Consider the following 72,089-nt stretch of genomic DNA (forward strand, 5'->3'; position numbering starts at 1 on the left):
AGATTGATTGCATTTAAACTTTAATCATATTCCATATTAGGATAAATGTTACAGCAAAACCATTTGAATAAAAGGTAAAATTTTATTCTTACATCTGTGTTTTTATTTATTTCCTACTAAGTCTCATGATAATTTTTTAAATCTGTTTTGTTAATATTCTAACAAAAGTATTTATAAGTGTATGTGGTATACCTTAGATAGTTATAGTAACTTTTGATATAATACATTGATTTGTGATCTCTTCCATACTAATAGAATTTTTTGACATGATATAATTTTAATATTGTTTTTATATTTTCATAATAGTATTAGATAATACATTATTTAACCTCTAACATGATGAGAATATTCATATATATGCATATATACTCACATATGATTAGAAAGGATAAAGGACATCCATAACATATCATTGAAATCAGCCAATATTTAAGAATTTCAAGTCCTTTGAGAAATGTAATTTCATTCTCCTCAAATCTGCCAAGTAGATATTATTATTCCCTTTTGCTGAATGGATAACTAAGGCTCAGAGAGATTAAACACACTTTATAAGTATCCCAATTAGTTCATAGGAGATCTGAGGTTTGAACTTGGCTCCAAATTCTAAATGGCCTAACTTCATTGAAATAACTACATTTCCTTCCTGCTTCAGAAAGAAATTTTTGTAATCCTTTTAATATCTGTAGTATTTCATTTATATAACTTTATTTATAGTTTCCTATAATTGGATATTTGGGTATTTTATCTAAATATTACCATTATGAGGACCTTATACAACTCTGATTTTTTTTACCAAGTTAGTGAAGTTTACTAGAAGTGCAATTGCTAGTACAATGCACAAAATGCATATGAAATTTGCTAAACATTGCCAGTTCTGTAAAGAATTTCTATTTCTTCAAAAATAAACATAACACAGTAGTAAAAATTCTTCTAAATACATGTGTATGTGTGTATTTATATGCATAAATTTGAACCAAATTTTTATAAGATTACAGCATTTGTCTGAAATTAATAAACCTTACAAGATGCACGCTAGTGGCTCACACCTGTAATCCTAGCAACGCAGGAGGCTGAGATCTGAGGATCACGGTTCAAAGCTAGCCTGAGCAATTAAGTCCGTGAGTCTGTAATCTCCAGTAAGCCACTCAGAATACCAGGAGTGACTCAAGTATAGATTGTAAGTCCTGAGCTGAAAAGTTCAGGGACAGCGCCCAGGTCTAGAGTTCAAGCCCATGACTGACAAAAATTAACAAACAAACAAATAAATAAATAAAATAAACCTTACATCTTAGGCCAAAATTTCACTGACATGTAAGAAAATTTTAATCATAATATATTTTACTATATGAAACATGAAAATATATTAGGAACAGCAATAAAATGGCTGATCATACTAAAGTTGACTTTTCATTCTGTTATAATTTATCAAGAGTTGTGGGAAACTAGTTATCAGTCAATTTTTTATTGGTAGTATTTGGGAAATGATAATTCATGATATAGTTTGGGTAAATGAATTATTTTCAGAATTTGAAGTCAATATGACTTCAATATGACTTGACAAAGTGCAATTGTTATTATCAAACAAGACACTATATTGTAAACAAAATTTACAACCTTAGAAGAGGGGAGGAGTTGGGAAGGTGGGGAGGGAAGGGATTGTATGCGAAAAACAAAGGGGTGGGTAACAATGCTCGATAGGAAATGTATCATTACTGTACTCATGTAACTGTAACCCCTCTGTACTCTATCTGTACAGTACAATAAAAATATATATTATATAAAAAAGTGGAACTCATTTAAGTAGGCAATAAATAGCATCTGTATTTTCAGAGGTTACAGACTTCTGATAAGCCTAACTAAAATTTATATATATATATATATATATATATATATATATATATATATATATATATATATATATATATATATAGCTTCCATTTCCCTTGACTTTTAAAGTGCATATTTACCTTGTTGATAACTATGCCAGTGTATGAATTTACTAATAGGAATGACTCTACCATCACAGAGACTGAGTCTGATCAATTCTTTGCTCTGAAAATATGGCATGGCTATCAGTAATCTAGAGACATTGGACATCTGTATTGCTTTCTTGCATTACTGCCAGCTGTACCAGGATCTAATGGGGAACGAAAGACTCTAAGATATTGCTTGCAATTAATGCTTATAAACTAGCAAAGTTAGAAGTGTACGCTGGAATATTAAAGCACTGAGATACTGCCTTTGCCATTCTGGTCACTGGAACCTTCGAAGCATATTTTCATTTAATTTTTTTTCTTTTATATCTACCACTTGTTGGGTGCACAGATTATCTTTTAATCCATTACTTTTAAAATCCAACTACATTTGAGAATTGTTTAACTTAGGTGTCCTCGAAAGCATGAATCTTCTTTTAATCTACAGTCATATACACAGTTGTCAGACTTTTGGGAGTCTATCAATAAAACATTATCTATTCAAACTAAAGAGGTAGATGGAATCTAAGAAGTTACGTAGAATACATTCTGCATTTTTATAAAAAAGCTAGAATGAATTAACACATCTTTACCTATTTCTACCTTGACCTATTTTCTATACTATTATTCTAAATTATTTGTCTACTCTCTTCTCTTTTCCTAAGTCAACCTCTTAATGTGGCACTTTTTGAATAACTCCCTTTAGAAATTTAAAACAATAATTGGGTGGGTGGGCAGGGGGAAGCTGGGAAGGGATATGAAGGGTAAACAACGGAGGAGGCTGCAATACTTGATAAGAAATGTACTCATTATCTTGCCCATGTAATTGTAACCCCTCTGTACAGTATATTCACAAAAAATTAAAAAAAATTAAAAAAGAATGTAAGTTAGTACATCCACTGCAGAAAAGAGTGTAGTTTCTACAGAAAGAAAGGGGGGGGGGAAGAAGGGGAGAGATGGAGAGAGACAGAAAGAGAGAGAGAGACAGAAAGAGAGAGAGAGAGAGAGAGAGACAGAAAGAGAGAGAGAGAGAGAGAGAGAGAGAGAGAGAGAGAGAGAGAGAGAAGAGAGAGAGAGAGAGAGAGAGAGAGAGAGAGAGAGAGAGAGAGAGAGAGAGAGAGAGAGAGAGAGAGAGAACAAGAAAACTACTTCATGACACAGCAATTCCACTTCTGGGTAAATAGCTAAAGGAAGTGAAATTAGTAGGTGAAAGAGATGTCTGTGTTCATGTGTCTATAGCTGCTTGTTCACAATAGCCTACATGAGAAATCATTCTAGGTGTCCAGTAACAGAAGAGTAAATAAAGAAATTATATACACAGTAAAAATATGATTCATCCATAAAAATAATGAAATTCTGTCCATAGGTTTAATTTGATCCCAATAACAGAGATAACAGCACTCAGGAGGCTGAAACAGGAGAATCATTAGTCCTAGCCAGCCTGGGCTACCTAGTAAGACTGTGGCTCAAAAGTATCAAAAAGAGAGAGAGAGAAAAGAAACAGAGAGAGAGATTGATAAGAACATGAATGGAGGTAAGAGAGAAGAGAGATACATAGAGAGAATAAGAGGAGGTGGGAAGGAGGGGGGGGAGAAAGGAGAAATCCTGTATATAAGAGGCCTGTGTTTTTTTGTTAAGATGTTGTACAGAGGGGTTACAGTTACATGAGTAAGGCAATGAGTACATGACTTGTCGATCATTGTTACCCCTTCCGGTCCTTGTTGTTGTCCCACTATCCCTTCCCTCCCCCAGCTCCCACACTCCTAACCCATCTAGTCCCTGCCCAATGTTGTAAAGTTCACTTCTAACATATGGTCCTGTGGGTATCTGTTGCAATGGGTCATCCTGTGTCCTTGTTTCAGCGTTTTGTTATTACCCTTATACAGTATACAGTGACAACAGGGGTTATTCCATAGGAGAAAGAACATACAAAGGAAACAACAAAAAATAAAATTACATGGTACATTTGAAACAGTAACAATAAAGACAAACCTCTTGTGTCCATAAAAAAAAAGAAATTTAAAACAAATTTGATTTCTAGATTCCTGAATAGTTTATTTTACTTAAGAGATAAGATCTTGAACTTAATATTTTTCTAAAGGTGCATATAATGGCCTATAATTTCATAATTAACTAATAGTGAAAGATCTCTTTAAAATATTAATACAAATATATTTAAGCTAATATATATGTCTAGCATTACTTAGTTACTCTGTTTTAAGAATAACCATTTTTCCCATGACATTAGAGCTCTGGAAGTAATATTTTCTTTCATTTTGACAATACAAACCTAAGCAATGTCCTTTTCCTACCACTGTGAATCACATCTTTAACATGTCTAGCACAATGTTTAATTTGGTCCTTCTGCTATACAGGCTATGATGTCAATACATAGTTAAAAAGAAGTGTTTTACTCAATCCTTCTGTGCTTACTTATGTGTTTGTGTATCAATGCAGGTATGTGGTATGTGTGTATCTGTATGAGTGTGGGCTCATGAATAACTTTTAAATATTTTTAAGGCTATATATCACATCTCTTCTGAGATTTATTCCATACCTGATAAAGGAACAAAAGATGTTGGTATAATTTGTGGAGGGAAAGGGCAACAACAAATTGTTTAAATAGGGATACAGTTGGACCCATTGCAATAATGAGATGTAAAAGTCGTTATGACGAAAACGAACTTTACAACTTTGGTGGGGAGTGGGGGGAGGGTCTGGTGGGGGAGGGGGCAGTATGGGAAGGGATGGGAAGGGGAAACAAAGAGGAGGCAACAATGCTTGATAAGAAATGTACTCGTTACCTTGCCCATGTAATTGTAACTCCTCTGTACAGTATTCTCACAATATAAATAAATAAATAAATGAAAAACGGACTTTACAACTTTGGCAGGCGGGGGGGGGGGGGGGGATGGAGAGGGATGGTAAGGGGAGAAACAAAGAAGGAGGCAACAATTCGTGATAAGAAATGTACTCATTATCTTGCCTATGTAATAGTAACTCCTCTGTATGGTATTTTCACAATAAAAAATGTTGATTGGCTATGTAATCATATACATTTAAATATCAATGTCAATCATTTTGGTAGAAGCCTAGGTTAGTCATTTATAAAGATAGTCTCAGTTGTTACTAGCTAGGGAAATACCAATAATCTTTTATATTCTTACATAAAAAATTTTATAGAATATTCACAGGGACATACATTTAGTAAAATGCAAAGTGTCCATGAAAATTATGTGTTTTTCTTAAATATTTCATATTTCTGTTCTAGCACATTTCTCTCCCCACCCCCAATAATATAAAAAGCCAAAGTTTGAATATCTAAAGGTATTTTAGTAAATACCTTTACTAACAGGATCCTGTTAGTAAATATTGAACAGGGAAAATACTAAATGGGTTCCTTTAAACAGAACACTGCTCATACCAGATTTGTCTTGCCACCATTGCTGTCAGCGATGACTTGTCCTGAATTAACATTGCTCTTTTGACTCAGAACTTGTCAAACATGTCATTTCATCAGCCCTACATTTGCCCTGAGACACAGACAGAAAAAAAAAAAAAACAAGCAGCAATAACCATTAAACATGAAAAGTAGAACATTTTCCACTAAGTGACAGAATGACATAGGGTAATGTGTAGGAAAGAGCAAGCATGTAAGTAGATAAATATATTGACAGCTTGCTTTGAGAAAAACCAGCTATTGCAAGCAAGAAACAAGCACTGTGCAGAGAACACACTGGCAGATGTCGGATTTCAGATGACTGGAACCTTCTCTCTCTTTTTAAACCTCACTGAAACAAAAGAAATGCATGGAATATTTGTACTTTTTTGCCTGGGATAGTTACTAAGGCAGATATATATATATATATATATATATATATAAATATATATATATATATATATATATATATATACTTTACTGTCTGTATTCATTCAATGCTACATAAAAATCATTTTCTTCTGAAGAGATATTAGTCACTAAGATCAAAGAGTATTTTAAGATTACTGGAAACTTGTGTTTACAAAAAATTATATTTATTTCTACATTTAATGTATAATAATGAAGATTCAGGTGGAGTGCCTATTAAGATACTTACGCTGTGGTTCATATTTTCAAGAAGTTTATTATCCAGTGAATGTTCTCATTTTATGTAATTATATGAGAACTCAGTCTTTTCAAAGTGGATCTTAGCAAAATGCAATATTAAACATCTGTGAAATCTTGTTCTTGTCAACCTCATAATCATTATCAACATTAACAATGTTCACTGACATTCACTGACATTTACATTCACTGCAATGGAAGCGTACAGTTCTATGTATATTGTGAAAATGCAAACACAAATATATAGTGGAGAAATATTATCTTTTCTTCACTTGCCACAAAGTTCATAACTGAGACTCAATAACAAATGACAGACTACTAAGAAAAAGGCGTACAAATTTTTCAACTTCATATAATGTGAAGAATCTCAGAAATGCAAATGGAACCAAACAGAAATCTATGTATACTTATGGATAGTAATACAAAGTATTCTTGGAGAACAAGTGAATGTGTTCAGATCCTAGCAAAGACCTTGTTTGTTCAAATTCCTCTGTGTCGCAGTATTTTTTCCCTTTCTTAGCTTCAGTCTGTAATGATGATCCCAACTTTATGTTAGTAATGTTACTTTTTACCTTCTTGTTGTAGAATTGGATAGATGGTAAAGTCATTCAAATTCTAACCATTGGATGTTTTATTCAAATACTTTTTGTAAACTACTTTTTAATGTTTTCCTAATTAAAGCAAAATGAAATTAGTTCCTGTCTTCAGTTTCAATTTTCCCACCCCTTCTGTGAAACTTCTGTTAAATTAATCATTTTAATTGTATTTAATAAAAAGTGTGCATTTTTATTTCATCTTTAGAAATAATCAGATTTTTCATGATGTAGCTCATGAAATTATCTGCATAGGAACAACTCACATTTGCTTTTAAATTTATAATATGTTCTTCCTATAAAAAATGCATTATATAAATATACAGTCGGCTTTAAACTGTTTCTTCTATTATTTCTCTAAATTCTCCATCTCATACCAATCTTTTAAATGGTTTCGTTTATTAAGGCCTCTACAAACTACATTTGATGTGGTGGTAGCATGAGCAAATCAAATCTGATCCTTGTTCTAATAGATCTTGCAACTTGGATAGCTTTCCTATTCTGTCATTCTCTCTGGATACTATTATCGCATTAACTTATTCAGTCAGTGAGATTTTTTTTATAAATTATGAAGAAGAAAAGTTCTTTAAATCATCTCATCTCTTCTCTATTTATAAAGGTCCTAAGCAGTTAAAGTCCTAAGCAGTTTTTAAACTTGAGAAATCAATTAATAGCTATAAATTATTTTTCTAATTTTTTTAATTGTGAAAATACCGTACAGACAGGGCTGGGAAGGTGGCTCAGTGGTAGAGTGCTTGCCTTGCATGCCTGAGGCCCTGGGTTTGATTCCTCAGCACCACATAAGCAAAAAGTAAAGAGCCGGACGTGGCACTGTGGCTCAAGTGGTAGAGCGCTAGTCTTAGGCCCAGAGTTCAAGGCCCCACAACCGGACCCCCCCCCACACACCAAACAAAAGAAAGAAAATACCATACAAGGGTTAAAATTACATGGTCAAGATAATGAGTAAATTTCTTATCAAGCATTGTTGCCTCCTCCTATGTTTCCCCTTCCCATCCCTTCCCATCTCACCCCCCCTCCACAAAGATGTAAAGTTCGTTTTTCAACATAACGATTTGTACATCTCATTGTTGCAATCGGTCCACCTGTATTTTTTCTAATTTTTATGTCCAATATGATCTCTTCTTTTTCTAAATCTCAGAATGTATGGAATCTGCCTGTTGACTTACTGTTTTGGTCTTGGACTGCAACAACTTCTCTGTGCCTATTTTGCCTTCTTCATCTGGAATCTTTATATCAACAGACCTTTGTTCTGTACTTAGCAAGCAGTGCTTAACTATAAAGTATATGTTCAGTTTAAGTTATCTGATGTCCTATATACTTAAAATATTTTTGTTTCTAGAAGCAACATCTTCAATCACAGTCACAAGTGCATCTGTTGCTTGAATACTATTTTGTATTTCTTTGAGACTTTAGACATTTGAACAGCAGCCAGGATTTGAACAGAATAAACTTAAAATTCATAAACATAACTAGATATATGAAATGATTTGGTAGTTAAAACCAACTCAAAAATTTGAGAGTCATAGTGTAAATTTTAGGCACATCAGAAAGTCTGTCTACTCTATTATTTTATATATGAATTATAAACAATATTTTCTTATGGATTGTAGTAAGAATTTAATGAGATAATTTAGGTGTTTGGCACACTTAAAATACTTTAAAATTTTAGCTTTTGGTGCCATGTTTAGTTTTTTACTTCTATCCACATTAGTTTTATAACAGTCAAGTATTTATCTGTATACTGGCATGCTTAAAGCACCTATGGAATGTGTACTGGCTTACAATCTATATAGGCCTTCAGATTGTTTTTGCCAAACATCATAGAAGACATAGGCACCACAGGGTCTCTTGTTTGGAGAAGGATAGAGAGGAAGTATGAGGTATAAACCATCATGTTAAGTAATAACAAGCCAGTCCCACAAAGATAAATATTGTTTATTTTCTCTCATTTGTGGAAGTTAGAAAGTAAGAAAGGGGAAAATTGTGTTGAAAGTAAAAGGAGAACTGCTAGAGGGGCAGATGAGAGAGAAAATAAGAGAAAGTAGGGGAGGATAAGAAGAGACAATACAGGGTGATCATGATCAAATACATTATATGCATAAACAGAAATATCTTAATGATTTACTTTTATAATTGATATAAATACTGCTTGAAAAGTGCTTTAAAAAGATTTAGAAATAATGTTGGATGATTTATTTGGTGGGTTAGAGCTTGCTAATATATTGAATGTGGTCAAGTAAGAATAAATCTAAATTAATCTTATCTAGATAGAAAAATTCTGAAATTGGAAGAATCAGCACTGATATGGGCTACACTTGGAGGCAATGTGGTCATTTTATGCTTAGGGAACCATTCATCTTTTTCTCAGTCTTTATTCATAAGTAGTTTGTTTTTTTAATATGTCTTTTATTGTAAAAATACTGTACAGAGGGGGTTACAGTTACATGAGCAAGGTAATGAGTACATTTCCTATCAAGCATTGTTCTTTCTATATTTCTCTCTCTATGCTTTATTCTTCAAAAGTGTGTTTTTTGTCATTATCTATTATGGGCTCTGAGTGACCTGGTCAAGACCATGCTCTGCGAAATTGTTTATTTTCAACAAGAGAGCATCAAGCGTGGAGTGTCAAGCTGCCAGCTCTTATAATTTCAAGAACTAGGAAGGTGGAGTTGTTCTGGAGGGGAGGCTTTTCTCTATTACCAATCAACTACAACTTCATTACCTATCAACTCTAATATTCAACTACAACATTCATTCTTCATTATCATTTGCTAGCTGATAATGTTTACTTCATACTTATCAAAACTGGAATGAATTGGAATCAGATTTTTATACACGGATGTATATGTACAAATATACATGCATAACTATTTATGCCTATAAACATGCATGGATGCATGTGTGAATACATATATCTATTATGTATATAAAATTTTGATCCAGGTGAATATGGTAAAAGATGAACTAAAGAACTAGAAAAAATAAATAAAAATTAAGGATACTCAAATATTACCAAATGAGGAATTAGTCAAAATTTGATTGATATTCTCTCTTGGAGAGCACCCACAGACTGATAGTGGGCCTCTGCCTTCTGCTTGTCTACTTGTCTGTTTGCCTCCTTGCATACTCTGCCAAGTTTTCTTAACAACCCCCCAAAAACGTGGATTGATAAAACTCAGCTTTCTGGTTTTAACAGCTGGAAAATGTTATTCATTTATATCAGAAAAATTGATAACATAGTACATTTAGATAAAGAGAAAAATAATAAATTAATTTCTTTCCAACAAGGTATCTGAGTTGATTTTGACATGTTTATTCTCATGTTGGTAGCAGAATAAACATCCAGAGTTCATAAGAACTGCTAGTTATAAATATATAAATGTAATATTGGCTATAAATAGAATGTATACTTTTGTATACAAATTCTGCATTTTCTACAGAGATGAACATACAAAGATTTTTTACATAGATTCTACATACATACTTAGATGTGTGTATGTAAATGGAATAAGATTAGCCTCAACTAATCTTCTCAAACAATTTAGTAATTCGATATCCCTAAATCAAATATGCTACTGCTTTTCCCTCAACATACTGAAAAAAGTTTCAGTAATCAGTAAAGTGTTTTCAAAATGAATTTCTTCCAGCATATCAATGTTTATATATTTACTTCATATAAAAGAAGTTGTGTAATTCTCAATTTGGAATTATTACAGAAAAAGTAAGCAAAATAAAAATTAGTTTAAAAGAAATAGTGAGCAAATCAGGCTATGTTCTGTAATCAGCATTACTTTCTCCATTCCTCTTGATCTTATTTATTTATTTACTTATTTATTTAGTCATTATCCAGTTGGAGATCAGGGACTTAAATTTGCTCAGCTGTTTCCTTGGGTGAAGTTCTACCACTTGAACATTCCTACAGCCTAATAGGTTTTTGCTGTTTGTTTATACTGGAAATGGAGTCTTCTAGATTTTTCTACCTGAGTTGGCCTCAAACAACGATTCTTGGAATGAGTCACTGATACTTGGTGTGTAATATTCTTTATGGTAACTTTTATGATCATGTATGCCTTGGTTCCTGAGAAGAAAATCTATATATTGCAATGAATTCAGAATTTCCAATCAAATTGTAATGTGATTTCATTTTGTGTTGTGTGTGCTCTCAAAAACGTATCCTGTTTATTGAGGGGCATCTGGGTTGGTTCCATATCTTAGCTATGGTAAATAATGCTGCAATAAATATAATTGTTCTGGTAGCTTTAGTATGGTCTTGTTTGTCTTCCTTTGGGTAAATGCCCAGAAGTGGGATTGCTGGGTCATAGGGGAGCTCTATGTGGAATCTTTTGAGGAACCTCCATACTACTTTTCAAAGTGGTTGAACAAGTTTGTTAGGAAATGGAAAGACCTGGAAAAAATCATATTAAGTGAAGTAAGCCAGGCCCAAAGAAACATAGATCGCATGTTTTCCCGTATTTGCAATAACTAGTATATGTCTGAGACAAGCAGAAACAGTCAGATAAATTGATGTTAGATGAAATGAGCCCCAAGATAAGGACTCAAATGTTTTTTTCTTGCTTGCTATTGTTTCTAACATATTTGTAACATCTTATAAAAAAAAACATCTTTGTTGCTTTGTATGTCCCTCACTCACAGTGTAACCTCTATTTTCATTGTATTTGATGTAGGTATAATTTGTGGAGGGGAAGGTGGACCCATTGCAACAATGAGATGTACAAGGGAGAGTAAGGGGAAACAAAGGAGGAGGCAATAATGCTTGATAAGAAATGTACTCATTACCTTGTCCATGTAATTGTAACACCTCTGTATGGTATTTTCACAATAAAAAAACTTACCCTGCTTAGTAATTTGCTCATTTTGCATAGTTATATGCAAAGTTTTGTTTAGTTTAAATATAAATATTCAAACAAAAATCCAGTGTTTGATTATGAATTGGTGTCCATCATTGAAGCTGGTGACACATGATAACTTGTAGAAAGTATTTATGTGGTCATGTGGTCATTAAGTACTTGTGGGATTTCTGAAGTGCTGCCTTAATATTTCAATTTAGGACATTATTTCTGCACCTAAATATGTACTGGGAACCAGAGCTTTTCTCCCTTTATCAATACCTGTATTTCCAACTCTAAACACAACATTTTTATTTCTATGTAATACAGTCAGTTTAACTTTAGGATGCTGTAACTTTTTATTCAATAAAATGGTAACTTGATATTTTTGGTATTAGCACTCAGATCAGATTGAATATTACAGAAAGAGGAACTAAAGAGTTATTAGAATAATATAATTTTGATGATAATTTCTATTGTAGCAACTTTCAGATTGTAGCAGCTTTCCTGTGGTTTTTTTTTTAATTTAATTTAATTTAATTTGTGAACATACTGTACAGAGGAGTTACAATTACATGGGCAGGATAATGCGTATATTTCTTACCAAGCATTGCAACCTCCTCCTTTGTTTACCCTTCACATCCCTTCCCAGCCTCCCCCCTCCCCCCCAATCCCAATCCTTATCCTTCCCCCCTTCCCCCCCACCCCTGCACCGATATTGTAAAGCTCGTTTTGGACATGACAACTTGTACTTCTCATTGTTGCAACAGGTCCACCTGAATCCTTAAACAACTGGTTTTTCCCCATCTACTCCACAAGTTATACTGACATCAAATATAGTGAAAGTAGGGGTTATACTGTGGGGGAAGGACATACAAAGCAACAAAGAGATAATCTTATCAATGCATTAGAAACACATGCATGAAAGAAAAAAAACATTAAAATACACATCTAAGGGTTCATTTTCCTGACATCACATTATCTGACCTTTTCCGCTTGACTCATACATATACTAGATATTACAAATAAGGGAAACCATGGGACCTATGTTTCTATAGGCCTGGCTTACTTCACTTAATATAATTTTTTCCAAGCTTTTCCATTTCCTAACAAATGGGAAAAAGTCATTCTTTCTGATGGAGGCATAGAATTGCATTGTGTATATATACCACATTTTCTTGATCCATTCATCTACTGAGGGGCATCTGGGTTGGTTCCATATCTTAGCTATGGTAAATAATGCTGCAATAAACATAGTTGTGCTGGTAGCTTTAGTGTGGTCTTGTTTGTAAACATTTGGGTAAATGCCCAAAAGTGGGATTGCTGGATCATAGGGGAGCTCTATGTGAAGTCTTTTGAGGATCCTCCACATTGCTTTCCAAAGTGGTTGAACAAGTTTACACTCCATATTGGATACAGATAAAGCTCAGAGGAGCTGCCAGCTCCAACCCAGGCCTTGGAATAAAATGAGTCATTTAGCAGGTCACAAGAATTTAACGGGGAAGTGACCTGCCAGACTCGGCTCCATCGAGGGAAAAGTCACCCAGCTCAGGCACCAGCCATTGGAGTGGTTTTCCTCACTGGGTAACCAGAGCCAGAGGCTGCCCCTCCCTCTAGCAGCCTCAACAATCAATTGAAAAACAGAAACCCTGAGAACTGCTCTAGGCTGGGCTCTGTGAGTTTTTTTTTTCACAAAATAGCCCCAGGAAAAATCTACTGATTGTTGAAAGGCCTCAACTCTATCCAGAACCTAGCGTCACCACTGCATCCCCCTCTTTTGTGATTGGGTTCTTCTTATCTTTCTTGGATTCTCAGTTTGGCTGCAGTTTCTTGGCTTTTGTTGCAGTCTTGTTGGTTTTCTATCCGTAGGACATCTTTAAGAATCTTTTGTAAGGCTGGTTTGGTGGAGTTGTATTGTTTCAATTTTTCTTTGCTCTGGAAGGTTTTTATTTGGCCTTCAGTTATGAAGGAGAGTTTAGCTGAGTACAGTATTCTTGGTTGATAGTTGTTTGTTTTAGGGCATGGCATACATCATTCCAGGCTCTTCTTGCTTTGATTTTCTCTGCTGAGAAATCTGAGGTGATTCTAATTGGTTTCCCTTTATAAGTGATTAACCTTTTCTCCTTGACAGCTTTAAGGATCTTTTCCTTGGTCTGGGTTGATCCTGTGTGGATTATAATGTGATGGTGGGATGTCCTATTCTGGCCTGGTCTATTTGGGGTTCTAAAACCTTCTTGTATCTGAATAGGCCTATCTTTTTGTATGTTTGGGAATTTCTCTGCTAGGATCCTGTTAAACAAATTTCCTAGACCATTAACTTCTGTTTCTAGGTGCTCCTCTACACCCATTATCCTGAGATTAGGCCTTCTGATGGTGTCTTCCAGGTGTTGGATAGATCTATCATATTTCTTGGACTTGTCTTGGATAGTTGTATGTTCTTTCTCTATAATATCTAGGCTGTCTTCAATCCCTGAGATTCGATCTTCTGCATGGTCTAACCTGCTGTCAAGACTCTCTACTTTGTTTTTTATCTCTTTTCCTTCTAATTGGTCAGCTTTGATGGCTTCAAGTTCTTTGTTGAAGCTCTGTTTTAGGTCTTGTATGAATTTCTTTACTTCCTTAATTTGGTGTTCAGTGTTTATTCTCAAATCACTTAGTTGATTGGTTATGGTTTCTTTGGACTCCCATTCCTTCTGTTGGGTTCCATTCAGCATTCCCTTTGTGGTCTCCCTGACTTCCTTCAGCTCTTTGTTAATGGATTCCATGAATGCCTTTAGTGATCTTTGTGTATTCTCTACCTGGTCTCTCAATTCCTGAATTACTCTTTGATTAGCTTCCTCCCGTTTGTGGGATTCCTGCAGTTCTCTTTCCTCCCGTTCATGGGATTCGTGCAGTTCTCTTTGAGTGTTCTCAGCCTGCCTGCTCACGCCATTCCTCCCTTTCCCTTTGAGTATTCTCAAGTTGTTCACGCAAATCCTGGATCAGTTTTTGAGTAGCTTCCTCACGCTTATGATATTCCTGTATAAACTTTTGGGATGCCTCCTCTCTCTCCCTATCACGCTCATACAGAGTCCTTTGTAAGTTGTCAAACTTCTCATTTATCATGTTTGCCACCAGTGTTTGTAGAGCTATTTGGGAACTCTCCTCTGGATTGTTCATTATCTGATCTGACCCCTGATTATCAAGATTGGTAATTGAGATATCCAGATTTGCCATTTTTCTTGTGTTTTTCCGGCTTACTCTGCCCATTTGAGAAGAAAATACCACCAGTTTTGTTCTAGAACACTATCTTAAGGCAACGATCAACCATGTTTGCATTTATACAGTCAATAGTCTACAGATACAATCTAGTTCAACAGATATATCTATTCAACATCAAACAACTATATGTTAATGGGCTTTGAACCACAGAGAAGAATTTGGAAAACCAGAAATTTTTAGGGTTAGGGAGAGATGTGGGTAAAAAATAGGAATAGATTGGTGTGGGGAGGCACAGGGAGAATTAACTATGTCCTAATCTCAATGCAGGAAATAGGTTGGGTAGGATGCAAGTAGAGAGAGAAAGAAAAAGAAGAAAGGGAAAGGTAAATGAAAAGAGACCAGAAAAAAATAGAAACGTAAAAATTAATATAGTTATGGAGATTGAAAGACCATCTATTTAGAGAGGAATGTGAATATATTGAGAAAACAGGAGGGAGATAGAGGAGATGTGAAAAACTTAAAAAAATGCTTAAAATATTGTATAGGTATAAAGAGGTAGTACTGCTATTAAGGAATTTAAGTCTCAGAGGTTTTGGATTGAGTAATAAATTTGTGGATTAAGTGTGTACACAATGGGGGATATGGTCTACTAGTAATCTATGGGTGTATCTGAGGATGTGCAGGACAAGGGTTAAGTCACATACAGAAGAACAAAAGAGAGGAAAAGGTCAAAAGGATAAGAAAGGGAGAAAAAAAAAGATCAGAAGTTCAGTAGAGCTAGACAAAAAACAAAAAGATAATTAAGAAAGAAAGAAAAAGAGAAAGAAGACAAGAAAAGAAAGGAAAACGCACATTCACGTATTCCTAAAATAAAAATTATAAGAGGGAAAAAAAGTTACTGGAAAACAATTATTTTTTCAAAAAAGGCAAAAATTAAAGATTAATAAAAGTTTTAGAAAAGGAAAAAAAAATTTATATATATAAGGTACCAAAAAAAAAAAGAAAAGAAAAGAAAAGAAGAAGAAAAAAAAAAGTTCTTTGATTTTTTTTTTTTGTTATTTTTTTGGGGAGGGGTGGGAAGAATCCTGTATCTCCCTTTTGTCTGTAACCAGCCTCTTGTTGGAGTCTCTGGTCAGCTTGAGGTCCTGTGGCTTGATTGGTTTCTTAAGTCAGTTTGTTGGAACAGGCAGAAAAATGCTCTGCTTTACCCAAGATTTTGATATCCCCCTCCCAGGTTAGTTTAATGGGAGGGTGATCTGCTTTGAGAATCAAAAGAAGGGTGATGAGGCTAGGTTTTTGTAGAGTTGAGGCATTTCAACAAACAGTAGCTTTTCCCTGGGGCTATTTTGTGAAAAACTCACAGAGCCCAGCCTGGAGCCATTCTCAGGGTTTCTGTTTTTCAATTGATTGTGGAGGCTGCTAGAGGGAGGGGCAGCCTCTGGCTCTGGTTACCCAGTGAGGAAAGCCACTCCAATGGCTGGTGCCTGAGCTGGGTGACTTTTTCCTGGATGGAGCTGAGTCTGGCAGGTCACTTCGCCGTTAAGTTCTTGTAACCTGCTAAATGACTCATTTTATTCCAAGGCCTGAGTTGGATCTAGCAGCTCCTCGGAGCTTTGTCTGTATCCAAGATGGAGATCACCGGTGCTGGGGGGGAGGGGTGGCCTCCCCTCCTCTGCTCCCTGAGAAGGAGTGAGGACTGTCAGGCTTGTACTCATACCGAGTCTTGGATCCTGGGTCGTCTCTGGTCTGCAAACTGCAGGATGAAGATGTCCGCTCCTTGTCGGTTCTTGCTGGTGTTGAGTAGAATCCTCTCGCCTGCTGTGTCTTGCTCCTTCGTCCCGGACTCTCTGTGTGAGCACTCAGGTATGGCCCCGGGTGCAGTTGCCACTGCGACCCTGCCGCCGCCAAGCGGCGGCTGCTGGCAGGCGCTCAGATATGTCTCCTTGTCTTGGCTTCCCCTCTCTTTTCTAACTCTCTGTCCTGTGATGGAACACTTGGTGTGATTCTCTGGCTTAGGAGTGTTCACTGGAACTCTAAAACTGCTTTCTATGTGAGAGCTTGTTCAGATTCCAGCTTCTCCTCTGCCATCTTCCCGAATTCCTCCCCCTGTGTTATTAAGACAAATTGATTAGCCTTCCTTGCCCTTAGTTTATAAAGTGAAGATAATAGAAAAAATAATAAGAATAGTAACTACAGTACTGACTACTAGAAGTCTATCTAAAAAGAAATTTAAAAAGTTAAAAGGGTTAGTGATGTAATTTGAGTGGTTGATAATTTTCTTAAAAAGCGTGAGTGTTTGATTTTAAATTCCAAAAGCCGCCCCCCCACCCAGATTTTTTAAAACATTTAGAAGAGTATAAAAGTCACTCAATCTCTTAACTTTCAAAGTTTAAGTAGCTTCATTCATGACATTGAAATCATCAGCTTGATACACTAATAAAAAGCATGTTTCATTTACTGCTTTATCTTTAATTTCTCTTTACCCAATGAGTAGCAATATTGATTCATACAACATGTGTATCTAGCTTTATGGAGCTGCATTTTCCCTTATAATGTTTCTTTGCACTTTGTTTTATTTGGAAATATTTCACTGGCAAATTAAGTATTGATATTACAACAAAGTTTTAATTAACTGGACTCCTATGAGTGGCTGAGTAATTTTAAAGAGAGGAGATAAGGTTGTTTACATAGATTTTAAATATCTTCATGACAGAAAATTTAGAAGATTCTTCTGGTATTTGTATCCAGTGTTTTTTGATAATATATAACAAAGATTATGTGTAACTGTACCAACTATTGAAATGGCATTATATATAAAGGATAATTTTAATAAGTTTTTTATTTATTTTATTTTTTTGGGGGGGGGTCCAGTTGTGGGGCCTGAACTCTGGGCCTGGGCGCTTCCCTCAGCTCTTCAGCTCAAGGCTAGCACTCTACCACTTGAGCCACAGTGCCACTTCTGGCTTTTTTCTTTTTGCTTATGTGGTGCTGAGGAATCGAACCTAGGGCCTCAGGCATGCAAGGCAAGTGCTCTACCACTGAGTCACCTTCCCAGCCCCAGTTTTTTTTATTTTAAAAATACTGTACAGAGTGGTTACAGTTACATGAGCAAGGTAATGAGTACATTTCCTATCAAGCATTCTGCCTCCACCTTTGCTTTTCACCTATCATCCCTTCCCTATCTCCTCTACAGCTACACTCCCCTGCTGCCCCATCCCCCAGCCTAATTTGTAAAGCTCATTTTTCAACATAGTGTCGTGTACATCTCATTGTTACAATGACTCAACCTGTGTCCGTATATAAACATTTTGCTTTTTCCCTTCTCCTCTCCAAATAGACCATCATCAAATACAGTGAAAACAGGGGTTGTACCATGGGGGAGGAACATACAAAGAAACAAAAAAATCACAGGTACATTATAAATACGTTAGAAAAAAATAGCAAGAAAGAAAAAAAAAAACACTTGTGTCCCTATCTTGGGATTCATTTTGCTTAACATCAACTTATCTGGTCATATGTACATAGCTTTTGAAATTTTCTGCTTGTCTAGACCTATACTAGTTTTGCAAGTAAAGGAAACCATGGGACCTATGTTTCTTTGGGCCTGGCTTACTTCACTTAATATAATTTTTTCCAAGTCTTTCCATTTCCTAACAAATGGGGCAATGTCATTCTTTCTGAAGGAGGCATAGAATTCCATTGTGTATATATACCACATTTTCTTGATCCATTCATCTACTGAGGGGCATCTGGTTGGTACCATTTTTAGCTATGGTAAATAATGCTGAAATAAACATAGTGGTAGCTTTAGTATGGTCTTGTTTGTAATTATTTGGGTAAATGCCCAAAAGTGGGATTGCTGGGTCATAGGGGAGCTCTATGTGGAGTCTTTTGAGGAACCTCCATACTACTTTCCAAAGTGGTTGAACAAGTTTACAATCCCACCAACAGTGCAGTAGGGTTCCTTTCTGGCCATATCCCTCCAGTATTTGTTGTTATTATGTGGGTAGAGCCAGTCAGATCTGGTTGAGTCAGCTAGAGCAGCAGTAGAAGCACACTTCCTGCTCATGGAGTCATGACCCACAGGCACATCTGCCTGGCTTGCTAGCCATGAGCTGTCCACGCTCCCTACATGCCCCCGAGGGACCAATCAGTGCCCATCACAAGTGCCTTACATCAACTCCCCGCTAAGTGATTGGCTGGAAGTACTCAGGAGGTTGGGAATGCTGGGGCTATAAAATTCCCCCCTTGTGCAGAAATAAAAGGAGACCTGCTTAAGCCTGTTCTCCCAGCGTGTGTTCCTTGTGCATGTCCTTCATGCTTACCTCCTGCTAGAGATCTAGCCTCACAAGTGGCGCCCAACGTGGGGCTCCAGTATTTTTGGCAGATGGAAGGTCTAGTGCAAGGTAAGCGCCTCCATGGGCAACCTCCGCCCTGCAGCATGAGAGCCTCAATCACAAGCACTTGTTGCCCTCCTTCGGAGTAGGCCGATACAAGTATCAGAAAAGGAAGCTAGTTTAATATGGGAAATTGTGAATGAATTGTGTCCCTGGATTGACTCCGGGGCCATTTGGGATCCAGAAAGCTGGATCAGTGTCCTTCAGGCAGCTAGTAAAAAAGAAGTGCAAAGGCTCTGAGTTACCCCTTAACCTTTTACCCCATTGTAGTAGCCATTAAAGCCTGTCTATCAGGCAAAGAAAAGGGGAAACTCTGCAGGCGTTCAAAGCCTCGCTGAGGGAGGAAACGGAGCATACAGAAAATGGCGGAGCCGCTCAGGCACTTCCATCTTCTTGTGATGCAGCAAACAATTCCAGCAAGAACACAGATGACCAACAACTTCCGCCATCAAGTGACCCAGGAGGCCAGCTACCTTGCAAAGCCTCCTTCCCCACACTATCGGTCCCAGGACATCTGCCCGACCGCTTCTTTTGGCTGTTTAGGCCAACCTGGGCATTCCCCTCAGGGGACTTTGTATCCTTGGGTGAACATATCCAACTTTGCCCAAGAAGGAAAACCCATTGTTCCCCCTGTAATACAATAGTTGTTTGCCGACCCCCCAAACTACCGTGGCAATGGCGGCCAAGCCTATGGATGAACCCCAGTTCGTGTTCCCAGTAAACGTCCACCGAATCGCTGCACGACCCAACCAATGGTACCTCCATGACCCAAAAGTGCTTGACAAATATTGGACCGCTGTTAGGGAAGATGGGCTACACAACCCATATGCTCAACAGATGCTCAAAACCATTAGCATCGATCTTAATTGCCCCCATGATTGGAAGAGCTTAATGCGCACAGCCTTATCTTCAGGGGACTTCCTTTTATGGAAGGCTGCTTTTAATATGAATGTGAACAACAAGTGCAGGAAATGTCGCTGCTGGGGGACACAATGCCAACATGGGGACCTTGATTGCTTAAAGGGGGAGGGAGCTATGTGTCTCCTGCTGCACCAGCAGCAGCGCCTTCGCAGTACTTTGACCAAGTAGGCCTCTGTGCTTTGCTTGCTGTCTCCTCAGTCCCTTCTAAGGAAGGGGACAAACAACTAAAAACCCTCATGCAACGTCCCAATGATCCTTTCACTGACTTCCTTGCCCGTGTTCAAGAAGCAGTGGCCCAAAAGGTATCCCACGCTGGAGCCTGAGATGCACTAAGACGCTAATATGGGAGGTGGCCAAACAGGAATGCAGGAAAGCCATTGCCCTTTAACAAAATGGGGAAATCACTGATTGGATCCTAGCCACCAAAGATTTGGGAACATCAACTCATACTATGACTACTCTTGCACAGTCTTTTGCTTCTATGACAGCCAGTGCTTGCGTGCCCCCTAATGGTATGGCGGGAACCCGACATTGTTGGGGATGCAGCAGGGCGGGTCATTTTAAAAAGGATTGCCCATCACTCCAGGGCTCACCTAAAGGAAAACAACCCCCTTCTGTATGTCCTAAATGCAAAAAGGGTTTTCATTGGGCCACCGAATGCCTCTCTAAGACTCAGCCTTTAAACTAAATAAGGGGCAGTCCTCAACCCCTACCCCAAGAGGACAAAGGCAACAGCCACCACCCCAGGTGTTATGGACTATTCCTATCCAAAATGGAAAGGCTAGACTGGAACTTAAGGTTAATGGAACAAAATTTAAGGGCATCATTGATACGGGGGCTGACTGTACAGCTATTAGGAAGGAGGAAGTCAAAGGATTGGGGTGGAACCTAATTCCTGGCCCCTGTCTACAAGGTGTCGGTGGAAAAACAGCTTCCCTCCAGGTCCAATGGCCTGTAAGATGGGAAGACTGCGATGGGGCCAGTGGGGCTTTTAAACCTCTTGTCACCCCTGGCCTTCCATGCAATCTTTGAGAAAGAGATGTCCTCACTAGTATGGGTACTGTGCTAACTATGGATGATAGGGCCTTTTATGAAGACGTCATAACCGATGGAGCCATTAATCACCCAGAGTACCCCCAATTCTAATGGCCACTGTTGCAGGACTAGAGTCATTTCCACTCCAATGGGACACCACCAAACCCATTTGGGTCAAACAGTGGCCTATTTCCCCTGAAAAGCTCCTTCATCTCCAGGCTCTAGTGGAGGAGCAACTAGAAAGGGGACACATAGAACCTAGCATCAGTCCCCACAATTCCCCATTTTTATTATCCAAAAAAGGGTTCAAGGCAAATGGAGACTTCTCCATGACCTACGTTCCATAAATAGTCATATAAAAAAGATGGGAATGCTTCAACCCGGACTCCCACACTCTTCTACAATACCCAAAGGTTGGCACATTGCCATTATTAACATCAAGGACTGTTTTTTTTCCATCCCCCTACATCCCAAAGATAGGAAATATTTTGCTTTCTCCCTCAAGGAATGAAAAATAGTCCTATACTATGTCAGATGTATGTTGCCCATGCTATTAGGCCTTTGCTTTCAAAATGCTTTTGTGTCCATTACATGGATGACATTTTAATAGAACATAAAGATGCTACAACCATGCAAACCTGTTTAACACAACTCAAGGGAAACCTTACAATGCTAGGCCTCCATATTGCCCCTGAAAAAATTCAACTCAAAGCCCCTTATGCCTATCTTGGGTACCATTTAAATCAAACAATTACCCCCAATTGGCCTACTATTGTCATTGAGTCCTAATATACTTTAACTGAATTACAACAATTATGTGGACCTATCAATTGAGTACGCAATTTTATGTGCCTCCCTACCCAACAGCTCCAACCCTTATTTCAATTGCTTCAGGGACCCTCTGACCCAACTTCCTTTCATATACTTTCCCCTCATGCTCAAGTTTCACAACAAGTTGCTGATGGATTATGGTCAACCCCCTTGGTGTTTTTAGATACCACCCAAGAAATCACCCTGATTATATTAAATAATAATGGCCTAATGGTGGCGCTGATGCAAACACATGGTGTGTTACAATGGGTACACCTTGCCACTTCCCAATTACCAAAAATTAGCACACCCATTACCATGCTATGCAACCTGGCTATCAAAGGTGTGGAACGATGCCGTCAAACTTATGGCCAATTCCCCAACTGTCTTATCTGGCCCATTAAAAAACAATCTTTAATTTCCTGACAACAGAAGAGGAATTAGCCTTACAAGTCATCCACTACTATTTTAACATTGATAATCATATGCCCCAAAACCCCATTTTAAAAGTTACCCAAGAACTCCCACTTTCATGGAAATGTTCCCGTCCCAAGGGCCAACCTATTGCTCAAGCCGTTGTGCTTTTTACCGATGCTAGCAAAACAACAACATTCCCTTTCTGTTCAAGCTGCTGAGTTACTGGCCATTTTACTCGCTCTTACATCTTTTCCCAGAGAACCTCTTAATATTTTTTCTGATAGTTTATATGCTGTACAAACTGTTGCCGTTCTTCCTGGAGCCTTAGAAAGAGATGATGTCATGATGTAACGCGGATAATGTGTAAACTACAAACTGTACTAGACAATAGTGCCCAACCCTGGTACATTCAACACATTAGATCTCATACTAACCTCCCCGGACCCCTAGCTACTGGTAATGAAGCCATTGATCGCGCTGTAACACCAACTGTATTACTCACCAATACATCCATGGACCAGGCCCCAAAATTACATGGTCGCTTTTATTTATTGGCAGCTACTGTCAAACACTTATTTCCTGATTTGATGCACCACCAATGCAAGCACATGATTAGATCCTGCTCCTCCTGTGCGCCTCTTTTACCTTAGGACCACTTCAACCCATAGGAACAAATCTGCGATGCCTTAGGCCCAATGGCACATGACAAATGGACATAACCCATATCCCCCAATTCAGCAAACAAAAATACGTCCATGTATGCATAGATACATTCTCAGGCTTTATAACAGCTTTAGCCTTAACAGGTGAAACATCAAGGCACGCTATTAAGTCACTTCTACATGCCATTACAATTATGGGCATTCTTTGGACCCTTAAAACAGATAATGACCCTGCTTACACCTTCAAACATTTTTGTGAATTTTATACTTTTTGGAACATTATGCACCAGACAGGTATTCCATATAACCCACAAGGCCAGACCATTGTTGAACGCAGTCATAAGGAAATTAAGACCCTTCTTTTAAAAGAAAAGGGGGAACTGGAGGGGCTAGGGCTTAAAATCCCCAAACACAATTAAACTATTGCCTTATAGTAAAAAACTTTTTAACATTTACACCCACCACACGTGGGTCCCCCGCGGCCCTGCATTGCATTGGGGACTCATGAAAACACCTACTCCGGTCCCTTTGGTTAAATGGAGGGACCCCATCACAAGAAAATGGGAGGGCCCTGCTCCCCTAATGGCACAAGGGAGAGGATTTGCTTGTATCTTTCCAGACAGGAGTGATAAACCTGTTTGGATCCCAGCTCAAGATGTCCGACCAACCATCACCACCTCTGAATGAGATGCATCGACTATGCTTGGACAGCCTGAGGAGGAGGAGATGCAAACCTCGAGCTAGAGCCCATGCCATCACCTGGGGATACCTATAGGGAGTGATAGAACAAGCTGAAGCTATGGCCCCAGACCCTAACCCGGGGCATGGTACTCTATTCCTCCTGATGTGTGCCATTATTACAGCCAATTCTCAATCTGCTGCAGGGAAGGGTAAGATAACATTAGTGCCCAGCGCCCAAATCTTGATGATGGTAAAGGAAGATACCACCATCTTCCCTCAAATGCTTTCTTCCAATGGCATGGTTGGCCTTTCTTTCTCGGCAGATGCCCTATGGCATTAAAAAACAAACCTTACTTTTGGATGGAAGGGAGCCATCTCTTTTTGTTTTTCAAATGAGATGGTAAAGGAGTTTGATGGTTGTACCATCCCCTTGCAACAGTGACGCATGGGACAGGATGGTGGAACTGCACAGGACCCTACCCCATTTGTCCCACCGAAAGAAACTGCACTCAGGCTACTGACATACCTTTTCATATGCAGTTATGCCCATGCAGGGAGTTTGATAGCTTTGGCAATGTTTCCACTCCTCTTGAGGAATTAGTGATTAGCCTTTGTGCCAGTTGCTGGCAGGGCAGAGTGTTTGGAGACCTGGTGGTGTTCTTCTACCCGGCTATATACAACCAATCTGAGAAAAATCTCAAACCTCAAAATATAAAGTCGTTTTATAACTGTTCAGGGGGACGATTGGGAGACCTAGGACCCCCCCATGCCAATCGTTTCTTCATCACATTCCTGCCTGGATTTGTCCCCTTTCCTATTGGCCAGTACTCGTTGCTGTAACCACTCTACTTGCGACCAGGTGCCAGGAATCGTAGTGGTTAGAGCCCCGTTCTTTTTTTTTTGTCTAGGAGACAACTCCTCCACTACTTGCACTCTCAGTAATCACTGGCAACCCAATGATTCATATCCCTTTGCAGATTTGGTACCTATTCCCCCATTTATTTTTCTGGCTACTAATGACTCTCAGTTTTCCCAGATTCAATTGATTTGCCAGCGCCCTAAAAGAGCAGTAGGATTGATCATTGCGATCGTGTCAGAGATCATAGCTTCAGTGGCTTCTGCTACCACCGCGCTATATCGCTGTCCCAATGCATGTTCACCGTGCATCAGATAAACCAGTTCATCCCTCAGCTGTCATCCATAGAATTACAACATTTGCAAGTTGCCAATCATCTTAAGGGAGGCCTCCTTGTGCTCCAACAACAAATAGATTTGCTCCAAGAACAGATTACATTTCTTCGATTACAACAGGGAGGACTATGAAATGCTATGACTACTTCTGTCTGTCAGCTTTCCACTCCCATGCCCAATGTCACTGTATTTAGTGACTACATCAGAGGCCCTTAGTCCCTTAAGTACTTAAACTTCACCCACCACCTGCTGCATGATGTTACCCGCCTAAACCAGACCACCAAACAGCTTATTCCCGCTGCCTCCTTTTTAGAAGATGTACTTACAGCAATGGTTTTCTCCATCCTCTCTGGTCATCTGGGGAGGCCTTACGCTCTTAGGGCTTATGCTTCTGGGAATTATTAAGTGCTTACACTCCCAACAAAGACGCCTCCAACAACAGGTCACCATAATGATGGTCCTTTTAAAAGAAAAGGGAGAATTTGTGGGTAGAGCCAGTCAGATCTAGTTAAGTCAGCTAGAGCAGCAGTAGAAGCGCACTTCCTGCTCATAGAGTCATGACCCACAGGCACATATGCCTGGCTTGCTAGCCATGAGCTGTCCACACTACATGCCCCCGAGGGACCAATCAGTGCCCATCACAAGTGCCTTACATCAACTCCCCGCTAAGTGATTGGCTGGGAAGGACTCAGGAGGTTGGGAATGCTGGGGCTATAAAATTCCCCCCTTGTGCAGAAATAAAAGGAGACCTGCTTAAGCCTGTTCTCCCAGCATGTGTTCCTTGTGCGGGTCATTCACACTTACCTTCTGCCAGAGATCTAGCCTCACATTATTAGAGTTCTTGATTATAGCCATTCTAACTGGGGTGAGGTGGAATCCCAGTGTTGTTTGGATTTGCATTTCAAATGGCTAAAGAAAGTGAGCATTTCTTCATGTGTCTATTGGCCATTCTTATTTCCTCTTCAGAGAATTTTCTCTTTAAGTCTTTATCCCACTTATTTATCAGGCAGTTGTTTCTTTGAGGATTTGTTGTTGGGGATTTAATTTTTGGAATAACAAATATATTTTAGATATGACACCCTTGTCTGTTGTATGGCTAGTGAAGATCTTCACCCAATCCATGGGCTTTCCATTGATCTAGCTAGCTATGTCCTTTGCCATGCAGAGGCTCTGCAATTTCATGCAATCCTATTTGTCCAACCTTTCTTTGATTTTTTGTGTTTCTGGGTCTCTATTAAGAAAGTTTTGGCCAATTCCAAGGAGACCTAGGGTGTATTCTATTCCTTCTGTAATGTTTTCAGGGCGATTGCTTTGACTCGGAGGTCTTTGATCCATTTGGAGTTGATTCTGGTACAAGGTGATATATAAGGATCTAGCTCTCGTTTTCTACAGGTGTTAAACCAATTTTTCCAGCACTATTTACTGAAGAGGCTGTCTTTCTTACATTCTATTTTTAGCTCCCTTATCGAAGATTAGATGGCTATAGGTCTGTGGGTTCATTTCTGGGTTTTCAATTCTATTCCTTTGGTCCTGAGGTCTCTTCTTGTGCTAGTACCAAGCTGTTTTGATTACTATGGCTCTGTAAGAGAGTTTGAAATTTGGTATTGATATTTCTCCAGCACTGTTCTTTCTGTTAAATATCTTTTTTTTCTATTCGGGGTCTTTTACTGTTCCATATGAATTTTTGGATTGATTCTTCTATTTCCTTGAAGAATGAGGTTGGAATATTGATAGGTATTGCATTGAATTTGTAGATAGCCTTGGGAAGTATTGCCATTTTCACGATGTTGATCCTTCCAATTCAGGAGCATGGGAGGTTTTTCCACTTCCTAAGTTCTGCCTTGATTTTGTAAAAGATAAATTTGAAGAAAGTAAAACCCAACCATACTTGCACTGTGCCAATCCCATTACTTCAGAAATTGTTTCTTGTATAAATCGTCTGCATTTTTATCTTACACTATCTCTATTGTACACTGCAAATGTTCAGGCTTAGAGATGATTTCATGTGTTCAATTGATAAATTTAGGGGAATTGGCAATTAGAGAGAAAAAAAGTAGGTAATTAGTGTCATAATATTCAAAGTAGATAAATGAAGGAACCAGGAGAGGATGAGCGGGGTGGAGGGAGATGGATTGTGATGGAAGAGGTGACACTGATCAAGATGCATTGCATTCATTGCTATGTTGAGTTGAAACTCCTTCTTACAACCACTTAAAATAATTTAACACATTAAAAATTTATCATTTTATAAATTTAAAAGGTTTAGTATAACAAATTATGTGGTACCTTACCCTATCAGAAGTTAGTATTTTTATTGTTGGTGCAATATTCTTTTGAATGAATATAACACAATTTGTTAACATTTTAAAAAATTAAATAACTTCCTTTTTATATCATGTTTTTGTTGGTCATGGGGCTTGATCTTTGGGCCTGGGTGCTAGCCCTGAGCTCTTCAGCTCTAGGCAACTGCACTAACAGTTGAACCACAGCACCACTTAATAATTTGATTTTTAATGTATTTTTTATTATTTTCACATAGTTGTGCAATGGTTTTCTTTTCTTTTCTTTTTCTTTGGTGAGTCATGGGGCCTGAATTCTGGGCCTCAGTCCCACAGCTCTTCAGCTGAAGGCTGGTGTACTGTGGCTCCACTTGAGCCACAGTGCCACTGCTGCTTTTTTCTGCTTAGGTAGTGCTGGGGAATCGAACCTAGGGCCTCATGCATGCTAGACAAGCACTCTTCCATTGAGCCACCTTCCCAGCCCTGTGCAATGGTTTTCAATTTGACATATCAATTTATAATATAGTAAATCTTTATCAGTGTCACCACTTCCATTTTATTTATTATTGGTTGCTATTTTCCATTTGCTGTTACCACAAATATAAAACAAGAGCAGACTTTGAAATTTTCCTTGGGTATTTCAGGATTATGTTTTGTCTGTAAATTTACTCAAACTAAAAGCATTTACTCAAATTAAAAGGATGTAAGGTTAACATGGTATTGTTGTCAAATACAAACTCTATGACTTCAGATTGATATATTTTTACTTTTCTATTTTTATGAATCTTTAAATAGTCATACAAAGGAATTACTGTTCAACAAAACAGTTTAGAGATTAATTGTATTCTGATTGCTTTTTTCTTCCTTAACATCTTTTCATGTGCAATTCTTTAGTGGTTATATTAAATTAAGATAGTATTTATCATTAAGATTTTTTTAAATCATTATTTGGAAAGAAATTGATTTTATTCTGTTTCATTTGGTTTGGGTTTTATTGGCGGTATTGGGATTTGGGCTCAGGGTCTTTTGTTTGATAGTCAGATGTTTAAAATGGGGTCTCCTGATTTTTGTCCTGGCAAACCTTGATTCATTCTCAAGTTTATTGTTCCTGCATAGATGCAAGTACATGTGTGAAACACTATGCCCAACTTATTGGTTGGTATGAAGTCTCACTAACATTTGCCTAGGATAATGTTTTTAGTAGGAATTGGGGAGGTGGGGAAGGAAGGGATGGTAGGTGAAAAAAAAGGGGGAGGTAACAATGCTAGAAATGAAATATACTCATTATCTTACTCATGTAACTATAACCCCTCTATACAGTATTTTTACAATAAAAACACAAAAAATAGAATTTCCATTCAATATATTTTCTATTGAAAGCTTTCCTCAGAACACAAATTAAAACATAATTCATATAGTTTTAAATAAGATAAAGAGGGTTGTCAGATAGGTGACTTTGGAAAATATAATAACAGTGTTTATTACCATATTAGAATATTCTGAATGAAATACTTCCTTCCCAGAAATTTTGCAGAGTTTATGTTATAATGTTTTATGTGTTCTGTAGAACAGTAAAGAGAGAAAAAGTCCACTGAATCCTTTCCATCCTTCAAGTCCAGTTTTAATATTTTGATTAGAAATCAGACTGAAGACTCTGATTGTGTTATGTCAGATTGAAGAGTGTGAGATATTCCTGTGATACCATGTCTGCTACTCAGAAGAGATCAACATATTTTCACCCCTACTTTTCCCTGCAAATGATTCCAGCTGTTCAATGCTTCTTTGTATTGAGAATAGTATTATTTTGTCATCTGTTACAGTGAATTTGGTGGCATATACAATTGTTTAAGAGTATAATTATTCTGCCTCTATCATGAAATCTCATTCTCTATGTGGAGAATAACAAGAGATTTTACTTTTTAAATATTCCCAACCTTTTAATTGAAGAAGTTACATGATCCTTTTCTCTAGACTAATAAGAACACCTTAGTAGGAAAAATCAGGAATAAGAAATAAACAGAAAGCAATTGTGATTCAAAAATAAATAATGAGCAATTATTGACAACTATTGGTGCTACAATAAATGGATACTTAAGAAGAGACAAATCCTGATGAAATACATTGTGTTGAAGTATACTGATGGTGATAATTTATTGTATCAGATTCCAAATTTATTACATAGGCTTATGTTACGAGATACATCTTTTCAAATGATTCTCCAGATTCTCTTAGTGTTTTTGCAGTTTAATTAAGTTGTATTTCAAGACTAAATTTTAGATCAGATAAAGTTTTCATTGACAATTACTATAGTCAATTACAAGCCAGGAATTTTTTTAAATATAAACAATAAAAGCCTTTTTTAAATGTGAAAGTTTTAGCTTTAGTGTTTTATGGAAAAGCAAAATATGATTTCATTGCTGCTACTGAACCTTTGAGTAAAATAAACTGAACTGTGGCAAATGCCTTTTTGTTGTTCCCAGAACTGTAGTGATGAAATACAGAAAATTAGAGCATGGAGAATACCTTGACTTAAAATAAGTAGTTACATGTACACATGGAACTCACATAACAAAGCCTACTAAAATCCAGGTGCTGGTGGCTAGAGCTGTAATCTTAGATCCTCAGGAGGCTGAGATCTGAACATTACAGTTTGAAGCTAGCCTGAGAAGAAAAATCCATGAGACTCTTACCACTAGTTAATCCACGAAAAAGCTGAAAAAAAAAAAAAAGATGTGGGAAAGCCAAGTGAGAGCTGAATGTCCTGATTTCAATTTTCAATACACACACACACACACACACACACACACACACACACACACACACACACACACACACACACACACACACACACACACACACACCATGAAAATCTCTTGAAGAGGAGAAAAGACTGGGCAGCTGTGGCTCACACCTGTAATCCTAACTACTCAGGAGGCTGAGATCTGAGGATCAGAGTTCAAAGCCAGCCAGGGCAGAAAAATCCTTGAGACCCTTATCTCCAATAAACCCCTAGAAAATTGGAAGTGGCATTGTGGCTTAAGTGGTAGAGCACTAGCCTTGATCTGAAGAGCACAGGAACAGTGCCCAAACCCAGCGTTCAAGCCCCACAATGGACAAAAAATAAAAAAGAACAAAAAGAAAAGGAGAGAGGAAGGAAGGTAGTTAACTGAAAGTAAGATAGAGAGGGTTATTCTGAGCAAAGTAAATTTTATGCATATATACCTGTGTATACACACACACATATATACATAAAACATAATGAAACTCCTTTGTATGATTAATGTTTGCTAATACATAAGAAAGGAAAATTTGAAAAAAATTTTGTTTTTTAAAAATCAAATGGTAATTGTGGCCTTTATTTTTTACTTGTTCTTTAAAAAGTGCCTCCAAATTTTCTAGTAAAACATATAAACATCAATTAGGAAAGTAGAGTCATGAGCATTACTTAAAAATTTAATAAAGTCAAAATTATATAAAAACCTCATTTTCTACTTAATTCCATTAAAAAGAAAAAAGTATATATAGGTATAAGTATAGACAAAAAGATCAAATCTGATTACAAATATATATGTATATATATAGAGCGAGATAGTAATTTATACTATAATTGAGATACAATATATAAAACAAAATGATTTAAGAATACGTAATTTAGGCAATATAAATGCGGGTGTGAGAGGTAACAGTAAAGACATACTCAATGGCTCAAGGGAGGTGGAGAGCTGCAAGAAGGATGAGTTATTTGTAGAAGTAGATAATGTTTGGTCAATAAAAGGAGAGTCAGTGGGTTTTAGGAGGACAAGTATGATAATGACAACAATATTGGTCATTATGACTGCTCAGTTTTCTCTACATGTGTCAGAAGCCGCCACATAACTGACAATGAATGACTTGTGGTGTGGATTGCTGACTGTCTTCATTCATGCACTTAAAAATCAAAACAGGGTACATCAAAACCATGATATAATAATTTAATTATATTTTAGGAAAATAATTAAAATAGGATTAGTTCATGTAACACTTGGGATCTCTACATTTAGATATCAAATTAAGATGTAAGTAAATTTACTAATTGCAATTATCAATGTATCACAAAGTCATATCTATACAGTAACCGGACAGACTTAAATTAGAGGAATATCATTCAGAAAATCACTGCTAATGTCACATTGCAAGGAAATAATTGACATTCATATATTTTAGCACTAATTAGCTGTCTTTCAAAAGATCAGCCTATAATACAACTAAACATAGACGATGTATTGTTGACAGTTATTGGTTAAGGCAAGAGACAGTTAGGTATCCTAAGAGTTTAACAGCCTTACTTTGAATGTAGCATCATTATATTTAACTATTTTCTAAAAGAATAATAGTTTTAAAAATCTTTTATTAGGAAAGTTTTATTTGTGACTTTGAATGTAACATTTTAATTTAAACAATATTCACCGTAACAAATCTTTCATCCACCTCTCTTTTTCTATCATGTACTTGAGTACTCACATGAACACACACACACACACACACACACACACACACACACATTTTATTAATAATTGCTGTGTTTCAGGAACCATGTTTTATTTTGTTCTTTCTTTTTAGTAAATGTTGCAGATTGAATCTAGTACCTTTCACATGCTCTGTAAGTGTTTTACCATGAGTCATTCCAGAACTTCTACGTTTTTAAAATATACTTTTTACAATTTTTTAAAGTTTAATTTTTACTATCTTTAATGTATAAACTTGGTTTAAAGAAGCTAAATATAATCCCATGACCAAAATGCTACCTTGAAATGATATTGTTTAACCTAATAGGCAGATGTTCTTCTTAATAACAATAAATTAGAAAAACACACAGCAAAGAAATAAATTGGGGAAGAAGAAATTTTAATTATTGGTTTCTTCTTGTTTTAGCTACTAATTTTCCATAAAGAATTAATATATATTTCTGCTAAAAGGTATTTGTTTTCTTATAAAAGATAACTGAATTTAAATGCTAAAGAATGAAAGTTTTGAAAGATTAGATCTATTTTTATTCTGTCAAAGCATAAAATATTATTGCAATAATACATTATTATTATAGGAAAGAATCCTTGCATTTGAACATCTGTGAGAGATCTTTACGTATCATAGATCACCGCCACAGAAAATTATCTCCTATAAAGATATATGTGTGTGTACATCTTTGAAACTGCATGACTTATATTTTTTAACCTAAGATTTTAGCATACAAAAAAGAATTTGTTGTTTTAGAAGCTAAGAGAAAGGTGTCAAAAATAAGTTAGCTCAATTTTTCCATTCAGAGTATATCAATCAACATAATAATTGGGAGATTCGTTGTGGGAGTTGAGATTTTTGGAAGTACATTTTAAGAATGTGACTTCTGCTAAAGGGGAAATTTTCTACTTATAAAATCAATAAAACAACAGAAATCTACCTATTCAGTAAACATAGGTGTTATGCCTTTGCAATGATAATATCAGTTTTAACTGAAAGGTGAAAAATCCATAAGGCTCCATAAAGATCTTGGGTAGAAGGTGACAGACATAAAAGAGACTTCAATAAGTGCTGTTTTACTTAGCTATGTGCCTGAGGTGAATGCGGAATGTTTTCTTGACTCCCATCCTGAGATGCACATTTAAGTACATCATTATGTACTTATGTATTGTATGTTGCTTTGGATACAGTTGCTTTATGATAAATTCTAGCAATGAATAAAAATAAATTATGAATCAGTGGTGGACAAGGTAAATAGCATTCATTACTCCAGATTGTCACATGAAATTGCAACAGTTGAGATCTGTAAGTATCACCTTTAATTTTGATACCAAATTTATTTTTCAAAGCCTAAATTATTTTATGCATAAAATATTATAATAGGCTGTGACATATTTGGAAAGATTCAATGAAACAATTTATATGAAATGAGCAAATAGTACATGATACTCAAAAAGTGCAAAATACATTTCATTTTTAGTATAATTATTTTGATATGAGATGTTCATAAAGAAACTGAATTATCTTAATAGAACCACAATACATTAGAGCTCTGACTAACATGTTCTTGTGTCTCCTAAACATAAATAACTTTCTTTGATGGCATAGGAAATATATACATATATATGTATCACAAATGTAGAAAGAATAAAATAAAAAATCAGCTGAAGTACCCTTGGTAAATCATTTCTCTGAAATAATAGCTAGGTACATGTTACTATACTATACTCTTTATTTCATATGACAAGTCTATTCTTCTACTATGTGTTCACTACAAACTCTAAAGTGTATGGGGTATAATTCTAAAGTTCATTAATCCTTGATAATTCATTATCAAAAATATTCACTGTAAGAAGTATTTCATTCCAGTATAAATTATGGTTCCCATTGGTTTGTCTCTGGAAACTTTGAGTGATTCTAGGTCTGTTTATAATGAACATATAAATAGAAAATTAGGAAGGATCTTCCAGACTCCTGACATAATGTACTCTGCCTTCACTCTAGAGCAAAGTATTATTATAAAGAATATTTATTTCTCATCTTGTTGATGTAAATTTATGATCTTCCTTTTCAACCAACTTGATGTTGTGATACATGTGCATTTAAATGAAAATATAAAATAGCAACTTAATTAGAAGAAAGAAAAAATAATGTCACTTAGGCTTATTACATTCATCATTCAAATTCCTACAGAATAAGCTCTCCAAAATTTATCGTTGATAGCACATTAGAAGACAAGAGTACTCTGATTAATTAAGTCAATTACCAAAGGAAACTACTCAATTGTTCATTCAATTGACTGTTAAAATATTCTACATAGTCCATATAGGTTAAAAAAAAACAGGTTTTTAATCAACACTGTAAATCTAGAACTCCTAATCTTAAAACAACAGTAATATTAACCCAGTCAGTAAATATTATATAGAAATCATTTCAAATAAAAAAGTAATGTAACAAAAATAAAGAGAATGTATATAAGTTGAATTTGATTAAACTACATTATTTATGCATGGTATAAATATAAAGACAAACACATTGCAAGATGATTTGTGCTAATAAAAATTTTAAGTATATTAAAATATTTTACAGATGTAATATATGTGGTCTATAGATACAGATATATAGTATTGTCAGTATATACAATAACTAAAATTATAAAAATCCAATTATCTGTATATACATATATAATACATGAAAATAGAGAAGTAATTATTTGCAATTTGATACTAGCTATACTTCATACATTTTATGTATAAAGTTTTTATGTATAATACATTTTATTTATTAAGTTAAATCTGGAGGGGTTTTATGCATGCATTGTATTTCTGAAGAATAGCCAACACAGTGCTAAGCTGAGTGTACTATGTTTAGCACAGAAACAAAGTGCTTTGCTTTGAATATTCAGGTGAAAACCAAGAAGGTTGGAACACAAATTCTAGTCTCTTACTCAAAACTCCATACATTCTTACATAATTGAACAAAATCTGTGTGATATAATCGAAGTCCTAGAGAAGTTCTTTTCAGACATACACTTGCCCTTTAATGTAAAGCTAACTATTTATACCCAATAACTTCAAGAAAATGATATTCCTAATGCTTCATCTCCCAATAGGAATGTACTTTTTTTACATTATAATTCTTCAGTTTTCTGTGGCCCCAAGTATTGAGAACAATGAGAGAGAAAGGAGAGATACACACAGACGTAAAGATAGAGAAAAGTAATTATTCTAATGCATACACTCTCTAATCAACTTCATTCCCGTTTTTCATCAGGATCTAACTTAAAGAACAAGCATGCCGTGATCATCTCCTAAGAATATCCTCCTTTGTTCTCACTGTGATCACAATGGCTCAATAGCTAAGTGCATGTCCCTTCCCCACGGTATAACCTCTGCTTTCACTGTATTTGATGTTGGTATAATTTGTGGAGGGGAAGGGAAAAACCAAATGGTTTAAATAGGGATACAGTTGGACCCATGGAAACAATGAGATGTACAAGTCGTTATGTCAAAAAACGGACTTTACAACTTTGGCCAGGGGCAGGGGGACTGGAGAGGTGGTGGGAGATGGGAAGGGATGGGAAGGGGAATCAAAGGAAGAGGAGACAGTGCTTGATAAGAAATGTACTCATTATCTTGCCCATGTAATTGTAACCCCTCTGTATGGTATTTTCACAATTAAAAAAATTAGCTAAGTGCATATGACCATATAAAATGATGCTTACTGAAACTTATTCCAAGAAATGGAAACAAGGGGTTTTATTTTTTTATTTTTATTTTTTGGGGGGGTTGGTCGTGGGGCCTGAACTCTGGGCCTGGGCGCTGTCCCTCAGCGCTTCAGCTCAAGGCTAGCGCTCTACCACTTGAGCCACAGAGGCACTTCCAGCTTTTTTCTTTTTGCTTATGTGGTGCTGAGGAATCGAACCCAGGGCCTCAGGCATGCAAGGCAAGCGCTCTACCACTGAGCCACCTTCCTAGCCCCTTTTGTTTGTTTTTTAAAAAAATAATTTAATTTTATTCTAAAGGTGATGTACAGATTAGTTAAAGTTACATAAGTAAGATAATAAGTACAGCCATTGTCAATATTGCCCTCTCCCTTGTTTTCTTTTACTTTCCCTCCCCCTACTCTGCTCTACTCCGAGTAAAGTTCATTGTTCACCCTTTGTCCTTTCTCTCACCATTTTGTTGTTCCCATTCCCCTTCCCAGGGATACCAATATCAAAAACAGCCACAACAGGGAATAAACCAAAGAGGGAAAAATGAAAGAAAAAGAAATAACTTCACACAGCATATTAAAAACAAAAACAAAAAAATCTCTCTTGCTTCTACATCTTGGAGTTCATTTGGATTAGCATCATTTTATATGGTCATTTGTAGAGAGCTATTTAGTACTGTGATCCTGTATTAGCACTATCCTCAATATATACCAATTATTACAGATGAGGGAAACCATGGAGCCTGTTTTTCTTTGGGTCTGGCTTCACTTAATATAATTTTTTCCAAGTCTCTCCATTTCCTTATGAATGGGGTGATATCATTCTTTCTAATAGAAGCATAATATTCCATTGTGCATATATACCATATTTTCATTTACTGCCGATATCAAGGTTGGTTCCTTATCTTAGCTATGGTAAATAATGCTGCAACAAACATAGTTGTGCTGGTAGCTTTAGTGTGGCCTTGTTTATGGTAATCTGGGTAATTGCCCAAGAGTGGGATTACTGGCTCATAGGGAAGCTCTATGTTTACTCTTTTGAGAAACCTCCATGCTGCTTTCCAGGGTGGTTAAACCAGTTTACATTCCCAACAGTGTAAGAGTCCCTTTTGGCCATATCCTGCCAGCATCGGTTATTATTTGTTTTCTTGATAATGGCCATTCTAACTTGGGTGAGGTAGAAGCTCAATATAGTTTTTATTTGTATTTCTTTCATGGCCAGAGATGTTGAACATATTTCATATGTCTATTGGTTATTCTTTTATTTAATATATATTTTTATTGTAAAGTTGCAGGTACTAAGGGGTTACAGTTACATGAGTAAGGTAATAAGTGCATTTCCTATTGAGCATTGTTACCCCCTATTTGTTTATCCCCTACCATCCCCTTCCTTCTCTACCTCCCCAACTTATCCATCCCTGCCCCCCCAAGCTGTAAAGTTAGTTTTCAGCATAGTGTCTTATACATCTCATTGTTACAATCATTTCAGCATTTTGTTATTATTATTTCCTCTCCAATGAAGTCTCTTTTTAATTCTTTAGCCCACTTATTAATAGGGTGGTTGCTTCTTTGAGAATTTTCGATTGAAGGGTTTAATTTTTGAGCTTTAGGTATATTTTTATATAAGGCCCTTGTCTGTTGTATAGCTAGTTAAGATCTTCTCCCAATGTGTGGGCCTTCTATTTATCTTGCTAGCTGTGTCCTTTGCCACGAAGAAGCTCTACAGTTTAATGCAATTCCCTTTCTTTAGCCTTTCTTTTATTTGTTGCGTTTCTGGATCTTTATTTAGGAAGTTTCTACCTGTGTCAAGGAGCCATAGTGTGTTGCCTATCCTATCCTTTCCTGTAATATTTTCAGGGTATCTGCTCTTACCTCCAGGTGTTTGATCCATCTGGAATTGATTCTGATGCAGGGTGATATATATTTGGGGAGGGGAAGTTGAATCACAGAAATTATGGGACAAAGGGTTAACCAATTCAGCAATGATACTCATTAGACACTGTGTTGGAAATTACTTTTACAACTTGCAGGGGGTCAGGTGGAGGAAAAGCAGGAGGAAATGAGGGAAGGGAACACTGCTGTAAAAGAAATGTACTCATTATCTTACCTATGTAACTGTAACCCCACTGTATGTCACCTTTTAATAAAATTTATATTAGAGAAAAGAACAAGCACATTCTTAAAAAATATTTATATGCTCTTTTTTTGTATAGCCATCATGTAGTAAGTTGAGTCAGTTACGTGTCCTTAGTTTTACTTTTGCATTCTGACTAGTATTACAATTTTCATGTACTCACTGCTTATTTCCTGACACTTTGCCTGTTCCTTCACAAAAGAATATATTCTGCTCTACTCTCCCACATTTCCTTTTAAGTGCAATACAAAAAGTAATCCCAGGAAAATTGTAACACTGTAGTTTTGCAATTATATATACAGTGAAGATATTTAAATAGAAAAAATAGCAAAATTACATTTAAAATAGATTTTATTTTACCTCTATTCAATATTCATTATTTTTATATTTAAATAAGAATATCCTCCAATTATATTTTGTGTAGCTAACAACTTTTTTCCTATTAATTGCTAATTACAAAGGAAAAATATACAATTGCAGTAGGGATTTCTGACTGTCATCAGCTTTACTGCATGAATAGAATTAGTCTGATACATGGTATTCATTATTTACCCTTACCAAAGTGAAAAATGAAATATATACATTCATGTATAATTTACCTTGTATAAACAAATCCACATCTCAACCCTAGATTGCAGGAAATAGAAATAATAAAAGAATAAAGTAAATTATTTATGAAAGCTCTCTGATAACACTTAAATGCTCAATGTTTTATATTACAACTGGCTATGTCTTCTTTGTTCCCATAGAAATATACTGGCATCCTGGCAAACTCTCCATAAAAACACACATACCAACAGGTGGAATATACAGAATTATCTATTTCTTAAACCCACAGTAAAACTAGAGTATAGAGACTGAAGTACAAAATACATGTAATCAAAAACCATTATTTATTTTAGGAATGAGCCTCTTGGAAGAGATTCCTCACACAGTCCTCTCATGGGGAAAACAGAGAGGCTACGAACAAAAGCTCAGACTGGAAGGACTGCTGTCCTCCATCACTAATAACAGGTATAAAATTTGGACTATCTCAGCATTGGGCTGGAGAATCAGAAGGACAGACAAATGCTCATATGGAGAAATATCTCAAGGGTTTAGGGACATATTTTAATATATATATTATTATAAAGATGCTGTACAAAGGGGTTACAGTTACATGAGTAAGGTAATGAGTACATTTCTTATCGAGCATTGTTACCTTCTTATTTCCCTCCCCACCTTCCTAACTCCTCTCTCCCCCAGCTAATCTGTAAAGATCATTTTCAACAGGGTTTTGTTCATCTCATTGTTACAATGGGTCAATCTATATCTTTAAGCATTTTGTTATGTCCCTTAACCCTCCAAATTAGAAAAAAAAATGTATATACAAGATGCAGAGCACTGGAATCAGATACAGTGAAAACAGGGGTTATACTGTGGAGGAAGAACATACAAAAGAAACAAAAAAATCACACAGTACATTATAAGTACATTAAAAACAACAGAAACAAAGATAAAACCTCTTGTGTAGGGACATATTTTCCCCCAGGAAAGATGGATGCAAATTATGTGTATAACTCTCCTTTTAAAGACTGGATAGGAAAAAATTCCACTGAATTTTGGTATTGTATTACATTATTGACTGATGTTTCATAGGTTCAAAATCAAAAATATAAGAACATAAAAGAAGGCAACTTGGCCAGATGCTGGTGTCTTACAACTATAATCCTATCTACTCAGGAGGCTGAGCATCTGAGGACTATGGTTCCAGGCCAGCAGTAGGATATTCCATAAGACTCTTATCTCCAATTAACTACCAGTAAACAGGAAGTAGAGCTGTGGCTCGAAGTGGTAGAATGCTAGCCTTGAGCAGAAAAGCTCAGGGACAAAGCTGAGGCACAGAGCTCAAGACCTAGGACTAACTAAAAAACAAACAAACAAAAAAAACAGAAACAAGTTTAACCAACAAAGAAGTGTGAATGATTGGATATTTTAAAAATAATTACTGAAAGTAACATTTATTCAATGTCACCCTGAATTTAAATAGTGTTGATTTTTTCCCCATTCACTATTCTAAATATGAGCTGTTTTGTCATGTCTTCACAGAATAAGTAAGCAGTTGTGACTATATGAAATCCTTTATCCTAAAATGCTCAACCAGTATACCCTTTCTTAAAGAAAGATAAAATTAAAAATATTCCTTATACTATAATAACATTGTATTTTACCTTTAGTTTGACATACTCTTGGCCATAATAGACTATGATATTCTTGATACGTGAATATGGTGATGTTATTTTAGTCCTTAAACAAACTTTGAAGATATTTGTAAGAGTCTTTGCTTCATAAAAATTTATAGAAAACAAAGGATAAAGTTAAAACATAATATTTAGTACTTGATCTCTATTTTGGAATGATTTGAATTTTAATAATGATAAGTTATTCTGATATTTTGCACCTGAATTGTATTATTTTCAGACCCTATCAGACTTAAATGATTGAGGACTCAAAATGAATTCAGAAGGATATTAAAATTTGATAAAATTTATATCAAATTCATTTTAAAAGATTAATAACCAGAGCTTAAATTAGTGGTCATCACTTTTTAAAGGTCAGTATTTTATGACACTTAACATTAGTTGTAATATCTGAAAATATAATGAATGTTAAATTATGGTACTTTTTAAACAAATGTGGCTAGTACATAATCACTGATAAAATTTAAATTTATACAGCTGCATTGAATATCTTCTTGATATTTCTAATTAGTTTAGTTCATTTATTTGGGCTTTTACCTACATATCACCAACTATAGTTATTGGCTCTTTGAGTTGTAATTTTCTGGATGTGTGTTTTTAACATATAAAATGTGTTTCCGAACATATACTTATTTTCCCATTTTTTATATTCAAAAATTAAAAACTTTTAATTTCATATAAATAATTTCTAAAATAGTATATGATATATTTAGACTCTTAGAACGAATCAAAATATGGAGACAAAAAACGTTTGTGATTTGTTGATTTATGTTGAATAAAGTTCTTTCTGCTCAATGCAATATAAGAATTTGCAGCTGGATGCCAGTAGCTCATGCCTATAATATTAGCTAATCTGGAAGTTGAGATCTCAGCATCCTAGTTCAAAGCCAGAGATAAATCCTGGCAGACAAATCCAACAGATTCTTATCTTAAAAAAAAAACAAAACAAAAACAGAAAAATCAGAAACAGAGGCATGGATCCAGTTGTAGAGCACCAGCCAGAGCATGAAGGTCTGAGTTCAAGCCCTTGTATCAGCATAAACACACACACACACACACACACACACACACACACACACACACACACACACACACACACACACACACACACACACGTATACCAAGCCTCATTACAATCTATTTATTCTAAAATTGTTTTAATAAATATATAGATCTTTTAGAATCTTTAAAATATAATTTTTTGTTGTCTTGTCTGTAGCTAGAACAAATCCACATATTCATGGTTTGTGTACATTGTCCTTTGCTATAACAAGATCAACTTAAACTTATTCCTTAAACTAAGGTGTATGTGTATCTTATTACATATAATTTTATTTATCCCAAAAAAGTCCTAATGGAAAACTGGTTGAAATCACTGACTCTCAGTCCCTTATATTCTCATCTTTCCTGTATAGTGATGAAAAATATGTATTTTCTGATCTCCCTCTGCTATGTGCTGAGTGGTCTCCTTAAGTACCCTTATAATCAGCTTGCTGGGTTTACTGGATTCATTCATGTTCTCTTCATTAAACTGTCCATTGTGTTTGGGTCTCAGAATAGTATCCTCCCTTGTGAATTTTATTTAAAAGAACATTTACTCAAGTGGGGTTTAATATATGTTCCTTGGACAGTCACCAACTTTTTCTTTTTTATTTGCATGTGATTTTTGGTATGTAATTATTTATCTCACTTTTTATTGCTGCTGTTTTACAGCATAACTAGTTGGTAGATTACAATATTTAAAAGATCTATTATTATTGTTATTTTATACTCTTGATACTATTCTGAACTAGTGTTTCCATAGATAGGTACTAAAATATCTTAATACTTTTGTCCTACGTTAATTGAAAAACCATTGCATTACAACATGTGCATATTATTGCATGTATTTTAAATAATATCTATAATACTGATTTTTGCCTAAATACAATGTAAATGCCATGTACAAAATTGTACTGTATTGTTTAGTAAATATGGAATGTACCAATTCAATAGAGATATATTTATTTCTGAGTAAATTTTCATGTTTGGTTTATGAACACAGAACCTCTAGGTAAAAAGGCCAAAAAGTATTTTTGTACAAATTATACAAGCAAAGGTGGCCACGAGTGGCTCAAGATTATAATATTGGGGACAGAGTCCTAAGCATTGCTGTTTGAAGGAAGTCCTGGCACATTAAATCTAGTAAACTCCATCCCCTAAATAGACAGCTAAGAGCCAGATAAAAAAGGATAAATAGATCACAAGTGTTTTTTTTTCCTTTATTGCTATTGTTTCTGACATATTTATAAGGTGATTTTTTTGCTGCTTTGTATGGCCCTCCCCCACGGTAAAAGTGAAAACATTCACTTTATTTGATGTTGGTATAATTTGGGGAGGGAAAGGGAAAAAACAAATGGTTTAAGAAGGGATACAGGTGGACCCATTGTAACAATGAGATGTACAAGATGCTATGTCGAAAAACAAACTTTACAACTTTGGCAGGAAGGGAAAGGAGGGAGTGTAGTTGTGGAGATGGGAGGGCAGGGATCGTAGGGGGAAAAAAAAGTAGGAGGCAGCAATGCTTGATAAGAAATGTACTCATTACCTTGCTCATGTAATTGTAATCCTCCTCTGTAGAGTATTCTCACAATAAAAATTTATTTTTTTAAAAGATAAATGACTCAAGCCGGGAGCTAGTGTCTCATCTCTGTAATCCTAGCTATTTAGGAGGTTTAGATCTAAGAATTGTGGTTCAAAGCTAGCCTGGGCAGGAAAGTCGATGAGACTCTTTATTTTTTTTTTTTTCAGGTTTGCCTTTTTTTTTTTTAATTGTATTTTATTTTATTTGAGAACATACTGTACAGAGGGGCTACAATTACATGGGCAGGATAATGCATACATTTCTTACCAAGCATTGCAGCCTCCTCCTTTGTTTACCCTTCACTTCCCTTCCCCGCCTCCCCCCTCCCCCCACCCAATTTTACCCCCCTCCCCCCACCCAATTATACCCCCCTCCCCCCCCCACACCGACATTGTAAAGCTGGTTTTGACATGACATTTTGTACTTCTCATTGTTGCAACAGGTCCACCTGAATCCTTAAACGACTTGTTTGTCCCCATCTCCTCCACATGTTATACTGACATCAAATATAGTGAAAGCGGGGGTTACACTGTGGGGAGGGACATGCAAAGCAACAAAGAAATAATCTTACAAATGCGTTAGAAACACATGCATGAAAGAAACGAAAGCATTAAAATACATATTTAAGGGTTCATTTTCCTAACATCACATTATCTGACCTTTTCCGCTTGACTCATACCTATACTAGATATTGCAAATAAGGGAAACCATGGGACCTATGCTTCTTTGGGCCTGGCTTACTTCACTTAATATAATTTTTTCCAAAACTTTCCATTTCCTAACAAATGGGGCAATGTCATTCTTTCTGATGGAGGCATAGAATTCCATTGTGTATATATACCACATTTTCTTGATCCATTCATCTACTGAGGGGCATCTGGGTTGGTTCCATATCTTAGCTATGGTAAATAATGCTGCAATAAACATAGTTGTGCTGGTAGCTTTAGTGTGGTCTTGTTTGTAAACATTTGGGTAAATGCCCAAAAGTGGGATTGCTGGATCATAGGGGAGCTCTATGTGAAGTCTTTTGAGGAACCTCCATACTGCTTTCCAAAGTGGTTGAACAAGTTTACATTCCCACCAACAATGAAGTAAGGTTCCTTTCTGTCCACATCCCCTCCAGCATCTGTTGTTGTTAGAGTTCTTGATTTTTGCTGTTCTAACTGGAGTGAGGTGATATCTCAATGTTGTTTTGATTTGCATTTCTTTTATGGCTAGGGATGTTGAACATTTCTTCATGTGTCTATTGGCCATCCTTCTTTCTTCTTCAGAGAAGCTTCTCTTTAAGTCTTTCGCCCACTTATTTATTGGGTAGTTGTTTCTTTGAGGATTTGTTGTTGGGTGGTTTAATTTTTTGAGTTCCAAGTATATTTTAGATATGAGACCCTTGTCCGTTGTATGGCTAGTAAAGATCTTCTCCCAATCGGTGGGCTTTCTATTGATCTTGCCAGCTATGTCATTTGCCCTGCAGAAGCTCTGCAATCTTATGCAATCCCATTTGTCCAACCTTTCTTTGATTTGTTGTGCTTCCGGGTCTCTATTCAGAAAATTTCGACCTGAGCCAAGCAGACCTAGGGTTTCTCCTATTCCATCCTGTAATGTTTTCAGAGTGTCTGCTTTGAGTTCAAGGTCTTTTATCCATTTGGAGTTGATTCTGGTGCAGGGTGATATATAAGGATCTAGCTTTAGTTTTCTACATGTAGTTAACCAATTTTGCCAGCACCATTTACTGAAGAGGCTGTCTTTCTTCCATTCTATTGTTTTAGCTTCCTTATCGAAGATTAGATGGCTATAGGTCTGTAGGTTCATTTCTGGGTTTTCAATTCTATTCCATTGGTCCTGAGGTCTGTTCTTATGCCAATACCAAGCTGTTTTGATTACTATGGCTTTATAGTAGACTTTGAAATTTGGTATTGATATTCCTCCAGCAGTGTTCTTTCCGTTGAGGAGCGTTTTTGCTATTCGGGGTCTTTTATTGTTCCATATGAATTTTTGGATTGCCTCCTCTATTTCCTTGAAGAATGAGGGTGGAATTTTGATAGGTATCGCGTTGAATTTGTAGATAGCCTTGGGAAGTATTGCCATTTTCACGATGTTAATCTTTCCAATCCAGGAGCATGGGAGGTTTTGCCATTTTTTAAGTTCTGTGTTGATTTCCTTTTTCAAGATTTTAAAGTTTTCATCATAGAGGTCCTTCACTTCTTTGGTTAAGTTAATTCCTAGGTATTTTATTTTTTGTGGGGCTATTACAAATGGAGTTGCTTTCCTAATTTCAGCCACACTTTTCTCATTGTTGGCATATAGAAAAGCCATTGATTTTGGGGGGTTAATTTTATAACCTGCTACTTTGCCAAAGTTTTGAATCAGCTTGAGTAATTTGGGAGTGGAGTCTATGGGATTCTTTAAATACAAGATCATGTCATCTGCAAAGAGGGAGAGTTTTATTTCTTCTTTCCCTATTTGGATCCCCTTTATGTCTGCATCTTGTCTTATTGCTGTAGCTAGGCATTCTAATACTAGATTGAAGAGAAGTGGAGAGAATGGGCATCCTTGTCTCGTTCCTGAGTTAAGAGGAAATGGCTTTAGTTTTTCTCCATTGAGTATAATGCTGGCTGTAGGTTTGTCATATACAGCCTTTATTGTATTGAGGAATGTTCCATGGATTCCTAATTTTTCCAGAACCTTCATCATAAAGGGGTGTTGGATATTGTCAAATGCTTTTTCTGCATCTATTGAGATAACCATGTGGTTCTTATTCTTGCTCCTGTTGATGTGATGAATAATATTAATTGATTTGCAAACATTGAACCAGCTTTGCATCCCTGAAATGAATCCTGTTTGATCATGGTGTATGATTTTTTGGATGAATTGTTGAAGTCGATTGGCCAAAATTTTGTTGAGAAGTTTTGCATCAATGTTCATCAAAGAAATGGGTCTATAGTTCTCTTTCTTTGATGAGTCCTTGCCTGGTTTTGGGATGAGGGTTATGATGGCTTCATAGAATGAGTTCGGTAGTGAGCTTTCTCTTTCAATTTCATTGAAGAGTTGGAGGAGTATTGGTGTGAGCTCTGCTTTGAAGGCCTTGTAAAATTCCGCTGTAAAACCATCTGGTCCTGGACTTTTCTTAGCTGGGAGGTCTCTTATTGCTGTTTCTATTTCAATGCTTGATATGGGCCTGTTAAGCTGGTTTAACTCATCTTGGTTTAGTTTTGGCATGTCAATATTTGCTAGGAAAAGGTCCATTTCTGTCAAGTTCTCAAACTTATTAGCATAAAGTTTTGAGAAGTATTCCCTTATAATGTTCTGAATCTTGGTTGTTTCCGTGGTGATGTTTCCATTCTCATCTCTGAGTTTATTAATTTGGGAGTGTTCTCTCCTTTTTCTGATAAGGTTTGCTAAGGGTCTGTCAATTTTGTTAAGTTTTTCGAAGAACCAACGCTTTGTTTTGTTGATTCTTTCTATAGTTTTTTTGGATTCTAATTCATTTAATTCTGATTTAATTTTGATTATTTCTTTCCATCTACTGGATTGGGGTTTATCTTGCTGCTCTTTTTCAAGGAGGTTTAGATGTGTCATTAAATTGTTAGTTTCCGATCTCTCCAATTTGTTGATGTAGGAGCTCAGAGCTATAAACTTGCCTCTGAGTACTGCCTTTGCTGTGTCCCAGAGGAGGTGGTAATTTGTGTGTTCATTTTTGTTGAATAGCATGAACATTTGAATTTCCTTTCTAATCTCTTCCATGACCCACTCATGATTCAGCAGTGTGTTGTTCAGCCTCCATGTGATACCGGACTTTCTTTGGTGGCTTTTGGTGTTGAGTTCTAATTTTATTCCCTTGTGGTCAGAGAGAATGCAAGGTATAACTTCAATGTTTCTAAATTTAGACAAGTTTGCTTTGTGGCCTAAAATGTGGTCTATTTTAGAAAACATTCCATGTGCTGCTGAGAAGAACGTGTATTCTGATGCTGCTGGGTGAAATGTTCGGTAGATGTCTGTTAAGTCTAGTTGATCTATGCAGCTGTTTAGATCTGCGGTTTCTCTGTTGAGTTTTTGCTGAGTTGATCTATCTAGTGGGGAGAGTGGTGTGTTAAAATCCCCAACAATTAATGTCTTTGGATCTATATGGGATTTGAGGGAAAGTAGTGTTTCTTTGATAAATTTGGGTGCTCCATTGTTTGGCAAATAGATATTTAGAATTGTAATATCCTCCTGAAGGAGAGATCCTTTAATTAGTATGTAGCGACCTTCTTTATCTCTTCTCATGAATTTTAATTTGAAGTCTATTTTATCTGATATTAGGATTGCAACTCCCGCCTGTTTATGAGGGCCGTTTGCTTGGTAGATTTTGTTCCAGCCTTTAACCTTGAAAATATGTTTGTTTTTACGGGCAAGATGTGACTCCTGCAGGCAGCAGATAGAAGGGTCTTGTTTTTTAATCCAACTAGACAGTCTATGTCGCTTAATTGGAGAGTTCAGTCCGTTAACCTTAAGAGATAGTACTGAGAGGTATTTGGGAGTTCCTGCCATGTTATCCACCTTCTTGGGGGCTGCCAAAATTGGGTTCTTCCTAAGGTTCTTGGATTCTCAGTTTGGGTGCAGTTTCTTGGCCTTTGTTGTGTTCTTGTTGGTTTTCTATGTGTAGGACATCTTTAAGAATCTTTTGCAGGGCTGGTTTGGTGGAGATGTATTGTTTCAATTTTTCTTTGCTATGGAAGGTTTTTATTTGGCCTTCAGTTATGAAGGAGAGTTTAGCTGGGTACAGTATTATTGGTTGATAGTTGTTTGTTTTTAGGGCATGGCATATGTCATTCCAGGCTCTTCTTGCTTTGATTGTCTCTGCTGAGAAATCTGAGGTAATTCTAATTGGTTTCCCTTTATTGGTGATTAACCTTTTCTCCTTGACAGCTTTAAGGATCTTTTCCTTGGTCTGGGTTGATCCTGTGTGGATTATAATGTGACAGTGGGATGTCCTATTCTGGTCTGGTCTATTTGGGGTTCTAAAAGCTTCTTGTATCTGAATAGGCCTATCTTTTTGTATGTTTGGGAAGTTCTCTGCTAGGATCCTGTTAAACAAATTTCCTAGACCATTAACTTCTGTTTCTAGGTGCTCCTCTACACCCATTATCCTTAGATTGGGCCTTCTGATGGTGTCTTCCAGGTGTTGGATAGACCAATCATATTTCTTGGACTTGTCTTGGATGGTTGTATGTTCTTTCTCTATAATATCTAGGCTGTCTTCAATCCCTGAGATTCGATCTTCTGCATCGTCTAACCTGCTGTCAAGACTCTCTACTTTGTTTTTTATCTCTTTTCCTTCTAATTGGTCAGCTTTGATGGCTTCAAGTTCTTTGTTGAAGCTCTGTTTTAGGTCTTGTATGAATTTCTTTACTTCCTTAATTTGGTGTTCAGTGTTTATTCTCAAATCACTTAGTTGATTGGTTATTGTTTCTTTGGACTCCCATTCCTTCTGTTGGGTTCCATTGGGCATTCCCTTTGTGGTCTCTCTGACTTCCTTCAGCTCTTTGTTAATGGATTCCATGAATGCCTTTAGTGATCTTTGTGTATTCTCTACCTGGTCTCTTAATTCGTGAATTACTCTTTGATTAGTTTCCTCCCTTCTGTGGGATTCCTGCAGTTCTCTTTGAGTGTTCTCTGCCTGCTCACGCCATTCCTCCCTTTTTCTTTGAGTATTCTCAAGTTGTTCACGCAAATCCTGTATCAGTTTTTGAGAAGCTTCCTCACGCTTATGATATTCCTGTATAAAATTCTGGGATGCCTCCTCTCTCTCCCTATCACGCTCATACATAGTCCTTTGTACATTGTCAAACTTCTCATTTATCATGTTTGCTATTAGTGTTTGTAGAGCTATTTGGGAACTCTCCTCTGGATTATTCTTTATCTGTTCTAATCCCTGATTATCAAGGTTGGGAATTGAGATACCCGAATTTGCCATTTTTCTTGTGTTTTTCCGGCTTACTCGGCCCATTTGAGATAAAGATTGCACCAGTTTTGTGCTAGAACACTATCTTAAGGCAACCATCAACCAAAGTTTGCATTTGTACAGTCAATAGTCTACAGATACAATCTAGTTCAACAGATACATCTATTCAACATCATGTTAAAGGACTTCGAACCTCAGAAAAGAATTTGGAAAACCAGAAATTATTAGGATTAGGGAGAGATGTGGGTAAAAAATAGGAATAGATTGGTGTGGGGAGGCACAGGGAGAGTTAACTATGTCCTAATCACAGTGCAGGAAATGGGTTGGGTAGGATGCAAGTAGAGAGAGAGAGAAAAAGAAGAGACGGAAAGGGGAATAAAGAGAGACCAGAAAAAGAATAGAAACGTAAAAATTAATGTTATTATAGAGGTTAAAAGACCGTCTATTTAGAGAGGAATGTGAATATGTTCAGAGAAGGGGAGGGACATAGAGGAGATTGGAAAAGCTTTAAGGATGGGAAAGGGAGAAGAAAAAATCAGAAGTTCAGTAGAGCTAGATAAAAAACAAAAAGATAATTAAGAAAGAAAGAAAAAGAGAAAGAAGACAAAAAAAGAAAGGAAAACTCTCATTCACGTATTCCTAAAATAAAAATTATATGATGAGAAAAAAAAGTTACTGGAAAACAATTATTTTTTCAGAAGAGGCAAAAATTAAAGATTAATAAAAGTTTTAGAAGGGAAAAAATTTATATATATATATATATATATATATATATATATGGTCGCAAAAAAAAAGAAAAGAAGAAGAAGAAGAACAAAAAAAAGATAAAGCCTTTTGATTTTTTTTTTGGGGGGGGGGGAGGAGTGGGAAGAATCCTGTATCTCCCTTTTGTCTGCAACCAGTCTCTTGTTGGAGTCTCTGGTCAGCTTGAGGTCCTGTGGCTTGATTGGTTTCTTAAGTCGGTTGGTTGGGAGAGGCAGAAAAATGCTCTGCTTTACCCAAGATTTTGAGATCCCCCTCCCAGGTTAGTTTTCTGGGAGGGTGGTCTGCTTTGAGAGTCACAAAAGAGGGGGATGTGGTGATGAGGCTAGGTTCTGGGTACAGTTGAGGCCTTTCAACAAACAGTAGCTTTTCCCTGGGGCTATTTTGTGATAAAGCTCACAGCGCCCAGCCTGGAGCCATTCTCAGGGTTTCTGTTTTTCAATTGATTGTGGTGGCTGCTAGAGGGAGGGGCAGCCTCTGGCTCTGGTTACCCAGTGAGGCAAGGCACTCCGATGGCTGGCGCCTGAGCTGGGTGACTTTTCCCTGGATGGAGCTGAGTCTGGCAGGTCACTTCGCCCTTAAGTTCTTGTGACCTGCTAAATGACTCATTTTATTCCAAGGCCTGAGCTGGAGCTAGCAGCTCCTCCGAGCTTTGTCGGTATCCAAGATGGAGATCACCGGTGCTGGGGGGGGAGGGGTGGCCTTCCCTCCTCTGCTCCCTGAGGAGTGAGGGCGTCAGCCTTGTACTCACGCCGAGTCTTGGATCCTGGGTCGTCTCTGGTCTGCAAACAGCAGGATGAAGATGTTCGCTCCTTGTCGGTTCTTGTTGGTGTTGAGTAGAATCCGCTCATCCGCTGCGTCTGGCTCCTTCGTCCCCGACTCTCTGTGTCTCAGGTATGACTCCGCGGCGGTGGTCGCCGCCGCGACCCCGCCGCCGGAGCGGCAGCTGATGCGTTTCCTTGGCTTCCCCTCTCTTGTCTAACTCTCTGTCCTGTGATGGCACACTTGGTGTGATTCTCTGGCTTAGGACTGTTCACTGGAACTCTAAAACTACTTTCTATGCGAGAGCTTGTTCAGATTCCAGCTTCTCCTCCGCCATCTTCCCGGAACTTCTCGATGAGACTCTTATCTCCAATTAACCACCAGAAAACTAGAAGTGGCTCTGTGGCCCAAACTGGTAGAGTGAGCTTAGCCTTGAGCACAAGATGGCAGAGGCAGAGCCCAGGCTCAAAGTTTAAGAAGTCCCATTAACCAACAACAACAACAACAACAAAGTGTGACTAAGATGAAAACTTGTTGGATATGATAAATAAAACGAATAAGCTTGAGGCACTGAGTTCCAACCTTGGCACAAACATAAATACTAAACAAAAAATGGTGGACAATGTCATGTCATCTACTGTACTAAATTAATTTTTTCACAAGTTTAACAATGTGTGCCATACATTCTTATGTTTCAGTTATTGGTGATAGTATGTTTTATTCTGATTTTCTTGATAGTCAAAGATAAAAATCCGTGTAGCCAGGTGTCAGTGGCTCACGCTTGTAATCTTAGCTACTCAAGAGGGTGAGAGTTGAGGATTGCTGTTCAAAGCCAGCCAGCAGGGGCAAGAAAGTCCATGAGACTCTTACCTCCAAATAACCACCAGAAAACCGGAAGTGGTGCTGTGGCTCAAGTGGTAGAGTGCTAGCCTTGAGCTGAAGAATTGAGGGACAGCGCCCAGATCCAGAGTTCAAGACCTATGACCATGTAAAAATAGTTGGTTCACATACGTGTATATGAGAAACTTATTATCCTGAATAAACTTTTGCAACAAATGAATGCTGCTTTCCTAGATATATGAACTTAGTCATTTACAGCTAGGAAACGTCAATTGCTCAGAAGTATTTAAAGAGAATAATCCATACCAATTGGTAGTATATAATCCAAATCAATAAGGTATATTTTAAAATTTGAATTTAAGAAACTAACACAAATAAGTTTTTATTTAGAAATTTTCTTTTTATCACTGATTTTTTCTGCATGAAGCTCAGCACAGTTGAGAGCTGCCCATACATTTCACATTTATTTTTCATCTCTGGAAGGTCTGTCTTGTCGCTCTTTCTTGCAAAGGACTGATCAAATAAGCCATTGGCTAAAAGTTATTGTAAAATATATAAAGAAGATAGAAACAAATCAGATTTTTCTAGTTATATTTCTGTCACTCTGCAAAATTTTGTGTGACTTTTTTGTGCAGTGATTAGTATTGTTGATGAAAAAGGAAAAGCAGTTCTATTTTTTTTCTGTCTAGTATACTAAGTTTTGTGTCTCCCTAATAAACAATTTGAACTTGAAAGAGAAATGAGTGTAAAATGTAGAGAAATTAATTGGGGAAGAGACGGGATAGAGCTGAACGTTTAAATGGGGATGCAGGTTGACCCATTGTAACGATGAGATGTGCAGGACACTATGTTGAAAACCAACCTTATAACTTCCGGGGAGGTAAGGGGAGAAGTTGGGGAGATGGGGAGGGAAGGGATGGTAGGAAAAAAACAAAGGAGGAGGTAACAATGCTCAATAGGAAATGTACTTATTACCCTACTCATGTAACTGTAACCCCTCTGTACAATATTTTTACAATACCTATATATATATATATATATATATATATATATATGTAGAGAAAATAAAAACAGAATTGTCTTCTAAGACATTATTCTCCCTTTCACATCCATTTCAGAAATATTTTTTGTGTTATGTAATACAAATTTTATTTTAAAAAATCTTTGCAAACCTTTACCTTTGGCATATCTGTTCAGAAATTTCTAAAAATCAATTTAATTCGTAGAACAGTGGGGATTTGGGGCATGATTATTTTTAGTTATTTATTATATAAGAATTCCCAGTAGTGGCGCTGTGGCTCAAGTGGTAGAGCGCTCACCTTGAGCTGAAGGGCTTGAGACAGTGCCCAGGCCCAGAGTTCAAGACCTATGACCGACAAAAAAAAAAAAAAAAAAGAAAGAAAAGAAAAGAAAAAAAGAAAATATGTAAGAATTCCCTTAAAGAAGAAGAAAATGTTTGTAATCCAACAGTTGAGGTTAAGTCAAGAAGATAGAGGCCAGCCTAGCCTAAATGGGGAGTTGGTGGTCTTACTGTTCTATATAAAAATATAATGTCACAAAAATTTCACAAAAATTATTTAAATAATGAATTATTATCTTAATATTTGGCCAATAACTCTATTTGTTCCACCATATTCTCCTCCATGAAACAATGGCAAGTACCAATTAATTTCTGAAAATAATTGTACTCTACATTTCTTAGGTCCAACATTATTATCTTTTCAAGCTCTGTATCTTGTATGCAGTTGATTAATAGTTTTAACTTTATCAGTATTTACAGAGAAAAGTTGTGAGAATAGTAGTCACAAGGAAAAAATACATGAAATGTCTTGTGAAAAACTCTGAGCATAATAGTGCACAAAAAAGACAAAAGTTAAGCTTATGTTATAAATTTATAGCTTACAGCAATCATTTTAAGTTAAGCATGATAGAAGTACAAATATCAATTTCCACCTTTTTAACCTAAAACTTCTTTCCTTAGATAATTCAAAGAAGAAACATTTTAGAGAGAAATAAAGTGGAACTATCACTATAGTAATTTACATTTGTTGATAACATAATATACAGTTTTCTGAATTTCCAAAAATAGCAATCATTTTCTTTTATGTACTGGATGGGTTTTTTAGCCATATAATCCTGCATAATTTTATCACACAAAGAGACAAAGAAAATCTCAATGTTTGAGTGGTTTCTAAATACTTCCCATGAAAGAAACTATATAGCTTTGTTTAGGGAGTAAAATAGCTATTTCTGTTTCGTGAAATGTGTTTCTTTTTCCTCTTTCAACTTTTACATTGATATTCAGACTCCAGAAGTTTTCTCCTATTGTCATAATTCTTAAGCTAGCCTAGTTGAACATATCCATTTTTACATATAAATGAGCAATTTGATATATCTGACTTGCTCCATTAATATATAGGTCTTCCTAAACAGCTATTCATACAGTGTTCATAGTTCACATTTAAAGTGACTCTTCCCACATAAGTAGGGAGAAAAGTAGAATAATCTCCTAAAAAATGCTGGGTAGCACCATCATAATGTCATTTGCTTAAAATCGTGTACAACACAGTTACAATCTTTACCATAAAAATATATTGATTGGCTGTCTTGGTTTTTTTATTGTCATTTCTTTAATTAGGATGATTATTCCCTTATGCAACACAAGGAGGATATAACTAGAAAATCAGAGCAAAAGTCCTAGAATTTAAAATAGAAGCAGAGGTTTCAATAGTGTAAAGATAGATTCTAGATCAGTATTGACTGAAAGAGACTGAGAAAAGTTAAGCTTTGTTGTTTCTTGGAGGGTTAGCAAAAAATTGTATTTTGACAAAAATAATTTCCTTAACTTTGCTAGATCTTTATACATAGATATATTCAGGTTAGCAAGTTTTATTTTTTGTCAATTGTGAAACCATCCACAATGTTGTTTGTGAAAAATTTTATGTATTATGTTTTCCTCATTTTTAATCTAAGGGTTGTTTAGATGTTATTTTCCTTTTGACAAGACAGGATTGCTTGTCCCTTGCTGAGGAACAGTTCTTTGGTTCAGATTATTATGCTTCATTCTACTTCATTCTTCAGGAAGAAATGCAAACTCAATGTTTACAAATAAAGTATAAATCATTGTCAAACATCTAAATGTATATGTGGGTCAATATCTATCTACTACTTTATCTATATCATCAACCATTTTTCCATGTATATTCACTTATATCTTCATCTATACAGTAAATTGAATTCTCGAGGTCATTCTAAATAGGCATCTAAACTCCATTACCACTCTAATTAGCAATTTTGGCCCTAAATCAAGCTGTATAAATTAGAATTTTTGCCTTATTATAGTCTGCAGTAACAGAAAAAAAGGAAATTAAGTTTTGAATTCTAGATCTAGATTACCTGAAATTTACATCTGATTTTGGCCTACATGAATGAAAATTTCTCACTCAGTACCTTATGTTCTTGGGTCTTCATTATAGCAGTGATGGCAGTTGGGCTATAATGGGAGTTAAATAGTAGAGCTATTTTACTAAAAATTATCCTATTTTGAATACTATATCCATATATGTATATATATATATATATATATATATATATAGAGAGAGAGAGAGAGAGAGAGAGATAAAGTACATAAAAAGTAAAATTATTCCCCAACTTTCATCAAGAAAGGGAAAAGTTCAGTTTTATTTGTTGTATGATAATATGTAAGTATTTTAAATGAATACTTGAAACTTTTTAAAGTGTCGGAAACTATGACATTGGAATAAAATATTTTCTCTTCAGAAATTTTACTCCCATATGTTGATAATTTATAACTATTTTACTCTATCCCAATACAAACAAGGAGAAACTATTTTGGATATTACTTTTAACATAGTAGTATAAACCTGGGATACTTTCTGAACCTTTATGAAGTTCAAGCCTGATTGTCATTCAGTGCATAGTATCTTGTTATACATATATGTTATAATTTATTTAATTTTTGCTCCCTTCTAAGTAATGACTGTTTCCCAGTCTTTATTATTATATAAAGTATTGAAATAGTGGTTGGTTCTCCATATGCATGTAGAAGTGTTTGTTCTATTCAAATTACATGTGGATGTAGATATATCAATCTCTATATGTACATATGTACATATATAATGCATTCATACATATGTAAATTGTGCCTTTACATACATATATACATCATTGACAATCAGGAATGTATCCAAAATTTTATTTTCATTATTTGTCAAGTCCAGAAATGCAGACATCTCATTAAAACATTTCATTTCAGTTCACTGGAAAAAAATGTGCTATTGATGGATGTATATGAGTATGAAAATAAAGACTCATTATGTATCTGCTTTCCATTTAGGTTGGCTAATTACAATAATAGGTATGCACAATTCATAAATGCTTATCTGTTCAATATATGCCATTTCCAGTCACATATTGATTACTTGGTTATTTAAAAGTTGATAATGCATTTAATTTAGAGAACCATTTAGAATTCAATTATGTGAAAGAAATTTAAAACCAAGCATGTTTGGCTAAGTGATAAAGAGGAAAAATGAATACATTATAATTCATTATGCTACATAATTTATAAAAACACAGTCTCAATTTGTGATAAGAAGTATAAATATGCCATTAAGTAAGGGATCCAGGCAAGTTTTGATTCAAAAACTGTATCATTATTAAGCCTAATTTATAATAAGGCAATTGTGATTGTTTATTACAAAGTTGCATACTGTCTTCCATATCTGATTCTTTACTGTCCTTTATGTAATAAGTTTCAAATATATCTTATAGCCTATAAATTAATTTATGATTCTTAAAAGCCTTAACATTTCCTTTATAATCTACAGATTGCATTTATACTGAGTAGACTTTGTCAACATTATCATACCCTAAAAATAATACATTATGAAAGTCACTTAGAATTTCAATCAAAATCAAACATATTTTGCACAGTAAAATAAATGGACATAGATTAACTACAGTTTTCTGGCAGTAAAATTAAAGTAAAACACTATAAATCAAAGAATGGATTCCTTGTAGCATCTCTTAAACATGATTTGAAAACAATTCAACAATGGTTGGAGAAAACAAAGTTCATTATGATGATTTTCTATGACTCATGTTTTATACCAAAAAAAAGTATTCATAAAAAAAGATAAGGCCTACTATTGTATCTTGCTACATACACAGGTTCTGGATTTATATCCTCAGTTAAAAGTAAGGAAAGGGGGTGGAGGGTGAGTGGGAGATGGGAAGGGATGGGAAGGGATGGGAAGGGGAAACAAAGGAGGCAACAATGCTTGATAAAAAATGTATTCATTACCTTGCCCATGTAATTGTAACCCCTCTGTACGGTATTTTCATATAAAAAATAAAGTAAGGAAATATTGAGTTTGATGTTTAAAACAAGTATTGTTTACTCTGGCAAAAAAATTGTAATTAATTAATTAATTAATTATTGTATCAGGGCTTGAACCTAGGCACTATCCTTGAGCCTTTGTGCTCAATGTTATTACTCTATCATTTTTTAAAATTGGAAGTAAGAATCTCATAAACTTTCCTTCCAGGATTGGCTTCAAATTACAGTCCTCAGATTTCGACTTTCTCAGTAGCTAAGATTGCATGTGTAAGCCATCGCCATTGGCACTCAGCTATACTTCATATATATGTTTTTATTGTAAAAATACTGTACAGAGAGGCTACAGTTACATGAGTAAGGTAATGAGTACATTTCCTATCAAGCATTGTTACCTCCTCTTTTGTTTATGCCCTACCATCCCTCCCCACCTCTCCAACTACTCCAATCCCGCCCCCCCCCCCAAGTTGTAAAGTTCATTTTCAACATAGTGTCTAGTACAGCCTGTTGTTACAATGGGCCAACCTGTATCCTTATTTCAGCATTTTGTTATTTCCCTTCCCCTCCTAAATTAGAAAAAAATGTATATACAAGATGCAGGGCGTGGGCATCAAATACAGTGAAAACAGGGGTTATACTGTGAGGGAAGAACATACAAGAGAAACAAAAATAAATCACATAGTACATTTTAAATACATTAAAACAATAGCAAGAAAGAAAAAAACCACTGGTGTCCCTATCTTGGGGTTCATTTCACTTAGCATCACTTATATGGTCATATGTACATAGTTTTTTACCTTTTCTGCTTGTCCTAGGCTTATATTAGTTATTGCAAATAAGGGAAACCATGGGACCCAAGCCAGGCCCAAAGAAACATCAGCTATACTTTCTTTAAAGCCAGTATTTTACTAGATACTTAATGTAACTGCAAGTTGTATTAACAATTATTCACCCTTAAATTCAGTTATGCTTAGACTGGTTAATGGGCCAAATATTATGGATAAAAGCAGGAGAATGGTGAATAGTTATGACCACTTTACAATGTATTCACAAATGGAAATATATCAGTAAATACCATTAATCTTAAAGATTGAACACATGTTATTGAATGTAAAAATATTGTCTGTTTACTGCGCAAATAAATTCAGAGAAAATATATTTATAATCTGACTAATTTACTGAGTTTTACAGAATTTTGAATTTTTCTTATTTAGGAATTGATTAAAGAGAAATCCTGTCAGCTGTCTTTTTCATTTTAAGCTTGTTTCCCCACATTCATTCATCCATTTAAAAAGAAAAACACACAGTAATCTAACTATCTATCTCTTCATGCTCAACTGTTTTAAGTAAGAGAATGTTCCTATTCAGCAACCACCTAGTGAGTCTTGATCATGTTCCTTGACTTCTGAATATCTGTGACTTATTTAGGTTTATAATATTCATCAAGTAATTTTTCTTATGTAAAATTAAAACTATCAAAATTTCGGTGTTCCTAATTTATTATGTCCACAATTATTGACCCAAGTACTAATCAGCATGTACTGCAAGACTGACAAAACAAAGTTAGAGTTTTTTGCCCTGAAGTCAAAGACTTGACTTCTAGTTATCTATTAAAATGTACAAAACTTGAAATCAGTAATACAGATGCACAGCCTGATTGATGTAGTGTTAGCAGGGCTGTAATGAGGGCTTTCCAAGAGAACATTTAATGCATGGATCCATGAACTTTAAGATGTTTTAGGAAAACTAGATATTGTCCAATATGCCTGAAGAAAAGCACAAATGTGTTGATTATCAAGAAGTACTGAGAAGACGACTATAGTGATTAGATTCTGTGTAGGTTGACAACATTTGAACATTAGAGAAGTAAATTACATTTCTGGCTGTGCAATGGAATTATCCAAAATGTATTTATTGTGTTTAGCAGACGCTAGCCACATATATAGACATTAAACAGCAGATAAATGAGAAGTACATGCCATAAAACCTGCTGTGATGAAAATGAACAAGGTGCTATAACAGAGTATAATAGACTGGAGTGACATTTAAACCATCAAAGAGTATTCAAAGAATTGAATCTATTGTTGTGGGAATCAGAAGTAATCATAAAGAACAACAAAAAAAAACAGTAAGGGATTCTTTCAGTTTGGAGAAACTAATTTAGACAGATTAGAAAATGAAGAATGTTGCTAGGTGTAAGATGTTAAATTGAAAGGTATTATGGGGCTAAATTTAGAAAGGCTGAGATGAGAGAAAATAAGAGTCCTGGGTAATAAATCTGTTGAGATTAAAAGTTCAATTGTCTAATAGATACAAGAAAATATGTTCAATATTATTACTTAGAATTTGACTGTAGGATAGAATTACACAAGATACAATTCTTTGTCTAAGAAAGTAAAATGAAATTATATTCAGTATTATTAAAACTGTCAGTTAAACAACCTTTCTCAGCTAGATGCCAGTGGGCCATGCCTCTAATTTTATCTGGTCTGGAGGCTGAGCTCTGAGGATCATGATTCAATGCCAACCAGGGCAAGAAAGTCTGTGAGACTCTTACCTGGAATTAACCACAAAAGGCTGGAAGTAGAGCTGTGTCCCAAGTGATAAAGTGCTAGCCTTGAACACAAATGCTCACAGATAGCACCTAAGTCCTGAGTTCAAGCCCCAGACCAGTATTAGAAACAAAAGCAAAAATTCACACAAATAGTGTGCATCCTCATGCTAACTAGTGTACATGTCAATGATAAAGTGTTTTGGAAAGAAAAATTGATAATCTTTTTAAAAACATAAACATTAATTTTGCTCCAGAAATATTCCAAGTATTAATTCAGAAATATTTCACTATACTTTAAGATATATAAAAAGGTAGATCAGTACTACACTGGTGGCTCATGCTTATAATCCTACCTACCCAAGATGCTGATACCTGAAGGAACACAGTTTGAAGTCAACCATGTCAGAAAAGTTCATGAGACTCCATCTTCAATAAATTAGCAAAAAGCTGAGTTGGTAGCATAAATCAAGTGGTAGAGAGTAGCCAAGAAAGAAATCTGACACAGTAGATGAATGAAAAGATATATATGTGATACAGATATGTGATATAAATATACATATATAATGAAATTCTGCACTTCTATCAGAAAGAATGACACCACCCCATTTGTTAGGAAATGGAAAGACTTGGAAAAAATCACATTAAGTGAAGTAAGCCAGACCCAAAGAATTATAGGTCCCATGATTTCCCTCATTTCCAATAATTAGCATACATCTAGGATAATTTTATGAAATGAGCAGAAAAGCTCAAAAGCTATGTATATATGAAAATATAAGATGATGCTAAGTGATATGAACCCCAAGATATGGACACAAGAGGTCTTTCTTTGTTGTTGTCGTTTTAATGTATTATGTGATTTTTTTTGTTTTCTTTGTATAGTCTTCCCCCTATGGTATATCCCTTTTTGGTACTGTATTTGATTTCAGTAATCTGCATCTTGTATATATGTTTGTCCAATTTCAGGAGGAGAAAGGGAATTACAAAACACTGAAACAAGGACACAGGATGACCCATAATACTCACAAGACAGTATACTGGAAATGAACTTTACAACTTCAGGCAGCTGAGGGTGGGGGCGCTGAGGAGGGGAAAGTTGGGGAGGGAAGGTATAGTGGGAGAACAAGAACAAAGGAAGGGGCAACAATGCTCAAGAAGAAATGTGCTCATTGCCTGGCTCATGTAACTGTAACCCTTCTGAACTCGAGAAGAAATGTGCTCATTGCCTGGCTCATGTAACTGTAACCCTTCTGCGCAGCATCTTTACAATAAAATACAATTTAAAGGAAAAAGTAAGCTTAGTGAGTGTTATATCCCGAGTTCAACAATGATAGTGGTATAAAAAAGACTTAAAAAAAAGACAACCTTTCAATGCTATGTAAAACTAGTGATTATATAAAATGTATGGCATATCCATTTTATCGCATAGCTTTTAAAATGCTAAAATATTATTGATTTATTTATATTTGATTACTACATTGATTGCTCTTTATTTTTATTACTATATTGATTACTATATTAATATAATTTTTTTGCCTGTCCTGGAGCTTGACCTCTGTCCCTGGACACTCTCCTTGAGAGTTTGTGCCCAAGACTAATACTCTACCACTTTTGACATACCTCCACTTCCAGGTTTTTGGGATTAATTACAAGTAAGAGTCTCAGACTTTCTGGCCCAGGCTGGCTTTGAAAAGCAATGCTCATAAAATTGCACAGCTTCTGCATGGCAAAGGACATAGCTAGCAAGATCAATAGAAAGCCCATGGATTGGGAGATCTTCACTAGCCATACAACGGACAAGGGTCTCATATCTAAAATATACCTGAAACTCAGAAAATTAATTCCCCCAACAACAAATCTTCAAAGAAACCACTGCTCAATAAATAAGTGGGCTAAAGGCTTAAAGAGAAATTTCTCTGAAGAGGAAAGAAAGATGCCAATAGACACATGAAGAAATCCTCACCCTCTCTACCATAAAAGAAAAGCAAATCAAAACAACTTTGAGATACCACCTCACCCCAGTTAGAATGGCTAGAATCAAGAACTCTAAGAACAACAGATGCTGGAGGGGATGTGGACAGAAGGGAACCTTATTGCATTGTTGGTGGGAGTGTAAACATGTTCAACACTTTGGAAGTAGTATGGAGGTTCCTCAAAAGACTGCACATAGAGCCCCCTATAGCCCAGCAATCATACTTTTAGGCATTTACCTGAATGATCATAAACAAGACCACACTAAAGCTACCAACACAATTATATTTATTGCAGCATTATTTACCATACTAAGATATGGAACCAACCCAGATGTCCCTCAGTAAATGAATGTATCAAGAAAATGTGGTATATATACACAATGGAATTCTGTGCCTCCATCAGAAAGGACATTGCCCTATTTTTTAGGAAATAGAAAAACTTGGAAAAAATTCTATTAAGTGAAGTAAGCCAGGCCCAAAGAAACATAGGTCCCATGGTTTCCCTTATTTGCAATAACTAGTGTATGTCTGAGTCAAGCAGAAAAAGTCAGATAAGGTGATGTTAGGGAAATAAACCCCAAGATAAGTATTCAAATGTTTTTTTTCTTTCATGAGATTGTTTCTAACATATTTATAAGATGATTTCTTTGTTGGCTTTTTCTGTCCTTCCCCCACGTTATAATGCCTGTTTTCACTGTATTTGATGTTGGTATAATTTGTGGAGGGGAAGGGAAAAAAACAAATCGTTTAACTAGGGATACAGGTGGACCCATTGCAACAATGAGATGTACAAGTCGTTATGTCGAAAAACAAACTTTACATCTTTGGTGGGGGGGAAGGATGAGGTAGGGGGGTGAGGGGCAGATGGGAAGGGATAATGTGGGGAAAAAACGGAGGAGGCAACAATGATTGATAAGAAATGTACTCATTATCTTGCCCATGTAATTGTAACCCCTCTGTATGGTATTTTCACAATAAAAAATAATTGAAAAAAAAAAAGAAAAGCAATGCGCAGATCTCAGCCTCCTGAGTAGTAGTAGTAGTAGTAGTAGTAGTAGTAGTAGTAATAGTAGTCATCATAGTTAGGATTACAAGTATGAGCCATTGGTGCCCAGCTAATGACAATTAGTTTTTATAATTTAAAATAACTTTCTATAAAAGTAATTATTTCACCCAACAGGTGAATCAAAGTTTTACAATGTACTCGCATATGTGGAAATAACCTGTTATGCTTTATTAAAGATAGTAAAAGATTAAATATACTTTAACTTTTTAAAATATATGTTTCTGCCTATCTTCAAGCAATGTAAACATTTTCCTAAGAAAATAGGTACATTAAAAGATGTCTTCTGTTTCTTCAAAGTAGTGACCTGATTGTGTTTACATTACTTGTGTTATTATTTATTTCTGTATGGTTTTTTACTTGTAAACATTATAATGTTATATGTTATAAAATAATCAAGTAGTACTTTTTAAAGACAGAACTGAAAGCATTACTGATAGAGAAATGGAAATGTATGTATTTTTTTATAAAAACTTAAAGATTCTTTGATCATAGGATAAAACATGCTGAAATGGTAGTAGATTAAAAAACAGAACTCTTAATTTTATCTCAAAACCAGAAAAGTGCCTACATAAGACCATACAGAGAGCTGCATTCAGAGATACAATAATATAAAACAAGATTTCCTGGTCTTCTTACAGAGTGGTGAGTTGGAATATCTGAGACTGGAATCTTGATAAAAGCTGATAAATCGATTAGCTTCCCAGGAAGGGAAGATGACCAGACTCTAGTCACACTAGGCATACTACTGAGGTTTCTCAAAAAATGTAAACCACAAAAGACTCCACATAGAGCTCCTCTTTGACCCAGCAATCCCACTTTTGGGCATTCACCCAAATGGTTACAAATAAGACCACACTAAAGCTCCCAGCACAACTATGTTTATTGAAGCATTATTTACTATAACTAAGATATGGAAGCAACCCAGATGCCCCTAAGTAGATGAATGGATCAAGAAAATGTGGTGTATATACACAATGGAATTCTATGCCTCCATCAGAAAGAACGACATTGCCCCATTTGTTAGGAAATGGAAAGGCTTTTAAGTGAATTAAGCCAAGCCCAAAGAAACATAGGTCCCATGGGTTCCCTTATTTACAATATCTAGTATATGTCTGAGTCAAGCAGAAAAGGTCAGATAAAGTGATGTTAGGGAAATGAACCCTAAGATATGTATTCAAATGTTTTTTTTCTTTCATGCGATTGTTTCTAATGCATTTATAAGATAATTTCTTTGTTGCTTTGTATGTCCCTCCCCAACAGTATAACCCGTGCTTTCACTGTATTTGATGTCGGTATAATTGGTGGAGGGGATGGGGAAAAACAAGTCGTTTAAATAGGGATACAGGTGGACCCATTGCAACAATGAGAAGTACAAGTCGTTATGTCGAAAACGAACTTTACAACTTTGGGGGGGGGCAGCGAGGATTGGGTCGGGGAGCGGTGGGAGGATGGGAAGGGATGGGAAGGGGAAACAAAGGAGGAGGCAACAATGCTTGATAAGAAATGTACTCATTATCTTGCCCATGTAATTGCAACCCCTCTGTACACTATTTTAACAATAAAAAAATACAAATTAAAAAAAATGTAGGGCTGGGAAGGTGGCTCAGTGGTAGAGCGCTTGCCTTGCATTCCTGAGGCCCTGGGTTCGATTCCTCAGCACCAGATAAGCAAAAAGAAAAAAAAGGCGGAAGTGGCGCTGTGGCTCAAGTGGTAGAGCGCTAGCCTTGAGCTGAAGAGCTGAGGGACAGGCGCCCAGGCCCAGAGTTCAAGCCCCACAACCGGACCCCCCAAAAAAAAAAAAGTAAACCAGACACAGTGCATGGTCTGACAATTTTATACTGGGGATATATTTTTTAAAAGAGTCATGGGAACATCTACGCTATCATCATTCTTCCAGTAATATTCACAAACCCAGTCTAAATGTTGATGAACAGATAAGTGAATGAAGAAATAATGCAATAAAGTGACAGTGGAATGCTGTTCAGGTATGAAAACTGTGGAGTCTTGTCATTTTTCTGCAAAGTGGACAAAGCAAGATGTTATTATGTTGAGTTAATATGATATAGTAAATAATATAGGATCTCTAATTTGTGGAATCTTAAACAGAACAGTCAATCTTATCAGTAAAATCTAGAATAATAATTACCACATAATGAGATATTAGGGGACAGGGTTATGAGCAGTTGGGCAGTATGTCAAAAACTACAGGAGATAGAAGGGATGAGTTCTTGTGTGAAATTATACTTGTGGGTGAGCTAATAATAACGTATTAAGCCTAATAATATCTGCAACTGAAATTCTTCATATTTAAAGACTTTATCACTTGACTTATGTTCCTGTAATGCCACAGTATCATCACCTTTATAATAACAATAAAAAGACTATCATAACATTGCACTGATGAAAAAAGTATTTTTTTAATTATTGTGAGAACAAATGACTATTGAGCAAATGATGAAATGTACCACACTTTACCACATGAATGTAGTCCATGGATCGATCTAGATCATATGTGGATCTCATTGAGGAACAAGGAAGACAAAACAATGAGCAAATTTAATTTTGTTTGTGTGTAAAAATTTATAGCTTTGGATAAATGCCCAGAAATGGAATTGCTGGGTCATAGGGGAGCTTTATGTGTAGTCTTTTGAGGAACCACCATACTGCTTTCCCAAGTGGTTGAACAAGTTTACACTCCCACCAACAGTCCAATAGGGTTCCCTTTTGACCATATCCCCTCCAGCATCTGTTGTTATTAGATATCTTTTTAAATATTTTTATTGTAAAGATACTAGAGGGGTTATAGTTACTTGATTAAGATAATGAGTACATTTCCTATTGAGCATTGTTACCCCCTCCTTTGTTTTTCCCCTACTATTCCTTCCCTTCCCCACCTCCCCAAATCCTCCCTCCCTCCCTCTTTGGAAGTTGTAAAGCTTGTTTTCAACATAGTGTCTTGTATGTCTCATTGTTACAATGGGTCAATACATTATTTTAGCATTTTTTAAAATTTCCCTTCCCCTCTCCCAATTTGAAAAATGTATATACAAGATGCAGGACACCAGAATTGAATACAGTGACAACAGGGGATCTACCATAGAGGAAAGAACATCTGAAAGAAACAACAACAACAACAAAAATACATAGTACATTTAAACAACAGCAATAAAGAAAAAAAAAACCTCTTGTGACCATATCTTAGGGTTCATTTCTTTTATTAGCATCATTTTATATTGTTATATTTACATAGCTTTTGAGTTTTTCTGTTTGGTAAGATTATCTTAGATGTATACTAATTATTGCAAATGAGGTAAAACATGGGACCTGTGTTTCTTTTAGTTTGGCTTACTTAATACAATTTTTTCCAAGTATTTCCATTTTCTAACAAATGGAGCAGTGTCATTCATTCTGATGGAGGCATCAAATTCATATATATATGTATATGAATATACATATGTGTACATAATATATGCATTATGTATATATATTAATATAATATGTATGTATTATATATGGATATTCATATGCATATATATGCATATATATCACATTTTCTTGGTCCATTCATCTACTGAGGGAGATCTGGTTTGGGTTCATGGCTTAACTGATTTTAAGCATTCTATCTGGGGTGAGGTGGAATCTCAATATTGTTTTGATTTGCATTTTTTGTGGCCAGAGAAGTTGAGTATTTCTTTATGTAGCTATTGGCCATTCTTATTTCCTCTTCAGAGAAGTCTCTCTTTAAGTCCTAAGCTCACTTATTAATGGGGCAGTTGTTTATTTGAGGATTTGTTTTGGGGGAGTTATTTTTTGAGTTCTAATTGTATTTTAGATATGAGACCCTTTTCTTGTGTATGGATAATGAAGATATTCTCCCAATATGTGGGCTTTCTATTAATCTCGCTAGTCATGTCCTTTTCCATGCAGAAACTCTTCAGATTAATACAATCCCGTTTGTCCAATTTTTTTTTTTGGTTTGTTGTGTTTCTGGGTCTTTGTTAAGACCCAGCAATCCCAGTTCTGGGTTCTGGGCATTTACCCAGTGATCACAAAGAAGGCCATAGTAAAGCTACCGGCACAACTATGTTTATTGCTTCATTATTCACCATAGCTAAGATATGGAACCAACCCAAAAGCCCCTCAGTAAATCTGAAAAGCTATGTACATATGACCATATAAGATGATTCTAAATGAAATGTACCCCAAGATAAGGACACAAGGGATTTTTATTTTGCCGCTGTTGTTTAATGTACTATATGATTTTCTTGTTTCTTTTGTGTGTTCTTCCCACTATGGTATATCCTCTGTTGTCACTGTACTTGATTTTTGTACCCTGAATCTTTTATATATATTTATCTAATTTGAGGAGGGGAAGGAAGGGGAATAACAAAATACTGAAGCAAGGACATAAGATGACCCAAAAAGTGATACTCACAAGACACTACGTTGGAAATGAACTTTATAACTTTGGGGTGGGGGTGGGGGTGAGATGGGAGAAAAACAAAGAACTGGGTAACAATGTTCGACAAGAAATATACTCATTACATTACTCATGTAAGTGTAATCCCTCTGTACAGCATCTTTACAATAAAATAAAATAATATAAAATTGTAACTTGTTTGGTTTTTAAAGGAGAAAATATATGCAAATGGAATGCATGTGTTTTCTTTATAATGGCTTGAATAGTCACTATTTCTCAAAGAAATCAACAAGTATGTGGGTGGTATTACCACATCTTCATCACACCTGAGAAATCTTTTAGCTCAAAACTGAATTTCAAAATGATGTTTAATTAGACTTTTCAGATGTCACTATATATTCTGATTCTGTTGTCATCTGAGAATTTTTTTAAAAGTTTTAATTAAACTTAAATCATGTGATTAACTAATAAAAATGTGAAAATAATGTGATGCAAAACAAATCTAAAATAAATATATACAAATATATTAAAATGAAAGAATAAAATTTCAGGTTTATGCTGTCAACAACTAGTAGCTAATGCATTTTACTTATGCAAATATTCATTTCATTTTTAATGACTTCTGGCAGTATTTCATAATTTTTGGTACTCATCAGTCGAATGTTGCTTTGCCTATACATAATGGAACCAGAAATAGCATCCATTCTAAGTAAAAAACAAAAACAAAAAACTACTTTTCTTCTCCTCTAATTATAACTTCATGTTCTGTACCAGTACTTAGGTTTGTACTCAGAGCTTAAATACTGTACTGTTGCTTTTTTGTTCAAGATTGATGCTCTACCACATGAGCCATATCTTTTTTTATTGTGAAAATACCGTGCAGAGGGGTTACAATTATACCAGCAAAGTAATGAGTACATTTCTTATCATGCATTGTTGCCTCCTCCAAATTCCTTCCCATCTCCATTTCTGACATTTAAGACATTAATTGGAGATAAGGATCATATGGAATTTTCTACCTGGGATGGCTTTCAACAATAATCTTCAGATTTCAGATTTTTCAGATACTCTGAGAAGCTAGGATTAGAGTTGTGAGCTACCAGCACTTAGCTTATAACTTTTTAATCTTTACTCCTGTCAGATTTTGGTAGTTGAGACCTTGGAAATTATACAGAACCTCTAATTCTTTTAAGAATATATTTTAATTAATCTTTCACTTACTACAATGCCATACTGTCCACAAGCCCTTTTGTAATGAAAGTGTAAGCCCTGAATTAATGTTCAGAAGTGTTAATGGTAGTATTAAATAAGACAAAAGATAAATGGTCAATGGAAGAAAACTTACATAAATTACTGCCATTTGGGATATAATAATCTGGAATAATGTTCTTCAACTTTTGATATGGATACTTAATCAGAAACAAATTAGATTAAATTCAATCTGATTCCTGCAAAATCACTGTCTATTTAAAGTCTATCTTTATACAATAGTCTTTTCCAGTAGTATGTAATATCAAATTCTATGGATTTTTCATCAAAAATTCAAAATTTGAGCTGGGTTCCGGTGGCTCATGCCTGTAATCTTTGCTACCCCAGAAGCTGAGATCTGTAGATCATGGTTTATAGCAAGCCAGGGCAGAAAGTCCTCTTGAAACTCTTATTTCCAACTAACCTCTCAAAATTTAGTGTGGATCTGTGGCTAGGAGTGGTAGAGTGCTAGCCTTGAGCAAAAGACCCTAGGGACAGTGCCCAGGCCCTGAGTTCAAGACCCACAACCAAAACAAAACAAAACAAAAATAACAAAACTTGTAAATCCTTAATAAATTTAAAATTAACTAATAAATTTAAAATTAAAGGAAAAGCCTAGCTCATTCCTTCCTTTTTCTAATCATATTTACATTAAAGTATTTTGTAATTTCAAACTCTACCTCTTTGAACAATATGTGCTTCACTTAGTACCAAATATGTCTCTTTCTACAATTATGCTTGAATTATATTCATCAAGGCTTTCAGATTCTTTTGTCTATAAAGTAATCAAGGGAGATAACACCCACATCTCACAATACTTATGACAAGTTTGGATCTAACTTCCCTGGATGCCTCCCTTCAAGGTACAAAACTATCTTTTGTCCTAAACTGATGAGCAATTAGATAAGGCCAAGTAGTTAGTTACTCCAACTGCAGAGTGAGTTTAGGATAAATACTGTATGATATCTGATACTGTAAAGCTTTCTTTATAATTAAATTAAAATTTTTTCAACTACTCTTTCTCAACTTTAAAAAAGCACGCTCTCAAGACTGCTTTCATGAAATCATAAGGATTCTTATTTTTGGATTAAAATAAATAATAACTATTTTTCTAAAATGTTATTACGTTAGCTTTATTTAAATTACTGATACAAATGATATCTTCTTCAATGCTTGTAGGACGTTTTGGTTGTATATTGAAGCTATAGTCAACAGAGAAAGAGATAAAAGGAAATATAAATATGGATGGATGGATAGAGAGATAGATAGATTACGTATAAATGGATAGTAACAAAATAATGGTTTGGTGATTTTTTGCATGTTTTTAAAAACAATTCTAAGACTTCCAGAAAATGCTTCTGATTTGGTGAGTAAGGCATTTGTAATATTTTTATGCAGACAAATTACACAACTCACGGTCATTATAAATTGTGTCCTGAAGAACATTTGTAATGATAGAATATGGGCTGTTGCATAAATACCCTAACAGCAAATGTTCAAATAAAATTATATTGTTTTTTCCTGACTCTTAAAAGACAAAGATTTGAACCAGGCACTGGTGGCTCATGCCTGTAATACTACCTACTCAGGATGCTGAGATCTAAGGAGCACAGTTCAAACCAGTCTAGGAAGGAAAGTCCATGACACTCTGATCTCCAATTATCTACTAGAAAAACCAAAAGTGGCCCAATGACTCAAAGTGGTAGAGTATTAGCCTTGAGCTCAAAATCTCAGAGACAGTGCCCACACCCCAGTAAAAAAAAAAGGACAAAGATTCATTTAACAATAACATATTACATTTGCAAAATAAGAAGTTAGACTAAATTATAAACTAAATTAGGTTTCTTAAAGACAACATTTGTGGAGGAATATATATGAAACAAAAGCTATGAATCTTTGATTCAATTTTTAAAAATTTAAACATAAATGATGCTAAAGTGTTATTAAAGATAATTTTTACGTAAAGATAATTTTTCTTCTCTTTTGTTATGAATTATTGAGGTTTATTGGAGTATAATCCTAGAAGGGAATATGCATGTGTGTGTGTGTGTGTGTGTGTGTGTGTGTGTGTGTGTGTGTGTGTGTGTGTGTGTATGTGTGCTGATACAGGAACTTGAACTCAGAACCTTGGGTTTTTGCAAGGCTTTTTTGCTCAATTCTAGAGTTCTAACAATTCAGCCACATATCCACTCTGGTTTTTAACTGGTTAATTAAAGATAAGAATCTCATAGACTTTTACCAGTGTTGGCTTTAAACACCAAACTTCAGATATCAGCCTCCTGAGTAGCTAGGTTTACAGGAGTGAGCCACTGGCTTTTAGCTCTTTATTAGATTTTATGAACATAATACTAATTAAATTACTTCTTCTTAATGAAAAATTATGAAAAGTAAAATGCGTAGGAAGATGAGTATATAACAGATGGCCCTGCCTGTCTTCTAATATTTTAAAATTTCAAATGGCCTGATGCACTATCAATCCATTAGAGGCACAGGGAGGGGTAACCATTAAACATTTTTTCATTCTTCTTCACTAATGATACTTAAAGACATTTAATAATGTTTGTTAATTGTGTACTGTGGATTCTTCAAAAATAATGTAACAGTAGGGAGTATGTCTGTTTGCTTCTTTTTGTTTTCAGACGGCATCTAATGAACTGGAATGATCATAATTGACAGAGTAGAAAGCATTGGAAAACATGTTGCTAGGGGAATTCTTTAACGTCAAAAATTTTCCCTTCTGCCTGGGGAAATCAATTCTGAGGAACTTGTATTAAAAATTGACATAGTTAAAACTTTATGTAAATCATGCATTTCCTCCATTGTACAAAGTATAATAGTCTTAACCAGATAATAAATCTTTCCATTACATGGCAGTACAATTACCTATGTTATTCCCAGTGATCATGGCGATGTTTTATGGACAGAACAACTCATCATTTTCAATAACATCAAGAAAAATTCTGAGCTCAAATTCTTAATTTCCTTTTATGAGCAGACTGTCCATTATTAAAAAGCCAATAAAATACATGAGGATAAGTTATATTTAAACAATAAAAATAATAAATGTAATACTGAGTATATTTTTGCAGTAATTTCATTTCTTTCTTCCTAGTTAAAAATTAAATAATTAAATAAAGTCCACAGTAAAGTAACAAATCTTTATATATATAAACATAAACACCTCTTATCAAAATATTCCCATAAATTGCCTTTATATAATAAAGAACAATTTAGTAAAACTCATATTATTAAAGTAATCAGAGTGTCTCATCATATAAATCCTCTATTCTTTTGTTTTCCATGATTTTAATTACTTACAATCAACCTGGGTCTAAAACTATTATATAGAAAATTCTAGAAATGAACACATTATGCATGATGGTATGCCTGTGGTATGATGAAGTGGTATGATGAAATGTCATGTTGCTCCACCCACTCCTTCCTGGATTCCCTTTGGCCAGTGTACCTGTGTATTATATTCTATCTGCCCAGAGTCTCAGCTATCATATTCTGTACTACATGTATTTTAAAATACCGTATGTTGCTTGATAATGGCCCAAACTACAAAACTGTTAACTTTGACAATTCAGGTATGCCAGAGAAAAGCCTTGAAGTAAAAAGGAATGTACTCAAGGAAAGATGAAACGAAAAACCCATGACAAAGTTGCTAAAATCAAATTAACAAAGTTAAAAATCTAACTTTATTATACATATAATTATATTAAATATTCTATATAGAAAGCTTAGTATTATCAACAGTTTCAAGCATCTCTGCAAGTTCTTCAAAATTACAAGGAAATCATACTGGATCAAAGTTATTTTCCTCTAGAGAACTTTTACATTTTAAGTAAAACCTGAGATCTCAAGGTGTGCTTCAGCAATAGAAATGAGATATTGATTCCAATTCAAAATTGTAGTCCTGAAAGAGATATCTGATATTAAAACAAATTATTAAATTCATAGATGCAACACTGCTAGACAATGATGATTTTCTTTGGTAATAATGTTACCTTTTGCTGCTACAGTCACAAGAAAATCATGGCCACAAATTTTCTACAAATATGGCACAATGTATTTGAATATTTTCAAGCATTCAAATTACTTCATTTAGTTGGCTTTACTTGTGGAAACACTCAACTCTTTGAAATTTAAAATACTATATTCCAATAAAGGAATAAGATAGCTGTTAATAATAAACTGGCTATCTCTTTATTCCTACATCATTCTCAACAGATGTACTTTGTTCTTGAGTTTCTAGCCACCGCAGAAATTGCAAAGTTCTATCCCATAACAGGTGATGGAAAATAAATTTCAAAAGGTAAAATAGGTATTATTTTTTAAACAAACAAGCTAGCTTCTGTGATATGACATAAGTAGGAATTTTTTTAATTTAAATATTTTGAAATTTATGTGATCATTATATTAATGAAGAAATTGAAGGACATCATAAGCATCAAAATCACCAGCCCAAGGACTCCTGCCTACCCAGGAGGTAAATAGAAGGAGGATCAAAATTTTAACCTGAAGGAAAACAACAACAACAATTTAACTAGACCTTATCTCAACCTATATACTCAGTGTGAAAATGATTGCTTATTATCGAAGATGTGTTAGAGAAGTAAACAGAAGGATTATGGTCTAGTCTGGCCTGGACAAATGCTGGATCCTATTTGAAATTAACTAAAGCATAACAGGCCTAGAATTATGGTTCAAGAGGGAGTGTGAATAAGGTGAATACCCTCTTCCCAAGGGAAAAATCATTTGCATGAGAACATTTTTTCCAGAATTTCTACAATAGAGTGCCATTATTCTCATTTTTATATGCAATG

The sequence above is a fragment of the Dipodomys merriami genome, unplaced genomic scaffold, assembly GCF_024711535.1.
Source record: "Dipodomys merriami isolate MVZ:Mamm:240054 unplaced genomic scaffold, mDipMer1.0.p SCAF_20, whole genome shotgun sequence".
Taxonomy (NCBI): Eukaryota; Metazoa; Chordata; class Mammalia; order Rodentia; family Heteromyidae; genus Dipodomys; species Dipodomys merriami.